At 43.0% G+C, this 63,071-nt stretch overlaps 1 long non-coding RNA gene across 1 annotated transcript; it reads right to left on the reverse strand.

The window, feature by feature from the left end:
- Positions 1 to 26,869: 26,869 nt before the first annotated feature.
- Positions 26,870 to 60,748, reverse strand: LOC129549229 (uncharacterized). The gene is made up of 3 exons (XR_008684516.2): positions 60,597 to 60,748; positions 27,558 to 27,782; positions 26,870 to 26,991 (listed from the first exon to the last, which is right to left on the reverse strand). It is a non-coding gene; the product is annotated as an uncharacterized LOC129549229 (long non-coding RNA).
- Between the last annotated feature and the right edge of the window lie 2,323 nt (positions 60,749 to 63,071).

Genomic DNA, 63,071 nt, shown 5'->3' on the forward strand with positions numbered 1-63,071 from the left:
GCCATCTCATTCTCTGTCGTCCCCTTCTTCTCCCGCCCCCAACCTTTCCCAGCATCAGAGTCTTTTCCAGTGAGTCAACTCGTCGCATGAGGTGGCCAAAGTATTGCAGTTTCAGCTTTAGCATCAAAATTCTCCAAGCCAGGCTTCAGCAGTATGTAAACCGTGAACTCCCAGATGTTCAAGCAGGTTTTAGAAAAGGCAGAGGAACCAGAGATCAAATTGCCAACATCCGCTGGATCATGGAGAAAGCAAGAGAGTTTCAGAAAAACATCTATTTCTGCTTCATTGACTATGCCAAAGCCTTTGACTGTGTCGATCACAATAAACTGTGGAACATTCTGAAAGAGATGGGAATCCCAGACCACCTGACCTGCCTCTTGAGAAACCTGTATGCAGGTCAGGAAGCAACAGTTAGAACTGGACATGGAACAACAGACTGGTTCCAAATAGGAAAAGGTGTACGTCAAGGTTGTATATTGTCACCTTGCTTATTTAACTTATATGCAGAGTACATCATGAGGAACGCTGGGCTGGAAGAAGCACAAGCTGGAATCAAGATTGCCGGGAGAAATATCAATAACCTCAGATATGCAGATGACACCACCCTTATGGCAGAAAGTGAAGAGGAACTCAAAAGCCTCTTGATGAAAGTGAAAGAGGAGAGTGAAAAGGTTGGCTTGAAGCTCAACATTCAGAAAACAAAGATCATGGCATCTGGTCCCATCACTTCATGGGAAATAGATGGGAAAACAGTGGAAACAGTGTCAGACTTTATTTTTTTGGGCTCCAAAATCACTGCAGATGCTGATTGCAGCCATGAAATTAAAAGACGCTTGCTCCTTGGAAGGAAAGTTATGACCAACCTTGATAGTATATTAAAAACCAGAGACATTACTTTGCCAACCAAGGTCCGTCTAGTCAAGGCAATGGTTTTTCCTGTGGTCATGTATGGATGTGAGAGTTGGACTGTGAAGAAGGCTGATTGCCAAAGAATCGATGCTTTTGAACTGTGGTGTTGGAGAAGACTCTTGAGAGTCCCTTATACTGCAAGGAGATCCAACCAGTCCATTATAAGGGAGATCAATCCTGGATGTTCATTGGAGGGACTGATGCTAAAGAACTCTATTAGTTGCATCATTTTCTTTAGGCATCTTAGAAAGAAAAGAAATAGAGAAAGCGTAGTCCTCTAGATTCTAGAGAATTCACTCAAAGATCAAAACCCGAGACGTCTTGTGATGAAGACTAGATTCATGTCTGGAGCAATACAGTAGGGTAGGCACACAGCTAAACACCTTACAGACAAGACAGAACAGGCATAATATTTGCAACAACCTGAGGAAGTACAGACAGAATTATCCCCATTTGCAAGTGGGGAAATCAAGACCCAGGAATGTTAAGGAATTTTCCCATCACCCAAGAGCTAAGTATTAAAGGTCAAACTTGCACATCCACTACCAGGGCCCAGGCTTATTTCCTCTCCTTCTATAGCTGCCCTGTTGCCACTTACGGGGGGAGTGCTGTGGTCTAAGGCCTGAAAGAAAGTCAATATTATATGCTGCCTTGAGACCTGGTGAAATTCTTGAAAAGCCTAACTGCAAGTTCCCCTCCCCACTATGCTCCCATAGATAAAGCCCCACAACAAAAGGACTCTCCCTATCATGGAAACCAGGCACAGAATTCCTGAAAGGAAGTGAGCATTCCAACCTTTTGATACTATGACAAAGTCAACCTCCCACAGCCCTTGGTTGTTAACTCTGTTCCCAAGGACAACCTTAGCGTGGGCTGGCATGGTCCAGTGTTCCCTTCCCCAGGACTGTGAGTATATGTGATTAATCAACCTCTGTCCATCTCAGCTTCCCAGTACCTGTTGTCATGTGTTTGGCCATCCCGGAAACTCTAGGGCAAGAATTCTTCTCTCACTTGTAGGGCCGATAGAATACATTTAAATCTAGCCAAGTCAGAAATGCGAGGCAACACCAACTGGGCAGTGGCCAGTGGAATACTGTAATAAAATTTGATACAAGAACAAAGGAACAAACAGAGAAGACCAAATGATGACCCTTCATGACGTGTGTGTGTCTGTGTGTCTGTGTGTCTGTGTGTGTCTGTGTAAGCAGGCACATTACCTCCATCAACTCTGTGAAGCTGGGATAAAGAAAAACATTCAAATGAGGCAGGAATGAGTAATTGACGATCATAACTGTGATTATAACGCATAATTACAATTAGCTGCACAAGAGTGCTAATCATGGAAATAATTACATGTCAGCTTTCCTCCTAAAGAAGAGAGAATATAATTAAGTGGCCCAAAGGAGGCGACGAAAACACGTCTCTGGGTGATAGAGGTGTGGGGTGAAGGGCTGATGTTTGAAGGGGCAAAGCTTTCTCAGTGTTTGAAATGAATCAACCAGTTTCTTCCACCAAAATATAGGAAAGTAGGTAAGAACAAAATATGGCTTGAGTTGTTTTTTTTCCAAACAAAACAAACCCAAACTTAAGATATGAGGTAGAACAATATAATAATTAAAAGTCAGACAGACTTGATCTCAACTTTTAAAGTTTTTACTCATGACCAGCTCTCTGAGATTCAACAAGTTCGGTAACGTCTCTTCAAGCCTCAGTTTCCTCCGTAATAAAATATTCATCATGCATGCCTCTCCAAGTTATTGTAAGGAGATAAGGCTTGCAAAACTCACATGCAGTTCCTTACCCATAGTGACCTCTCAGTAAACGTCCGCAATTGTTGCCTAACAGAGAAAACAGAAGAAAAGACAGGTGTGAGAAAAGCCCAACGATGTCTTGCTGAGTTCTTCTGCTTTGGTGCCTGTCTGAATTCAAAAGAATCCTAACATTTCTTTCCTATACTTCCAGAGTTTCTTGTTTTTTTCCTGAAAAGCTTCTATTTTTTATTTCCTTGAGGTCAGTTGATTTTAAGGTGTGAGATGGGAGGTGGGTTTATAAGCTGTGCCTCTTGGGAACGTGGTGACAAGTGGCTGAGAGAGGCCAGGTCAGATAGAGTTGCTGGTTTTTGCTTCCTCAGAAGCTGGCTGGAAGCTGCCCCATCTCATTATTCTACTCACCCATTCATCCATTTATTTACTTGGTTTTTTTTTTTTTTTTTTCAGTAAAGGCAGTGGCATCAGTTGCCTGCCAACTATGCATACAGCAATGGGTAAGATAAACATATGTATGCGTTTATTGTGTTAACATGAAAATCTTCCTGTGTATGTTTCAGCTGAGTCTTGAAACTAAGAGATGCCACGTTCTTAAGTGAATATATTGCAGACATTCGAAAGGAAGAGGAATGTTGTTGCTGTTGCTCAGTGGCTCAGTCCTGCCCAGCTCTTTGCGACCCCATGGATTGCAGCACGCCAGGACTCCAAGAGGGATCCATTTCTTGAATCAATGACTTTCTTTCACCACGTCTTGTATCCATCCACTTGGCTTCCAGTGCTCTGCCATGCTGACTCAGGGCTTCTGGATCTGGTTATGTGACTAACTTTGGTGATTGGAATATCAGCAAATATGATACAAGCAGAGACTTCAAAAGTGCTGTATAATTGAACTTGCTCACACTCCTGCTCTTCTGTCAATGTCATAACTACGTGACCAGGCACACCTTCTGGTGGATGAAAGACGCTTAGTGCCATCACCCGAGCCGAGCCCAGCCCAGATCCAGAAATGACCAACTGACCTCCAATTACACGACCACACGAAGGATACCAACAATAAATATGCACATCATTATATACCATGAAGGTCTTGCGACAGAATTCTTGTGACAATAAATTGCTGATAAATTTTATAATACTGAATTAGAACGAATTTGTGGTTACCTGGGGGAAGAATGGGGAGAGGCATAGTTAGGGAGTTTAGGATCAACATGTATACACTGCTATATTTAAGATGGACAACCAACAAGTTCCTACTGTATAATACAGGGAACTCTGCTCAATGTTATGTGGCAGCCTGGATGGAAGGGGAGTTTGGCAGAGAATGGATGCATGTATATGCATGGCTGAGTCTCCGCTGTTTACCCAAAACTATGATTCAGTTCAGTTCAGTCACTCAGTCGTGTCTGACTCTGCGACCCCATGGACTGCAGCACGCCAAACTCATGTCCATTGAGTCAGTGATGCCATCCAACCATCTCATCCTCTGTCATCCCCTTCTCCTCCTGCCCTCAATCTTTCCCAGCATCAGGGCCCTTTCAAATGAGTCAGCTTTTCACATCAGGTTTTCAAAGTATTGGAGTTTCAGCTTCAGCATCAGTTCTTCCAATGAATATTCAGGACTGATTTCCTTTAGGATGGACTGGTTGGATCTCCTTGCAGTCCAAGGGACTCTCAAAAGTGGTTAGTTATGGTTAATTGACTGCACTCTAATATAAAATTTAAATTTTTTTATATTTTATTATACTCAGATAACTCCTATGACCTTCACCCACACCAAAGGCATAGAAGTGGAAGAAGAGGAAAGATTTAGAGAGAAAATTTCTCTTTAAAAAGTTGTACCATATGCCCCATTCCCAAATGAAGGAAGCAGGATTTCAGCGGGACCACCCAGAGAAGTGCAGTCTGATGGATCTGGGCAGGGGGTGTGCTGGCTGACTGTTGACAAGTCAGCTGAAGAAGGAAGACTCCAAAGATAGCCACCTACAAGCCCGGAATTCGTTAACATGAAGGATGTATAAGAGTTTCAACTTGGGTACTACTGACATTCAGGGATAGATCATTCTTTGTTGTGTGGGGCTGTCCTTTGCCCTGTACGAGGCTTAATAGCATCCGTGGTCACTATCTATTAGACACTGATAGTTGTGACAGCCAAAACTGTTTCCAGATGTTACCAAATGTGCCCTGGGAGACAAAATCACCGCCATTCAGAAACTGTATTAGTGAGATGCTAGCTAACATCTAAGTTGCTTCTAACTCTTTGAGACCCCATGGACTGTAGCGCACCAGATACAAGCAGAGGCTTCAAAAGTGCTGTCCATGGGATTCTCCAGGCAAGAATACTGGAGTGGATTGCCATGCCCTCCTCCAGGGGATCTTACTGACCCAGGGATTGAATCTGTGTCTCTTACATCTTCTGCATTGCAGGCAGGTTCTTACCATTAGCACCACCTAGGAAGCCTGAAAGTGAAAGTTAAAATCACTCAGTTGTGTCTGACTCTTTTTGACCCAATGGACTGTACAGTCCGTGGAATTCTCCAGGCCAGAATACTGGAGTGGGTAGCCTTTCCCTTCTCCAGGGGATCTTCCCAACCCAGGGATCGAACCCAGGTCTCCCATATTGCAGGCAGATCCTTGGGCCACCAGGGAAGCCCAAGAATACTGGAGTGGGTAGCCTATCCCTTCTTCAGTGAATCTAGGAATCAACGTGAGGTCCCCTGCATTGCAGGCAGATTCTTTACCAACTGAGCTATGAAGGAAGCCAGGAAGCCTGAAGGTATTACCAAATTCCCAAGCGCTGAGGATGGAGTAAATGACCAGTCAGAAGGCAGGTGTCTCCAGCTGCTGATGAGAGACCTCCAACAACTGGGAGGTAAAGCATGTCCAAAGAGCCAATGAGAGTAGCGTAAGATAGAAAGATTCTATTTTAACTATCTCCCAAGCTTAGCTGGAAACCAGCTCCCAACAGTGTCCATTAAGTAATATTCTTCCCCTTTGGTCCCTCCTTCTGCCCTCTCATCTCCAACCTGGAAGGGTCAGAAATGACAGGGAGACAGAAGCAGAAGATGTAGGAGAAGCTGACCATAACCCTCTTCATCTGCTGGAGGCTTCACTTATGGACTTGGCTAGGGCTGGAGAAGGGGGAGAAGTCTTAGCTATGAGTTAGAATTGACTCACTGGTGACTATCGGGCAGTAGGCGTTCTATTTTCTGAAACTATTAATAGGCTGTTTGTTACTGAAAAGAATTGTCGGATTTTAGGAGACCTACAAGTGACCAGAAAAGTCAGCAGATGCCTGAGGTGTTATCCAATGGCATCAAAACCAGCTGCTGTGAAGAGGTTTAAAGGGGCAATGGTGGGGTGGGAGTTGGGGGCACGGAGCAGTATTAGCTCTCTGGTTAATTTCCATTCATCTCCATTGTTCAAAGGACCAGACACCCATGCCCCTTGGTAGAATCCCTCATTCCCACAACATCAAGCTCCACTGCATTTCTGCCCACCGCATGAGTTCGAGCATACACCCAGCATTCTCTGCTCCCTTGCAAAACACCCCCACAGGCTCAATGCATATGCAACAGCACCAACCAGCACTCCCACCCACAAGTGTGGAGCACTGCAAAGTTCAACGCTGACTGCTGGGGGCATGTGCATGAGTCAGCTCAGGCCCCTCAGATCACTAGAGGCAGTGGGTTTAACTGACAGTGGTCCTAAAGACTGTCCCTCTTGGGCAGCCAGCTCCCAGTCTGTTGCCATGAGTTGCTTCATTTGAAATCCTCCCCTCCACGTGTTCCCTACCCCCGACCTCTGCTGCTTGAGCAGCAGCCTTGTGCCGAGGTCACAGGGCCACAAGCCATCATTCAGCAAGGCAGGTCCTCGCCTGCCTCAGGCTCCCAGGGGGTGAGTGTCATGAATCATGGAAGTGTCCTCCCCTGGAAGCCAGGGTGACAAGGTCCTATAATTTATCTCACATGCAATGAGCTGGATTATTTGACTAGGCTGAAGGAACGCAGTCCATTAATTCTCAGAGATAGCTCTTGGCACCTGAGGATTTTATTCTGACCCCACACTGCCGACACCCCTCCCCCTTCCCCTTTCCTGAACCCTAATGTCATGCCAAGGGCTTGACTTGCACTCCCCTGATGGCTTGATGCTACGACAAAGCGCGAGACCACCCTTCCTGCAGGAAGAATACCAGCATCGCTTAGCCTTTTAGGGCTCTTTTATTAACCCCACTGCTCTTGCCATCTCACCACTCCCAGCCAACTCCCACCTTCCTATGAAAGACCATTTCATGTCACATCGAACGTGCAAACCACAGAAGAAGCAAACTGAGAAATCGAACCTCATGAAAATAAAAAACGTTTACTCTGAAAAAGAAAAAAACACCTGTGAGGAAAATGACAAAACAAGCCGCAGAGTTAGAGAAAATAAACATTACACTACATATTCAACAACAGACTCAGGTCTAAAATATATCCAGGACTCTCAAATATCAGCAATAAAAAATAAACAATTCAATTAGAAAATCGGCATTGCACGTGAATAAGCACTTCTCTGATAAGAATATACATACGGCAAACAAGCACATGAGGACATGCTCGACATTATTAGCCATTAGGGAAATCAAATTAAAACCATAATAATCGATCATGACACACCTATTGAAATGGTTAAAATGGAAAATAGTGCTAATATCTTATGCTGGTGAAGATGCAGAGAAACGGGACCTCTCACACCGCTGGTAGGGCTATAGATGGTTAAGCTACTCTGGAAAGCAGCTTGGCAGTTTCTTAGAAACTAGTAAGCCCTTACTGTATGACCTGACATTATATTCTTGTGCATCTATGCCAGAGAAATAAAAAATTATGTCCAAAAAAATCCTGTACATGAACATCCATAGAAGCTTTATTTATAACAGCCAATAAATGGAAACAACTAAAATGTCCTTCAACAGGTGATTGGTTAAACAGTGATTGGTTAAGCAGGTGATTGGTTAAACATCCTCACCATGGACTACTACACAGCAATAAACAAGGAACGGACTGGGACTTCCCTGGTGATTCAGTGGCTAAGAGTCCACCCTGCAATGCAGGGGACGTGAGTGTGATCCCTGGTGAGGGAACTAAGATCCTACATGCTGCATAGCAATGAGGCCTGCATGCCTCAGCAAATAATGAGCCCTTGTGCCACAGTTAGAGAGTCCATGTGCCCCAAGAAGGAGCCCTCATGCCACGGCTAAGACCCAAGGCAGCCAAATAAATAAATAAAAGGAACAAACCATTGATACAAGTAACAGATGGCTCTTGAGGGCATTCAGCTAAGTTTAAAAATAAAAAATCAGTCTCTAAAGGCTAAATACTGCTTGACTGCACTTACACGAGTATCTAGAAATGACAGTATTACCAAGAGAGATATAGCAGAGGCGTGATTGCCAGGGGTTAGGTCTGAGAGCGGCCATGGGTGTGGCTATAAAGCAAGGCCACAAGGGCGCCTAGTGGTGATGACAGAATTCACATCTTGATTGCAACCACGGTTACATAAATGTACACATGTGATAAAGTTGCAAAGAACTGTACACACATGTTCTCATTGTTTAGTTGCTAAGTTGTGTCTGACTCTTTCACGACTCCATGGACCAGAGCCCACCAGGCTCCTCTGTCCATGGAGTTTCCCAGGCAAGAATACTGGAGTACGTTGCCATTTCCTTTTCCAGACCCAGGGATCAAACCTGTGTCTCCTGCATTGGCAAGCAGATTCTTTACCACTGAGCCACCTGGGAAGTGCTCTATATACATATACACACACAAATGAGTATATCTAAAACTACTGAAATCTGAATAAATTTTGTGGGTGGACATTTGTACCAATGTCAATTTCCTGGTCTTGATATTGTACTCTAGTTATGCAAGATGTTACCATTGCAGGAAAAAAAAAAATGTGTCTTTCCTATATATTTTCTTTTTTTTTTTCCTTGTAACTTTCTATGAATTTCCAGTGATCTACCAAAAAAAGTTCCTTAAGAAACGTTATTTTTCTGAAGATAATTTTCTTTCTAATCACACTAAAGACAGCTTCAGAGATAATTCCATTTGGATTTATTATTTTTAAATTATAATCTGGATTCAGTTACAGAATTTCCTTCACTAGAAACTAATCTTATTCTTTCTCTGTCTTGGAGCATCCAAGTCTCTTGAGATAAGTTTTATGGAAAAGGGTCTTGTAAAACCAGGAGGTAATCATTAGTAATATTATTAGTTACTTTTTCTGTATGCTTATGAAGGATGAGCAGCTTCATCCTGGAAGAAAACAGACCCTGGAAGAAAGATTCTCTGTGCTGAGTTACAGAGAAGGAAATTAGAGTTAATATAAATGTAAATTCTGCTTTCATTTTCAAAGAAGAATATGTGCTTCTCCCTATTAAGACAGGGCCAGAATCAGAAAAGAAGCAAGAATACTGCATTAGAGGGGCTATGAAGATGAGGCTGGGACTTCTCTGGTGGTCCAGTGGTTACAATTCCACAGTTCTGATGCAGAGGGCATAGGTTCAACCCCTGGTCTGAGAACTATAAGATCCCACATGCTGTGTTGTATGACCAAAAATAAATTAAAGTAAAAAATATGAGGCTGACCCCAGAGTTTATCTTCACAGGTCCAAACCCCAGCCCTACTGTGTTCCAGATTTGTGACAGTGGCCATGTGACTACCGCTCTCATGCTTCTGTCTCATCCTCTTTGAAATAGGAATAAAAATACCCCCTACCCCATACGTTTGTCATAAGAATTGATGACATACTCATAAAAACAATGCCAGGGCTTGGCACACAGTAAATGAATGCCCCATAAATGCTGGAGTCGAAGCCTCCTACAAAAAAAAAAAAAACTAAACACTTCATGTTGAAGAAATGCACACCTATGCATTTCCTCTTACTGTGGACCCTGCCCCAAATCTCCCACTACAACCTCCCTGGACTCCAACAGTCACTGTGTTCCAGACCTTTCCCTCTCTTTCCCTTTTCAAAAACTTACTCTTTGTAGGATCCATTTCCTCCTGATGTAAATGGTGGCAATTGGAGAAGCAGAACCTTGGACAGCTGTGCATGGTACCCTGTGATATAGGACCCGGAGCACAAACAGAGAAACAGAAAAGATGTTCTCCATTCAGACTCTTCCTGGTACAGCCATGGGACCCGGGGCAGGTCACTCCAGCTCCCAGGCTCGTGTCCTCACAGGAAATGAGAGATGAGAGGGCAGACCAGGTCAGACGTCTGCAAGGCTTTTTTGTAACAGGCCAGAAGGGAAACATTTTAGGCTTTGGGGGCTAGGTGGTCTCTGCTGTAACTTCTCATCTCTGCTACCATTAGGAAAGCAGACACAACACAATGGGCATGTCTGGGTTCTAATCAATTTTTACTTTAAAAAACCAGGTTGGCCTAACAGCTACAGTGTGTTAACCCTGGTCTAGATCAGCAGGTCCAAATCATCTCCCCACTGGGAATCCCTTTTATTAGCAGATCCAAATCATCTCCCCTCTGGGAATCCCTTTTATTAGCTGTCACCTTGTGGATGCCATACTTTGAATTATTGTATCTACCAAATCCACTGCAATGAGTCTGGATAGAATTAGTTCTCCAACTTAACTGTAAGTACACTATGTGAGGGGCTTCCTTGGTGGCTCAGATGGTAAAGAATCTGCCTGCAATGCAGGAGACCTGGGTTCAACCCCTGGGTTGAGAAGATCCCCAGAGAAGCGAATGGCAACCCACTCCAGCATTCTTGCCTGGAGAACTCCATGAACAGAGGAGCCTGGCCAGCTACAGTCCATGGGGTTGCAAAGAGTCAGAAACAACTGAGCGAACAACACTTTCACTTTCACACTGTATGCTAACTGTTTTCTATTTGTACAAAAATAAGCACTGATTTCTATGTGTGTGTGTGTGTATATGTATAAACATATTATAATGCCAACCAGAGTTTTCTAGTTGCGGGCAAGAACCAGTGTTAACACGCTAGGTTAATACATTTCTGACCAAAATAATAAAACCCGACATTCAAGTTAACCTATTTGACCTAAACGTGGATAAATATAGGTACAGAAAACCACTCACAATTCTAATAAAAACTTCAAAACAGCTTAGAGGTCTAGGAGTCCTACTGAGTCAGACCCTTCACATCACTTTCTTTTTAAAAAATATTTATTTGGCTGCATTAGGGCTCAGTTATAGCACGTGAGACATTTCACTTCACAGACTCTTTCCGTAGCCTTGGTGTTCAGGCTTAGCTGCTCTGAGGCACGTGAGGCTCTTAGTTCCCTGACCAGGGATCAAACCTGTGTCCCCTGCATTGCAAGGCAGAGTCTTAACCACTGGACCATCAGGGAAGGTCCTCATGTCACCTTCTTTAATTTCATAATGTTCAAGCACTGGTTTGTGACTGATGATATGGCCCGGGATTGGTCGCGTCTTATTTCTAGGGCTTTTTTGCTGCCTCATGAAGAGAACGCAGTTGGTTGGTCTCCACAATCCTGTCATTCTGTAATTCTAAGACCCTAATCCTTCAAATGCATTGGCTAGTCTAGGAGACAGCTCCCACAGGTAACTGCTATTATAAATACTACCAAAATGCATGTCTCCTTCCTAAGGACACTTCAGGATGATTCCTGAAGCCTGTTAGGTATCAAGCCTCAGGCTTCAGCCCCCAAGAGGACACAGGGATGTTTGAGTTAAAGCTGGGTTATGTGAATTCTTCCAATTATACCACAAAGCCTGCTGCTGCCCCCTGAGGCTTCAAATTCAAAGTCTTTTCTGAACATTCTCATGAGTGAGCCCAAATCTCTGATTACTCGGAAAGGACCCTGATTTTTTATGAGACAGCAGACTGCCTTCTGCCTGAAGGGAGTTTGGGGAAACACGTTAGGTCAAACACAATAAACAAAACTGCAGCCCTGAGTCTCCCGTTCTGGCATTCTCCTCCTACCATCCTGGTTGGGAAGGTCGCAGCACACAACTGTGTTCCACACTCACAGGGAAGGACCAGTAGAAAGGCCAAAGGTCAAAAGAGAAGCCATTCAGGAGCAGTCAACAAGCACACCTGCGTGGCAGAGTATACAGCCTTGTGTGCTGGCAAGCCAGGCGGCATAACTCTGTGCATGCAACGCAGTGGAAAAATCCCACAGGGCTGCATTCTAAATGTAACGCACATGAATTTTGGAAATATGAAGGTTGTGAGTCAGATCCCACCTCCACCTGTGTACCCCGCCCCGAGTCTTCTCAGCTGCCAATCCTAAGGCATTTTGCAAATTCTCTTTCATGTTTGTTGAGTGGCCTTGCTCCTCCCAATTTTTATACCTCTATAACAGAGGCCAGGAACCTTTTCTGTAAAGGGCCAAAGAATGTTAGGCTTTGTAGGATATATGCTATGTGTCACAGTTACTTAGCTCTGCCATTGCGGCCTGAAAACAGCCACAGACATCGGGAAATGAGTGTGTCTGAGTTCCAATCAAGCTTCATTTAAAAAAACAGGTGGCCCCTGGATTTAGCCCTCTGGCTATAGCTTATGGACACCTGCTCTATAATAATACTTAATGGTTTCTTCCCCCCCAGAAAAAAAAAGCCTATGCAGGAGGCACTTTTATTATGCCCACCAGACAGGTAAGGAATCCAAGGTACAAAAATGTGAAATACGAACCCAGGTCCCTGAAGGTAGTGAGTGCCCGTGCCGGGTGCACAGGGAGGAATCCACCACCCAGACCCACAGCCACAGTCTCGCGACCATCTCCCTGGGCACTGCCTCACAGCTGTGTGTTCATCCACCCCGAGGGCTCTGTCCCTTTGGAGTCACAAGGGGATCTGGCCATTCTGCTGTCTCTGTGCCGAACTCTCTCTAACCTACCCCCCACCAGACAAGGAAGAGCTATGCATCATGCCCTCTAGGTCCTCTCCACGGGGGGGGCCACTGACAAGAGGAGTAAATTGATGGTTTTTACCTGTGTAATAGGTACTTTATAGCTAACGCCGTCCCCTTCAGTGACCCAGGTTAGCAAATAACCAAGAAATCATCACCTGGCCTGGCTTGTGGGTGTGGTGCCTATTCGCCCCAGACCAAGGCCCTCTCTCTTCCATCTCCAGAATCAATGTAAATTCATTTGATCCTAATCATTTTTCTCATCATTGATACGACCACTTGCATAAAAATTTTTTATACTAATGTATCCTGAGAGGATCAGAAACTTGCTCATATAGGCACCATTATGTATAATACTCTTTGTGCATGATAAGTTGCTTCAGTTGTGTCCAACTCTCTGCGACCCTTGGGACTGTAACCTGCCAGGCTACTCTGTCCATGGGATTCTCCAGGCCAGAATATTGGAATGGGTTGCCATGACCTCCTTCAGGGGATCTTCCCAACCCAGGGATCCAAACCACATCTCTCATGTCTTCTGCATTGACAGCCAGGTTCTTTACCATTAGTGCCGCCTGGGAAGCCCATAATAATCCTCTCTGTGGCCAGTTATACCTAGGGCCATGGCTTCCTCTGGAAATCAGTAACCATCAGCCACCCAATGGACAGCTGCTAGAAAATCCCCCTCCCAAGCTATCAGTTGAAGATGCCTGACTCAGGGCTGGCTCACAAGGGGTTCCTTTTTTTTAACTGCTGGGCCACCTTTGTGAATCTTTTAAGGGCACCAAGTTTCTCCCAGAATCCCTCTGATGCATGTCCCCGAGGCCCCAACTATCTCTTCTCAGCGCTCCATCCATGTATCAGCACTATGATTTTTTTTAATTAGCTCTGTGAGACATAGACTTAAAATTAAAACCCCAAAGAAACTGGGACTCATGGAGTAAAGTAATTTGGATCTCTACCTGGATGTATGGATTGAATCCTGATTTCCAGCATGACCACAGTCAAATAGCCAAGAAGACCGTTTACCACCAGCATCTGCCTATGTTTCCCAGGTCCTACCAAGATGCTGTATGGAAATTGGCTTTCCCATTCCCAGTTTGTTGATCTCCTCTTGAGTTTAGGTGAACAAGAAGGGGGCTACCTGACCAAGCCCTGAGTCTAGAGGACCAGACCTTGAGGAATAAATGCACCAGTCATGGCAGCTCCAGAAAGCCCATTAGGGATTTCCAAGGCCCTCTCCAGATTCAGAAGCAACATCTGCAATTCTGAGGGCCTCCACCACGACTAAATGTATCTATATACCCAAGTTCAGCCCAGGACCACAGAGAGTCTTCGCAGCTAACTACTCATTAGAAGGACTGATGCTAAAGCTGAAACTCCAATACTTTGGCCACCTCATGCGAAGAGTTGACTCACTGGAAAAGACTCTGATGATGGGAGGGATTGGGGGCAGGAGGAGAAGGGGATGACAGAGAATGAGATGGCTGGATGGCATCACTGACTCGATGGACATGAGCTTGAGTGAACGCTGGGAGTTGCTGATGGACAGGGAGGCCTGGTGTGCTGTGATTCATGGGATCGCAAAGAGTCAGACATGACTCAGTGACTGAACTGAACTGAACTGAACTGAACTCTTCAAGGAAGAATCGCTTTAAGCTCGGATTCTGTTCACCACTTCAAAGAGAGTCCTCCTCTTAGGAAAACTCCACAGAAGTCATCCTTGATAAGGATTCAGGAAAATCTTCCTGCCCACACCCTAGAAGCTGCGAAATAATGCAAAAATCTCAGAAAGATACCAATAGAAGTCTTTCAAGGCAATCTTTATCCCACAGATACTACCAGATTTCTGGAAAGCTATTTAATGTGGGAGAGACATCTGTATTATTAGACTCAGCTGACAAATAGATTATAAGTACATACTACATGCATACGTGCATACTGAGATGATACATAATAGACACATACATACTTACATATCTATATGCATATATATTTAATTCATAGATAATAGATACATTATATACATGATAGATGATAAATATATATATACATACTTACACACACAAATCATAGAAAGAGAGATAAATAGATCCATACATATATGCATAATAAATACATACATACAGAGATGATGAATGTGTGTGCTAAGTTGCTTAAGTCGTGTCCACCTCTTTGTGACCCCATAGACTGTAGCCCTCCAGGCTCCTCTGTCCACGAGATTATTCAGGCAAGAATACTGGAATGGGTTGCCATTCCTTTCTCCAGGGGATCTTGCCAACCCAGGAATCAAACCTGCATCTCTTATGTCTCCTGCATTTGCAGGCAGGTTCTTTACCACTAGCACCACCTGGGAAGCCCTAAATAATGAATATATAAATAGAAAATGGACTGGTACATATATACATACATACTTCCATACATAACTGATAGACCAACACAAAGATATATACAAATTCTGTGAATTATCTGAAGGCAATGTACAAACGTTTTCAGCTCAACAGAAAGATGAAAAACATGGCATGACCTCCTCGTTTCTATAGGGACTAACAAAAAGCTAAACTGTCCCTTTTCTGGGTCTTAATGCAATTATAATGAATTCAATGTAACCTGCATCAATTAAGCTCTTTCCATGTACCTGGCTCCTTGCTAAGAGATGAATGAGCATTGTGCCTGCCTTAAAAATTTCCCAGTTGAGCGGAGAAGACTCACCAAAGAATAACCATAATATCAGGCAGGCTATAATAAGTACTATAATAAAGATACAAAAGTGCAGAAAAATAATAAGGTTGTTTGCTTTGTTTTCTCAAGGACCATGAATTTTAAAAATTTACCAAGGCATCCAGTGAGGGCAAGGGCTAATTGGCAATCTTCAGAGCTTAGAAACAACAAATAAAATGAAGACAGGATTTCTCATTCCCCAAAATAAAACATACTGAATTATGACCACAGTTACCTTCTCAGCACTCCTAGAAATGATCTAAACATCTCTTCTTCATTTGTGACCTGAAAAACTCTGTAATCATAGGTCAAAGTCTAGAGGAGAGACTGAAATAAAAGCTCACCATCTTTTCACTCATCATTCTTTCATCTCTGTCCCTCAGCCTCCCAGGTCGTTAAAGCCCTTCATTTCTAGATTTCTGCAACAAGAACGGCTTTTGCTTATGGACCAACCCAAGATGAATCAGGATGATAGCCTTCCACAAACACTTGAAAGGGTTTACTTCTCACATCCACAAACATGTTATTAAGCCTTTGCCATGTGCCTTACACTGTGTCAGCTTCTGAAATAAAAAGGAAAACAAGACAGGACCCACAGTCTCAATGAGCCCCAGAGTCTAGTGATGGGGGGAAGGGAGGAATGAACAAGCAATATTTGAAAGTGATGAATGCTGTAATATTTTCAGGCCCGGGGGATTATGTGTGCGTGCATGCCAAGTCACTTCAGTTGTGTCCAATTCTTTGCAACCCTATGGACCGTAGCCCACCAGGCTCCTCTACCCATGGGGATTCTCTAGGCAAGAATACTGGAATGAGTTACCATGCCCTCCTCCAGGGGATCTCCTCCAGGGATCGAACCCACGTCTCTTGTGTCTCCTGTATTGGCAGGTGGGTTCTTTATCACTAGCATCACCTGGGAAGTCCCAGGGGATTATAAATTCAGTCAGTTCAGTCACTCAGTCGTGTCCTACTCTTTGCCACCCCATGGACTGCAGCACAGCCGGCCTCCCTGTCCATCACCAACTCCCAAAGTCTACCCAAACTCATGTCCATTGAGTCAGTGATGCCATCCAACCATCTCATCCTCTGTCATCCCCTCCTGCCTTCAATCTTTCCCAGCATCAGGGTCTTTTCCAATGAGTCAGTTCTTCACAACAGGTGGCCAAAGTATTAGAACTTCAGCTTCAGCATCAGTCCTTCCAGTGAATATTCAGGACTGATTTTAAATCAGGGGATTATATGAGCATCCAAATACTACTTCTTACATACAAGGATAAAGGGAGAGGCCAGAAAGTCAACAATATTTCAGAAAGAGTCAGTTACTCTAGTGCTTGGGGTTTGGTTTCCTACATAACCTCTAGCCTCCTTTCTAATTCTTCTCTCCACCTACCACTAGTTAATTCTCCTGATGTTTAATTTTAATTGCATTAATCCCCTGCTCAAAGATTCACAATTCTTCTCTTGATTATCAAGCAGAATCCAGACTCCATAGCATGGCACCTGAGCACTCCCAAACCCAACCTCCAGCTGCTATTGCAGCCTTGCTTATCTATTCAGTAAATATCTAGTTAAGTGTCAGGCACTGTTCTGGACACGAGAGATTCTGGACATGAGACATCAAGATTCCTAGCTGCATGAGATATAAATAAGCTACAAGGATATGTTGGAACTTCCCTGGTGGTTCAGTGGTTAAGACTCCAATCTTCCACTGCAGGGGGCACAGGTTAGATCCCTGTTCGAGGAACTGAGATCCCACAAGCTCCATGACACAGCCAAAAGACATGAGGAATACAGCAAATGTTTTATAATAACTACACATGAAGAATAATCATTAAAAATTGAGTCACTATATTGCACACCTGTAACTTATATAATTTATATCAACTATACTTCAAATTTTTAATGTCAATGAGAAATTTTCTAAAAAGATTCCTAGTAGAATAGATAAATTAAGCAAGCAAGCAAAAATTTCAAGTGGTGATAAATGCTGTGAAGGAAAAAGAAATTGAGTGACAAGATGGCAGGGGAGCTGGTTAGAAGGGGTGATTAGGGACAGCATCAGAGCACGTGACGTTTACGCTGAGATGTGAATACCAAAGGGGAAGTCACGTGACTCTCTAGGGAGTGAGGGTGTCAACTAAAGGAACCAGCCAAGATAAAGACCTGGCAAAACCAAAAAGAAGACCACGGAGGGCAGATAAACTCATCCATGAGGAGCAGTGTGAGGACTTTGGGGAGGGGACACATCTGGACCACTCAGGCTTTGTAGGAAAGGTGAGAAGTTTAGATTTTTCTTCCATGTCTGATGAGAAGACATTAATAGATTTTAAGCAAGGAAGCAAACCACTGTGATATTCAACTTAACAGGGGTAGTTTGGCTACTCTGAAGACAAGAGATGGAACCAAGGCCAGGGAGGAAGCCAAGAGCCCAGTTGGCAGCTGAGGTCAAGTTCAAGTGAGAGATGATGGTGACTTGGACCAGAATGGGAGGAAGAGAGGCAGAGAGATGAACTGATTCTTGGTGTGTGGGAGATGTAGAGTGCCAAAATGTACTCTTGGATCACACGTGGGAGGCAGAGGAAAGAGGAGTGAGGGACATCAGAGATGACTTCCAAGTGCTTGGCTAGAGCGAGCAGGCTGACACGGTGCCATTGCCAGAGTTCTATCATGTCCTTTGTGTGCCCCTCAAGCCCCCAGGCCCTCTAGAGTCAGCCTAGATCACATGTCACCTCTTGCGCACAACCTACTCTTTTCTAGTATGTTTCATTGTCCATTTCCTTCATTTCTGCATTTTCAAACCCTACACATAGTTCAAGACTCAAAATCACTGTTCTCGCTCCTGAATTCACTTGCTGAAATTCTCTTACATTCACAATGCTTTTTCAAAAATATCTATGTATAAAATTTATTTATTAAATATTTATTTGGCTGTGCCAGGTCTTAATTGCAGCATGTGGGATCTAGTTCCCTGACTAGAGATGAAACCCGAGTCCACTACACTGAAGTGTATCGTCTCAGCCACTGGACCATCAGGGAAGTTCTCCCACAATGCTTTCTGATCTTCAGTCACCACATGTATTCCATCCCACCTTGTACTAGGGTTATTAATATTGTTGCTCAGTCATGTCCGACTCTTTGAGACCCCATGGGCTGCAGCACACCAGGCTTCCCTGTCCTTCATCATCTCCCAGAGCTTGCTCAAACTCACGTCCATTGAGCCGGTGATGCCATCCAACCCTCTCATCCTCTAGTGTATTAATATTACATATTATATTGATACTATTATGTCCATGTATGCCATCTCTACCCATAAACTATAAGCCCCAACTGCGACTAGCTTCTTTTTATCTTTGTATCCACCATGAACCTTTTCATCCACAAACATTGGTTGAAGGTACAGATAATATTGCCATCTAATCCTTGTTTAGTTTCTCAGTCCTAGACTGCTTTATGACAATTCTTAAGGAGAGCTGGTGGAGTATTCTATTTTCCCCATGAGAGAAGTTTGAATAACTTGTCTAAGAGACACCAAGGTGCCAGAATTAACATTCATATCCTTGGAGTCTTACAACATTACAGTCACGTGGATTGTATCCATTTCCACTTTGGATCCTACAACGAGCCTACACGATACCTTGTTTCCTCAAACCTAAAATGCCAATTCTGAGACCCAATATTATTTTATGGAACACTAAAAAAGAAAAAGTGAGGTCCTTGAAACTTCGACACCTGTCCAAACACCATCTGTTACAAGGGCATCCTGATTTCAGAGACGGTAAAATGTGAAAGAGAAAAAAAAAAAAGTGCACCTTCAAACTCCATTTCATAAGCGAGGAAACCAAGGCTAAGAGATCGTGGCTCAACAGCAGACACCAGGCAGGGGGCGGAGTTCAGAGGCCAACTCGGGTTTCGCAGCCCCAAGATATGTAGTCTTGGCATATTAGCAGGGCATCCTAGTTGGTGTCTCTTGGGTATTTCTTTTTCATTTTTATTTATTTATTATATTTTTGGTTGTGCTAGGTCTTCCTTGCTGCTGGAGGGCTTTCTCTACTTGCGGCGAGCAGGGGCTACTCTGGAGTTGCAGAGCATGGTCTTCTTGTGGTGACTTCCCTTGTTGCAGAGTCGGGCTCTAGCCACCCGGGCTTCAGTAGTTGCAGCTCATTGGCTCAGTCGCTCAGAGGCATAAGGCATCTTCCCCGACCAGGGATCAAACCCGTGTCTCCAGCATTGGCAGGCAGAGTCTTATCCACTGTACCACCAGGGAAGTCCTTCCCGGGGTTTTCTAAGGAAGCGCAATCACAACAGGTGAACGTAAAGAAATAAAGATCACACGTGGAGCTCAGGCTGAGTCTGTGTTGGACACTAATGCACTGGCCCAGAGTCCACAACTTCCCGGGGCTTTATTGAAATTAAAGAGGGGACACCGGCTGGCTGAGCGCCTTCTCTGCGGGGGGCACTGCCCTGAATTGTCACGGATAATGGTAATTTATGTTTTCTTCCACACCTGCTCTCTTTCCTGCTTTAGTCAGCTGCAAACTCAGCCTCTCCCCAGGGCGAAGCAAGGGAGGGGCCAAAGCAAGGGTAAGGAAACAGTTCTTGTTCACAGCAGCTCAGCTAAATTGCCTCTGCCCTCTTTTGCATAGAGCAATAAAGTGTTTTAGAAAATGCAGCATGGGTTTTTAATTTTCTCCTTGTCACTGGGTGCTGTAATCACATAATTAACCAAGTCCTAGAGATAGTCATTTATAGCAAATGGGCAAAGCAACCATAGAGGTGAACTACTCGGGCCCGAAAGGTTCCATCTGCCTCTCAAAAAGCCGCGGGACACAGCTTCACCAGCCCTGCGCTGGTTGGGACTCGATGCCCAAAGAACACAGCGTGAGGATACAGGAAGGTCATGGAGTCTGTCCTTCCAGGCGAATTGCTGTCGGCTCAGTGGTTTAGAGGGCCCTGAAGTAACCGGGATGGGACAGGACACCAGGGCAAGAGGCCACAGGCTACCTGTGAGCCTCAATCCCTTTACCCAGGACACGCGCCATTGGGATGAGGAGCATCCACCTGCCTCGCCCCTGTCTCACCCCGATATGCTGTTCCTATTGGACCCCTCTCCCTCAGGTACATTCTTTCCTTCCTCCCATTGCCGACCCCTCACCTGTGCCCCTCACTGCTACCACTCGCAGAGCATCTGACATAGTCTATCTTGGAAACAAATAGCAAGAAGTTGTATATATATATGGGGTTGCTGGTGGTTCAGACAGTACAGAATTGGCCTGCAACGCAGGAGACCCGGGTTCAATCCCTAGGTCAGGAAGATCCTCTGAAGAAGGGAATGGCTACCCACTCCAGTACTCTTGCAGGAGACATAAGAGATGTGGTTTCAATCCCAGGGTCAGGAAGATCCCCTGAAGGAGGAAATGACAACCCATTCCATTATTCTTGCCTGGAGAATCCCATAGATAGAGGAGCCCCAAGGGCCACAGGCCATGAGGGTCACAAAGAGTCAGACGCAACTGAGTACACACACAAACATAGCTATTTAATATACACATATGTAAATATCTGGGCTTCCCCGGTGGCTCAGACGGTAAAGAATCCGCCTGCAATCTGGGAGACCTGGGTTCGATCCCTGGGTTGGAAAGATCCCATGGAGGAGGGCATGGCAACCCCCTCCAATATTCTTGCCTGGAGAATCCCCATGGACAGAGAAACTATCTATCTATTTATATTTATTCATTTTTATTATATAGCAACCGTATATACATATATATGTAATATATACAAATAAACAGATCTAGATAGATATTACAGAAAACACAGTTGTCTGTATTTTTAAAAGCCTCTGATGTCCACCAGACTTTGAGGACCACTTGTGCAGTGGACTGAATAAAGGAGAGAGATGGATAGTAACTGCAGTCATTTTTGAACAGCAATTGCCTCTGATTGAGGCTCCAGCACTAATTCAGGCAAGGACAGTCATGCACATTGGGAGCATCTGCTGACAAAGGCTAACTTGCCCTCATTTATGGCTCCCTTTCCCATGAGGGGCCCTAGCCCTGAGGCTTGGGTGACAAGTTGTGAGGTTTGTGGGGGTTTTTTTGCTTGTTTGTGGGGATTTTTTGGCCACAAGCATGTAGGATCTTTAGTTCCCTGACCAGAGATTAAACCCCTACTCCCTGCATCAGGAGCTCAGAGTCTTAACCACTGGACCAAGCAGGGAAGTCCCAGAGGCTGGAGTGAAATGGAACACAGTAAATTCAAAGGATGCCTATTACCCTGGATTTTCATTTCCTGGACAAGTCCTTCAAGCCAGCCTCACCTGGTGAAAGCTCAGAGTCTCCCTAAAATGAGAGAAAAGGAAGTGATCGTTGGCTCCCTACCCCACCTCCTCGCCTTGAAATTGTTTTTTTCCATCCTAGCCTGCTGGCTTTAATTAGGAGGGAAGGCTGCATGGGGACTAGGGACAGCAGGCGGTCTTAGCACAAAAATGTGTTCAATAAACAACTTTGGATGATCAGAGGTCACCGCGTCTGTGTCTGCGTCCTTGTCTCCCCGCCCCGCTCCTGATTTCTCTCTGCCCATTTTGTCTTACCATTTATGCTCATTAGCTATACAGAAGCCACCCGTTCAGAGTCCTGTGAGTGTCGGCTTGGGGGCGGGCGCGCGGGGTGGGGGGGATGGGGAGAGTAGGGAGGGGCGTCCTGTCTGCAGGAGAGGTTGAGGATCAGGAGGTGGGAAGTCGGAATAAATGAAATCATACTGCATGTTCACAATCGGCTGTTATTAAGACATCTTATAAGTAGCTATTATACAAATGCATTACAATGACAAACTCCGGCAGGCTTGAGCGCCTTTATGCTCTGGGCAACAGCGGGTAGTTTTTTGGACCCAAGAGGCATCAGCTACATTGAAAAGAGCATGAAGTGCACTGTTGCAGTTCAGTCACCCGGTCGTGTCCAACCCTTTGCGATCCCATGAACGCAGCACGCCAGGCTTCTCTGTCCTTCACTATCTCCCGGAGCTTGCTCAAACTCACGTCCATCGAGTCAGTGACGCCATCCAACCATCTCATCCTCTGTCGTCCCCTTCTCTTCCTGCCTTCAATCTTCTCAGCATCAGGGTCTTTTCCAATGAGTCAGTTCTTCACATCAGGTGGCCAAAGTATTGGAGCTTCAGCATCAGTCCTTCCAATGAATATTCAGGATTGATTTCCTTTAGGATTGATTAAGTGCATACTGCTAAGTAAAAGAAGCCATCTGAAAAGCCTTCATGCCTGATGATTCCAACCCTACAACATTCTGGAAAAGGTAAAACTACGGAGACAGTAAAAAGTTCTGCGGTTTTAAGAGGGAGGAGGCAGAAAGGAATGAATAGAGCACAGAGGATTTTTAAGAAACTATTTTGTATATTATTATAGTGATGGATATGTGTCATTCACACATCTGTCCAAACCCGTGGAATGGACAACACCAGGCCGAACCCTAGTGTCTGTCAACAAGGACTTTGAGTGATGATGAGGTACACTCCCTGATGGTACCAGATCCACCACTGTGGTCAGGGGCTATTGTAGATGTGTGAGAATGGGAACACGTGTATGGGAACTTCTGTATTTTCTGCTTGATTTTTCTGTGAACCTAAAACTGCTCTTAAAAAAAATAAAGTTTAGGGACTTCCTTGGCAGTCCAGTGGTTAAGACTCCACAGTCCCAATGAAGAGGGCACAGGTTTGATCCTTGTCAGGGAACTAAGCCACACAGCACGACCTAAAAGAAATTTTCTGTAATTTTTTAAAACAAAATCTATTCATAAAACAAAGAAGTATTAAACTTGGACTCAAAAGATATGGACTCTAATTTTATCATGGTATTGGTCACAGGCTGGCTGTGCCAACTTGGGCAAGTTATACTAGATTTCTCTGGGTCTCAATGACACCATCTTTAAAAAATGTGAAGGAGCTCGGAGACATGAATGAAACTGCCATGCACATCGCTGGAGGAGGGAGCAGGACCCTGCCCATTGCTACACTGTTGTTACTTTCTATCTTCCCTCACTTTCCTAATTAGCGACTGTTTGAATCTGCCCCTTGAAACGCAGGGATGGTCTCAGCCCCTTCCTGCCTTCCCAGGCCTTGCCCGGTAGCTCAGCTGGTAAAGAATCCGCCTGCAATGCAGGAAACCCCAGTTTGATTCCTGGGTTGGGGAGATTCCCCTGGAGAAGGGATAGGCTACCCACTCCAGTATTCTTGGTCTTCCCTGGTGGCTCAACTGGAAAAGATTCTGTCTGCAGTGTGGGAGACCTGGGTTCAATCCCTAGGTTGGGAAGATTCCCCTGGAGAAGGGAAAGGCTAACCACTGCAGTATTCTGGCCTAGGGAATTCCATGGACTGTATAGCCCATGAGGTTGCCAAGAGTCGGACATGACTGAGCAACTTTCACTTCACAGCCACTCCCTGTCACTCTCCTATCACCGCAAATAGGACCGTCAGCTGCAGGAAAGCAAGCTCAGGGCTCCCACTGATTCTGCATTATGGTGAGTTGTATAGTTATTATATCTCACAAGGTAACAATAACAGAAATGTACACAATAAATGTAATGTACTTGAGTCATCCCAAAGCCATGCCCCCTACCAGGTCGGTGAAAAAATTGCCTTCCACAAAATCGATCCCTGGTGTCAAAAAGACTGGGGACCACTTCCCTAAACTAAGAGACAAAGTAATGACCGATCCATCAGCAGACTAAGGGAATGTCAGGGTCTGGGGCCTGGCCGTACTCCTCTGTAGCCACCTTCTCAGAAAACAGGAGGGCTGCCGGTCCAACCCAAAGTGGTTTCCTTTCTTGACTTGTCCCAGAAGGAGGAAATGGGGTCCCCTGGGGAAATAGACATGAGTGTTTCCTGCTTGCCTCCACTTTATTCCTTTTCTGGGGAGTCCCTGTCCCCCCGAATGCTCGGCCTGCACGCAGGGACTCCTCTGTGACTGTTCCAATCAATAGCTAGCTAATGACGGTCTCCTGTTTGCCCCTTGGCTATGAGATCGCAGAAGGTACAACATGTGTGCATCTGCACGCATGCGTGTGCTGTCTGCAGGAGGATCTTCGGCGTTCTTCAACTCTCTGAATGCCCAAGGGTTAGTGAAGCAGGAAGGAAGGGAGCCCCTGGCTCTGGGCTAACAGGACCCCCACGCCCTCCCCAGGCTCTCTCGGGCACCACTTACTGGGCTGACGGCCACCACCAACCTCAGCCACACCTCCCCATGTTTTTCCCAGGCTGTAATGTTCAATCCATCAGGCATGCCACCCACAGAAGCTGGGGCCGCCAACTCACTGGGTTTGAGGGAAGCAATTGCCACATCTCCTTCTCCGGGCAGTTTCATTTGAGTGCGGTCCACTGCGTGAAGCCCGTTACATATCAATCCTTCCGCGGTTTTTCCTCCCTCGATGGCTTCGCGCTGCACTTGGCTAATCAGTAACTCCCAGACAAGTCACATATATTCAGAAACGCGCCCACACAGAACCAGGCTGCCTGGGGCTGGGGGAGCATCCTCCTGAAGACACTCAAGAGGATGCACAACTTTCCCCCTGGGTTCAGGACCCCTAAGGGACCTGCAGCCTCGCTGACCAGGTCAGATGGTGCAGACCCCGCCCTGAGGAAATGACACGTCAGAAGAAAAGAGACATCCATCCGCAGTGTCCCCTCTTGCAAGCAGGCAGGCCACAGTAGTTGAAAGGACAGTGGTTTAGTTTATTTGCATTTTGTTTTTAATAAAATAGGGGCTTCCCTGGTGGCTCAGACAGTAAAGCCTGCAATGCTGAAGACCCGGGTTCGATCCCTGGCTCAGGAAGACCCCCTGGAGAAGGCAATGGCAACCCACTCCAGTACTCTTGCCTGGAAAATCCCATGGATGGAGGAGCCTGGTAGACTACAGTCCATGGGGTCACAAAGAGTCGGACATGACTGAGAGACTTCACTTTCTTTTCTTTCTTTAATAAAATAAGCCACAATAGTCCAGTCTCCTGGACTTTTTCAGACTGCACTGCTATCCATATGGGGTGACTTGCTTTAAGCCCCGCCTTTTTCTTTTTTTTTTTTTTAGTTGTTTTTTTAATTGGAGGATAATTGCTTTACAGTGTTGAGTTGGTTTCTGCCTGATAACAGCATGCATCGCCCATCAGTACGCTTATATCGCCTCCCTTTTAAAGCTCCCTCCCGGCCCCTCCACATCCCAGCCCTCTAGGTCATCACAGAGCACACGGCTGAGCTCCCTGCACCATTCAGAGCTTCCCCCAGCTCTCTATTTTACACGTGGTAGTGTGTATATGTCAATGCTGCCCTCCCAATTCATTCCACGCTCTCCTTCCCCCGCTGTGTCCTCTATGTCTGTCTCTATTCCTGCCCTGCAAATAGCTTCATCTGAACCGTTTTTCCACATTCCATATATATGCAGTAATGTCTTTTTTTACATCTTTTTAAAGGTAGCTGATCTTGAATCTTATGCTCTCTCCTCCCAAGCCCACTTTAATCTCTTATTCACCCTCACCTGTCCGTCCACTCCACCTGCCCAAAACATATGCACTCAAAACCAGTTCAACATCCTTCTAGAAGAGACCAGAGAGGCCAAATCTTGTAAAAAAAAAAAATTATCTTGAGTAAGTCCACTGAGGCACTGGGGGTATTCAAACTGTGACAAATAAACAGAGGGAAATAATTCAGGACTTCCTTGGAGGTCCACTGGTTGAGACTCCATGCTCCCAGTGCAGGCGGCACGGGTTTGATCCCTGGTTGGGGAAGATCCTGAACGCCATGGCCAAAACATAAATAAATATACTAACGCATATATATGGAATTTAGAAAGATGCAAATGATAACCCTGTATATGAGACAGCAAAAGAGACACAGATGTATAGAACAGTCTTTGGGGCTCTGTGGGAGAGGGTAAGGGTGGGATGATTTGGGAGAATGGCATTGAAACACGTATGTTGTCATATGTGAAATGAATCACTAGTTCAGGGTCAATGCATGTTATAGGATGCTCGGGGCTGGCATGCGGGGATGACCCAGAGGGAGGATAAAGGGAGGAGGGAGATGGGAGGGGGGTTCAGGAGGGGGATATTATGTAAACCTGGGGCGAATTCATGTCAATGTATGGCAAAACCAACCAATATAATATTGTAAAATAATTTGCCTCCAATAAAAAATAAATTAATTTAATAAAAAAAATAAAATAAACAGAGCATAAAGTATATAAAAAAAAAGAAAAACATAAATAAATAAAAGTTACTTCCCTGATGGCACAGTTATTAATGCTCTGTGTGCTTCCGCTGCAGGGGCTGCCGGTTTGACCCCCTGGTTGGGGATTTAAGATCCCAAATGCCACTTGGCCAAAACTTAGGGGAAAAAAAGAGGGACATGAGGGGAAGGGGCAAAGCATACAGAGACAGAGGTCAAACACAAAGACGTGTGTATGGAAACTCCAGCCAAATAGGCTATATAGGCACCCTTATGCCTCAAAATTTTTAAAACCCAGGGCCTCAATCCCCGCAGTGAACTCCATCCCCTGTGCAAAAACAGGGAAATGGCACGCTCAGGATTCCAGCATCCATATTTAATTTGTTAACACGCGAGACATCAGAGGCATCACGGTGAACTGGAGGCATCAATATGATTTAAACGGCTGCCACTTAATGCGGTGAAGAGGAATCAATTGTGCCCTGAAAACAGAAGACAAGGAGGAGCGTCATCCTGTCGGTTTCCCGGGAAATAATGAGCCCTATTAATAGTTGTTAACATGAATCAACGGATCACTCCTCTGTCAGCAGCTGTCGGGCTGGGCCCCCGAGTCAATCAGTAAAGAGATAGAAGCTGATGATTCAGGGAACGTCTCAGCCAGAGAAAGGGGGCAGGGCCTTGGCCCCTGTTGCAAACAGAGCCAGCTAGCGCCTCCGAGGGAGGAGAGAGCATTCAGGCTAGCAACAAGGCCGAGGGAAACGTGCACCAGTCAGAGACAGAAAGGTCAACCAGAAAGCCCCGTACGGGGCTCATAGCCAAGAAAGAAGACATAAAGGGTAGGACAACCAGTTCCCTAAAGACGGAGAGTTTTGACCAGCTAATATAATGCTAATGAAAGGGTTTATGAAGCCAGATCTAACCAGTTAGGAAGACTGCCAGATTTTGTTTAGGGTACAGCTTAAGTTTTGATGGTATGGTCCCCTACCAGGTATGTGACTGTACAGGTGTGTTTTTCCTCTCCATTTCTACAGGTTTAAAATATACTCACACAAAGTATTTTGCAACGTCCACCTCAAAAGATGCTGTTGTTGTTTAGTCGCTAAGTCCTGTCCAACTCTTTGCGACCCCAGGTACTGGAGCCCTCTGTCCATGGGATTTCCCAGGCAAGAATTTTGGAGTGAGTTGCTGTTTTCCTCTCCAGGGGATCTTCCCAATCCAGGGATCGAACCTGAGTTTCCTGCATTGCGGGCGGATTCTTTACCACTAGCACCACCTGGGAAGACATGTCAAAGGATAAAGAGCTTCTAAGTGCCTATAAATCACAAAGAATAAACAGAAGATCTCATTAATAGTAATTACTGATATTTATGAAAACCTTACTAGACGCCAGGCATAGCTTAAGAGCTTTCAATTGTTGTTATTGGTGTTCAAGTCGGTAAGTCATGTCCGACTCTTTGCAGCCCCATGGACTGCAGCATGCCAGGCTCCCTTGTCCTCCACCAGGTCCTGAGTTTGCTCAAAGTCATGTCCATTGAGTAGGTGATTCTATCTCACCAACCCATCCTCTGCAGCCCCTTCTTCTTTTGCCTTCAATCTTCCCCAGCATCATGGTCTTTTCAAATGAGTCAGTTCTTCACATCAGGTGGCCAAAGTACTGGAGCTTCACCATCAGTCCTTCCAATGAATATTCAGGGTTGATTTCCTTTAAAATTAACTGATTTGATCTCCTTGCAGTCCAAGGGACTCTCAAGAGTCTACTAGCACCACAATTCAAAAGCATCAGTTCTTCGGTGCTCAACCTTCTTTATGGCCTGAATCTCACATCCACAGGTGACTTCTGGAAAAACCATAGCTTTGTCTATATGGACCTTTGTTGGTAAAGTGATGTCTCTGCTTTTTAATATGCTATCTAAGTTTGTCATAGCTTTTCTTCCAAGGAGCAATCTTATTTTAATTTCATGGCTTCAGTCACTGTCCACAGTGATTTTGGAGCCCAAGAAAAGAAAATCTGTCATTGCTTCCACTTTTTCCCTTGTATTTGCCATGAAGTGATGGGACCTGATGCCATGGTCCTCATTTTTTGAATGTTGAGTTTCAAGCCAACTTTTTCACTCTCTTTTACCCTCATCAAGAGGCTCTTTAGTTCCTCTTCACTTTCTGCATTAGAATGGTATCATCCTCATATCTGAGGTTGTTGATATTTCTCCCAGTATTCAGTTACCTCCCTTAAATCTCTCAGATACCTTAGGAGGTAAATAATGTTACATTCATTTGACAGGTGGAAAAATTGAGGCTTAGACGATCTGAGTAAGTTGCTCAAGCTCTCACAACTAATAGATGATGAAGCAGTGATTCAGACCAGGTTTGTCTGTTGAAAGTCTATACTTCAACACTATGTCAAATCAATTTTTCACAGGCAGCCCATGAAGAAAGAAATACGAGTGACCAAAAAACATTTTTTAAAAATTTCATTGTGATAGTAACCAAAAAGTCAAAACCAAAAGAATAATGATGCATTTATATTTTTTTTTTTCACTTATCAGGTAGGCAAAGACTAAGATTAACAAAGCCTGGTGATAATGACTTCACAGAAACACGGACTCATTTATGCAGTGTTGTTGAGAATGTAAGTTATAAAACCATCCTGGAGGTATTTTTTTCAAAATATATAAAAATGTAATTTATGCATACTCCCTGAACGTCTCCACTCCCAGGAATTACCTTTATAGGATATTTAAATGAGTAAGATAAGATAAAAAGCTATTAATCACAGCATTGTTTTTAAGAGCTAAATAGTGTAAACAACATAAATGTCCATTTATAAGAATTGCTTCAATAAATTATGAAATATCCATACAATTGAATAGTACTCCGTCACCTAAAATAATGGGGTTGATCTATATTTACTGACACAAAGATATCTATGAAAAATTGTCCAGTCAAGAAAGCAATTACAAAAACGTATATAAAATATAAATATTTATCATACACACATGCAAAACAGATTTTCTAGAAAGACGTTTGTGAAAATGGTGTTAGTGCTTGCTGATCTTTAGGTTATGCAGTCTCTGGGAGCTTTTACTTTATTTTGTGCATTTTTATGTATTGTTTGACTCTATTTGAAGAAGTTCTATTGTTTTTTTCAACAATAAGTTTATTTCCAAAGGGGAAAATAAAAACCACATCTTCTATTTTCTAATTTAACATAGTGTAGGATAGTCCTGGACCTGGAACATTTTAAAATATGAAACATTATATAATGGCAAGAACATGGGCTTTGCAATATGACCTTGGGTGCAACCTTGCCTTTTACTAGCTTTGTGACTATATTAACTTTCCTGTTGCCACAATAAATTATCACAAACTTAGCAATTTGAACAACACAAATTTAGGGACTTCCCTCATGGTCCAGTAGCTAAGACTCACACTTCCACTGGGGGGGACATGGGTTTTGATCCCTGGTTGAGGAACTAAGATCCCCCATGCCTCGCAGCCAAACACACACACATATATACAAATGCATTATCTTACAGTTCTGCAAGTCATACCTACAGATTCACTGAGTTAAAATCAACGTGTTGGCAAGGCTGTGTTTCTTCCCAGAAGTTCTAGGGGAGGGTACATTTCCTTGTTCATCCAGTTATTGGCAGAGCTCAGTTCCTTGTGACCATACAACTGACTTCCTTGTCGTCTGTAGCTAAGAACAGCTCGCAGCTTCTAGAGGCTTCTAGAGGCTGCCATATTTCTTAAAAGCCAGCAATATGGAGTCAAGTCCTAACTCACATCTGACCCACCTTCTGCTTCCCTCTTCCACTTTGAAGGATTCATGTGATTTGACTGGACCACTCAAATAATAACCCAGAATTATTAACCCACTTAATCCACAGTCACTCTCCTTTAAGTCCTTCTGCAGATTCCCTTGTACTGTATATAGTAACACACTCAAAACTGCCAGGGATAAGGACATCTTTGTGGAGCCACAGCTATTATACTGTAGATTATACAGAAGGATTCAGGCATATAAGCCATGCAAGATGGCGCAAGGCATAGAGTGATCAACAGAGACATGTTCAATAGATGTTTAAAAGGCAATGAAGCTCCAGTTCACACCCATTAAAATGGCTATTATCAAAAATAACTTCTAGTAAGGGGAAACTGGAACTCTTAGGCATAGCGAGTGGGAACATAAAATGGCACAGCCAATGTGGAAAACTGGTCAGTGGCTCCTCAAAGAGGTAAACATAAATTTTTAACAATTCCACTCTCAAAAAATTAAAAGTTGGGACTCAAACAAACAAAAAGAAAGTTGGGACTAAAACACTTAGACACCCATGTTCACAGTAGCATTATATAGAATAAGCAAAAGATAGAAACAACCCAAGTCTCCATCAACAGATATAAACAAAATGTGATACACACACACACATGAATATTTTATAGCCTTCAAGAGAAAGAAAATTCTGATACATATTATAACATGAAAGACCCTTGAGGATATAATGCTAAGTAAAATAAATCAGGCACAGAAGAACAAATATTGTGCTTCCACTTATATACTGTACCTGCTGCTGCTGCTGCTAAGTCACTTCAGTCGTGTCCGACTCTGTGTGACCCCATAGACAGCAGCCCACCAGGCTCCCCCGTCCCTGGGATTCTCCAGGCAAGAATACTAGAGTGGGTTGCCATTTCCTTCTCCATACTGTACCTACTCAAGGCAAATTCATAAAAACAGAAGAAATAAGTGAGGCTACCAAAGGTTAAAGGGAATAAGTAGTTTAGTATTTAATGGATATAGAGTTTCTGTTTGGGATAATGAAAACATTCTGGAGACGGATGGTTGCATGACAGTGTGTATGTACTTAATGCCACTGAACTTAATAATATTTAATAATAATTAACATGATCTATTTTATGTTGTGTACACTTTACAACAATTTTTTAAAGCAAATAAGGGAAATTTTCATTCTACGAGAATGAAATTTAAGAGAGCACTAGTAACAAAAGTTACTGAGAAATCATTATGTGTGATTTGGGCTTTGAAGGGTGAATAGGAGTTCACTGGACAGTAAGTCAGAAGTTTGACTTTATGTCCTAGAGCCACAACTTCCTTTGATGTGGTTCTTTTTCTTCATCTGTAAAAGTAAGAAAAGTTCTACCATACACTTGTGGTGAGGATCTCATAACACGCCTGAAATAGTTTTACAAACTACAGACTGATTTTCCAACATAAATTTACTGATGACAAGTGATATAAAGTATAATGATGGAAGGCAAGATCTTTGTGTTTCCATTTTCTCAGTTTTGGCCAGCCCAGGATATTTTCTAAAGTTTAAATATGATATGTACTTCTTCCTGTCCATGTGGGATGAAGTCAAGAAAGATATTAGGGCAGAGAAGAAATAATGGTTAAGGAGCAAGGTTTTGAAAGTATGTTCTTACATTAACAGATGAGTAGTATCTAGCCATTAAAATTGAGAAACAGGAAGATAGGAAGAAGAAATAGAAGGGATTTAGTGTTCGGCTACTGACACGTAAAATACAAATTACATCACTGATGTAGAACTGTGTAACTATACACAAGAACCAGAGTCAATGTGCAAAAGTGAAAATAGTTGTATAGAGATGTAGGGCTGGGGTCACGTTTTTCTGTTTTTTTGTTTCATCTTACATTGTTTGATTGCTTTCTCCGTAACAAATGAGGACGAGAGAAAGTCATACATTCCTTCGTAAACATTCATCAGCTAGTTTCTCTCCTGACTACTTACCCACCATCCCTGCCTCACCAGCTTCCAAGATGCTCAGAGGCCCTGTACCGTTAAGCCCTGGGGGCCCAGAGGGTAGCATTTGCTTCTAGCAATGATAGAAGTTTCCACAGAACTGGAGGATGCTCCAAGGCCCCTTCAGGGTAAAGAGCTGCTGCCTTCTATAGATTTGTGAGTCAGGGCTCCAGGGGATGCTGAGGGCACAGGCAAGGCCATCATATCGTGTTTAGCTCCGGGCTCTGATTCAAAGGCTGCGGTTTCCAAGGCCCTCGCCCTTCCCATTCTGAAAGGAAAGGTACTGACTCCGGATGCTTATGACCCTCTTTTTTGATTTGTTCAGATGCTGGCTGAGTTAGTGCAAGGACATTATTTCTCAGAGCGGGGTTCCCACAACAACCTCTCCAGACAGGAGCGGGCCATAAACTACTACTTTGGCCCCTAAGCTCACGACGAGATCAAGAGGAGAAACCAGGACTAGCAGGTTGATTTGATGCCCTCGTGCCATCTCCCCAGTCTATCAACCTGGAGAACCAAAGAGTATTAGCACCCCCGACATACATCAGAAGCCACAGCCTATATATAGCAGGAGGATCAGAATCAGGGAGACGACTCAATTCTACTCTGCAGACAGAAGGCCATCCGCATAGATAGAGGACCCTTAACCCTGTAGCAACACGGGCTAAGCCTTTGATTCTTCCGACATCAGGACCCCTGTTCCCAAGGTGGCAGGTTGCCGGTGGGTGTGCAGGTTGAATATACACATGAGGGTGTCCGACTAAGCAGGAAACGGGGGACCAGACCCACACACCCGTCTTGTCCCTGTCATGTGGACCACTGCCAGTGGGAAGGATCACCTCTCTCTCAAACATACGATCTGCTCCCAAGCCACATTCTTAAGGAGCTGTGCCTGCCCCTGGGGGGCCCTTTCCCAAATGCACAAACTTCTACAAAGCTCCCTGAATGCAACAACACTGGTCTGACCTGTGCAAAATGAGAGAGCTATCCAGCACGTGTCTGTGTCCTGTATCCCAACAGCACAGAAATCCGCCTAAAAACTGAGCATCGACTGTCCAGGCAGAGAAGCCTAGCATTTTATTTTACTTGGCTCTATTATATTCTTTTACTTTATTCTATTCCATTCTATTCTATTCCGAAAACTCTTTAGACACCAACAAACTGCCCTAGACATCATTGAACTTTCAGATCAGATTTTCCATTTAGGTCCCACCGTCCGCAGCTCTCACGTTCAGTCATTTTCCCCTCTGAGTTTCGCTATGTCTGACCCCTGACGAATGCCAGCCTTTCTCCTTGACTCTCCCCATCAGATCCTACTCTACTGGCCACTGTTTCTCAGAATCTCAACTCCGTTGCCTCACACCTTCTTTCCTCCAACCCTGGCGACTCTCAGAATAACGTCATGATGTTCCTAACCAGGCCCTCTGTCTGAAATGCACAATTTTAGAACTATGTTATGGAGCCCCTGAAACTGTATGAGAATCTAGGAAGGTGTCTAAAATGATTCATTTCATATAATTAAAAATCTAGTTTCTGGAAGGAGCCTTCATCTCATGCAATTTTATCTTCAAAAAAAAAAAATGAAGCATGACTCAGCAATTCCACTCCTGGATTTATATCCAAAAAACCCCAAAACACTAATTTAAAAAGATGTGCTATGCTAAGTCATTTCAGTCATGTCCGACTCTTTGCAGTCTTATGGACTATAGCCCGCCAGGTTCCTCTGTCCATGGGCTTTTCCAGGCAAGAAGACTGGAGTGGGTTGTTGGTGCCTTCCTCCAGGGGACCTTCCATACCCAGGGGTCAAACCCACATCTCCTGCATATCTCCTGCACTGGCAGGCAGGTTGTTTACCACCTGGGAAGCCCTTTAAAAAGATACATGCATCGTAATACTCATAGCAGCGTTATTTATAATAGTCAGATATGGAAGCAACATAAGTGTCCATCAACGGATGAATGGATACAGATGTGGTATATATATATATATATATATATATACCGCTGCTGCTGCTAAGTCGCATCAGTCGTGTCCAACTCTGTGCTACCCCATAGACGGCAGCTCACCAGGCTCCCCCATCCCTGGGATTCTCCAGGCAAGAACACTGGAGTGGCTTGCCATTTCCTTCTCCAATGCATGAAGGTGAAAAGTGAAAGTGAAGTTGCTCAGTTGTGTCCGACTCTTCGCGACACCATGGACTGCAGCCTACCAGGCCCCTCCGTCCATGGGATTTTCCAGGCAAGAGTACTGGAGTGGGGTGCCATTGCCTTATACACAATGCAATATTACTCAGCCATAAGAATGAAATTTTGCCATTTGCAGCAACACGGATGGACTTGGAACTTGTGAATATAACAAAAAAGAAGCAGACTCGCAGATACAGAGAACAAACTGGCGGTTACCAGTGGGGAGAGGGAAGCAGGGAGGGTCAACATAGGGGTGGGGGAGTGGGAGAGAAAAACTATTGAGTGTAAGACAGGCTCGAGGATGTATTAAGCAACACGGGGAATAGAGCCAATATTCTGTAGTAACTGCAAATGAAAAGTAAGCTTTTAAATTGTGTATTTTAAAAAAGGAATTGAAGCAACTGAGGCTAGAAATATTAAGTGACTTACCCCAAATCAGACAAGTGTTTGTGCAAAACTAGGAAGAGAGAGCAGTCCTTGCAATCTGTCCCTCCCCAGAGCCTGCATTGACCCATCTACCAGAGAGAGCAAGCTTCTATACAGAGAAAGTGCCGCTGGTATTCTGAAGAAAGGCAAAACCCAACAGACCGAGATGATGAAGGTATTGTGCTTTCAGGAATGACTGTCAGCACACCGCCCCTAGGGGCCTTTGCTAGAGAACACACGAACATTCAATGTGGACTTCAGAGTCCACTATCTGGATTCAAACCCTTCCTCTGCCATTTCCTAGCTTTGTGAGCTTGGGCAAGTGCTTTAGTTTCCTGATCTGTAAAAATGGAAACAGTAATAATCTGATCTCTAGAGTGTTGAGGTGAGGATTAAATGAGATAACTCAAGGAAGAAGTGTTTAACATGATACTGACACGTAACTTAAAAGAAGTCCTTCTGCCTTCTGCTAATAACCTCCCAATCCCAAAATGTATTATAGCGTATTTATTTTATACACACGCCAAGCCAAGGCTAGTCATGCTAATGTGAAAGTCTAAGATTCTATCTGATTTTCATGACCACTGGCATCACTCAGTATATTCACAAATGTTCCAGGAAGAAAACATGCACTGGGCACAGCCAATAAGTATAAAAATGGCTAAGTCAAGTTCATTTAAAAATCACATGGTAATTCCCTAGTAATTCTGGGTTAATTGCATATTAATTACCATCTTGTTATAGCATCAATGAGCCATACATTTGATGTGGGAACCTGCAGCAGAGATTAAACACTAAAATGAATCTTCTCCGACTGCTGCAGGAAATGATCCCTGATCACTCCATATAGTCAATGTTTTTCAGAAAAACTTTCTATGTTACTGCTTTTCTTGTTTTCTTTTTTTTGGCTGCGTTGGATCTTAGCTGCAGCACACAAGATCTTCTTCGCATTGTGCAGGATCTTTAGTTGTGGTACGTGGGCTCCAGAGTGTGTGGGCTCCATAACCACTGGGCCCCCAGGGAAATCCCTAGGTTACTGGTTTTTTTTTTTTTTTTTTTTCTTTTTTAAGAGGTCAGTCATTACCCTAAGTGGTAAAGAAACCACCAATGCATGGATTGGCAGACACAAGAGATACAATTTTGATCCCTGGGCCAGAAAGATCCCCTGGAGTAGGAAATGGCTACCCACTCCAGTATTCTTCCCTAGAAAATTCCACGGACAGAGAAGCCTGGTGGGGTCCATGGGGTTGCAAAAAGCTGGACACGGTTGAGCTACTGAGTGCACACACATATACCTTTCAACTACAGTTTCTTGAGTGTAAGTATGTAAAGAGTAGCCAATAATATCCACCACCTGTAACCAACTGTTCTCCCCCAAACCCACTGGATTAAAGTCCTTTATGATGAACGCTCTACCCTACTGACTTCTACGGGGGTGATGGTTGAGTAGCTGCAAGTATCTTGGTCCACGCCCCCACCTCCTTCCTGGGCTTTTAGAAGTTGACTTGTCCATATTTTCTGCATTGAAATACGAATCCAAAAAGTAAGGCACATGAGCCCAGCTGGATTTCTTGGGAGAGGAATTATGTATCACAAGACAGTTGGCAAGGTTATATCACTCCATGAAAGCTGTGATTTCCCTGCAATTGATTTCCTAAAGATAACTCACTGTTTGCGTGCAGTGAAAGCTAATTTAACAAGAAAGATGAGTCTCTTCAGAACACCTTGATTGGCATTTGTGATAAATTTCTATAATTACTATTGACTCAGAGGAGGATTTTCATTTGTTAAGATGTTGCTGAAATGACAGCCTGGTGATGGTTTAAGAAGAGGAAATGGGAACACCACATGCTGTTCCCATCATCACAAAGGAAAACACTGGGAACCCAACACAGGTACAGATTTTAGAGAGTCCTTGAAGACTCCAGTGAATCTCAGAGAGACTTCCACATCCTCCGTAATGGAAAATTCTCATAGAAACCATAGTTCTTAGACCCAGAGAACCTGGCTTGTCCTCTTAAGAAAGAAACAAAGTCAAGGCTGCAGCACTACTTCTATAAAGGAGGTAACGAAGTGTGAGTATTCAGTTGTGTCCAACTCTTTGCGGCCCCATGGACTACAGGCCACCAGGCTCATCTGTCCATGCAATTCTCTAGGCAAGAAAACTGGAGTGGGTTGCCATTTCCTTCTCCAGGGGATCTTTCTGACCCAGGGGTTGAACCTGGGTCTCCTGCCTTGCAGGCAGATTCTTTTGTTTAAAATCGAATAGTATTAACAGTCCAATGTTAGACAGTTGGTTAAGTGAATTAGTATAAATCCCAGTGATATCATAGTATGCAGCCATTGATGTGATTTTATGGAAAGTTAAAGACGTAGGGAAATGACTGCAGTAGGTTTTCCGTTTGGCCACACCATGAGGCATGTGGGATCTTAGTTTCCTGACCAGGGACTGAACCTGAGCTCTCTGCACTGAAAGCATGGAGCCCTAACCAAGGAACCACCAGCCAGGGAAGTCCCTACAATATGTTTTTCAATATGAAAAGTAGAATGCAAAATTACACCTACAGGGTGAGCTCAGCCATGTAAAAATCTGCATAAAAAAGAACAGGAAGGAAGTTTGCCCCGAAGGTTAACAGTGATGAGTGCTAGATCTTGAGGTGGTGAGAGGAGCAAAACAATAAGGAAAAAAAAATTCTACTTTTTTAAAAGCCCACACTTACAATAAGGGGTTATCTTAAGTAAGTGGGCTTACTGAACAGAGTCAAATTACAGATTTATCTCTTTCCTAAGTAAAACTGTCTCTTGCTGTTGGGACTATCACCCAAGACCATCTTAACAAGCATTGTCAGCACCACCAAAGAGCTCACTAATAAATTTGCTGTGTTTCTACATGACACAAACAAAAACTGAACAAACACTACTCTTCACTTTCCATCATTTCACAAGCTAAGATAATCTGTATGTGTGCTAAATCGCTTCAGTCATGTCCAAATTCTTGTGACTCTACTGACTGTAGCCCAACAGGCTCCTCTGTCCATGGGATTCTCCAGGCAAGAATACTGGAGTGGGTTGCCATGCCCTCCTCCAGGGGATCTTCCCGACCCTAGGATCGAACCCCCATCTCTTACGTCTCTTGCACTGGCAGGCAGGTTCTTTACCACTAGCGCCACCTGGGTCTATTCTGACATAAAGCATAGACTTCTATGTAATTTGACATATAAATGTAAGGCATTACCAGTTTGATCATAATTTCATAATTGTAATCATTAATATTCCTAAGTACTCTTTTGTCATTAACTCATCCAATCCACTCAATAATTCTAGGAGACACAAAGGATAATTATCCTCATTAAAGATGAAAAAACTATGGCTCAGAGAGGTCACAGAGCAAAGTACTTATTTAAATCCGAATCTCCCATTTCAAAGACTAGGATTCTTCCTACTTTACCATATTCATGGTAAGCTTTACTAACTAGGAGTACTTAGTAAATTAACACATTGTACTTGGATCAACACTTTCCATCTCTAGATTTTAATACCCCACTTACATCTATGGATAGATCAACTAAACAGAAAATTAACAAGGAAACACAAACTTTAAATGATACAATAGACCAGTTAGACCTAATAGATATCTATAGGACATTTCATCCCAAAACAATGAATTTCACCTTTTTCTCAAGCGCACACGGAACCTTTTCCAGGATAGATCACATCCTGGGCCATAAATCTAGCCTGGTAAATTCAAAAAAATTGAAGTCATTCCAAGCATCTTTTCTGACCACAATGCAGTAACATTAGATCTCAATTACGGGAGAAAAACTATTAAAAATGCCAACATATGGAGGCTGAACAACACACTGCTGAATAATGAACAAATCATAGAAGAAATCAAAAGAGAAATCAAAATATGCATAGAAATGAATGAAAATGAAAACACAACAACCCAAAACCTCTGGGACACTGTAAAAGCAGTGCTAAGGGGGAAGTTCACAGCAATACAGGCACACATCAAGAAACAAGAAAAAAGTCAACTAAATAACCTAACTCTACATCTAAAGAAACTAGAAAAGGAAGAAATGAAGAACCCCAGGGTTAGTAGAAGGAAAGAAATCGTAAAAATTAGGCCAGAGATAAATGCAAAAGAAACAAAAGAGACCATAGCAAAAATCAACAAAGCCAAAAGCTGGTTCTTTGAGAAAGTAAATAAAATTGACAAACCACTAGCCAGACTCATCAAGAAACAAAGGGAGAAGAACCAAATCAATAAAATTAGAAATGAAAATGGAGAGATCACAACCAACAACACAGAAATATAAGGATTATTAGAGAATACTATCAGCAATTATATGGCAATAAAATGAATAACCTGGAAGAAATGGACAAGTTCCTAGAAAAGTACAACTTTCCAAAACAGAACCAGGAAGAAATAGAAAATCTGAACAGACCCATCACAAGAATGGAACTAGAGGCTGTAATCAGAAATCTTCCAGCAAACAAAAGCCCAGGTCCAGACGGCTTCACAGCTGAATTCTACCAAAAATTTAGAGAAGAGCTAACACCTATTCTACTCAAACTCTTCCAGAAAATTGCTGAGGAAGGGAAACTTCCAAACTCATTCTATGAGGCCACCATCACCCTAATCCCAAAACCTGGTAAAGATCCCACAAAAAAAGAAAACTACAGGCCAATATCACTGATGAACATAGATGCAAAAATCCTTAACAAAATTCTAGCAATCAGAATCCAACAACACATTAAGAAGATCATACATCATGACCAAGTGGGCTTTATCCCAGGAATGCAAGGATTCTTCAATATCCACAAATCAATCAATGTAATACACCACATTAACAAACTGAAAGATAAAAATTATATGATTATCTCAATAGATGCAGAGAAAGCCTTCGACAAAATTCAACATCCATTTATGATAAAAACCCTCCAGAAAGTGGGAATAGAAGGGACATATCTCAACATAATAAAAGCTATATATGACAAACCCACAGCAAACATTATCCTCAATGGTGAAAAACTGAAATCATTTCCCCTAAAGTCAGGAACAAGACAAGTGTGCCCACTCTTACCACTACTATTCAACATAGTTCTGGAAGTTTTGGCTACAGCAATCAGAGCAGAAAAAGACATAAAAGGAATCCTAATTGGAGAAGAAGAAGTAAAACTTTCACTGTTCGCTGATGACATTATCCTCTATACAGAAAACCCTAAAGACTCTACCAGAAAACTACTAGAGCTAATCAATGACTACAGTAAAGTTGCAGGATATAAAATCAACACACAGAAATCCCTTGCATTCCTATACACTAATAATGAGAAAATAGAAAGAGAAATTAAGGAAACTATTCCATTCACTGTTGCAACGAAAAGAATTAAATACTTAGGAATATATCTACCTAAGGAAACAAAAGACTTGTACATAGAAAACTATAAAACACTAGTGAAAGTAATCAAAGAGGACACTCATAGATTGAGAAATATACCATGTTCGTGGATTGGAAGAATAAATATTGTGAAAATGAGTATACAACCCAAAGTAATTTATACATTCAATACAATCCCTATCAAGCTACCAACGATATTTTTCACAGAACTAGAACAAGTAATCTCATAATTTGTATGGAAATACAAAAAACCTCAAATAGCCAAAGCAATCTTGAAGAAGAAGAATGGAACTGGAGGAATCAACTTGCCGGACTTCAGGCTCTACTACAAAGTCACAGTCATCAAGACAGTATGGTACTGGCATAAAGACAGAAATATAGATCAATGGAACAAAATAGAACACCCAGAGATAAATCCATGCACCTATGGACACCTTATCTTTGACAAAGGAGGCAAGAATATAAAATGGAGAAAAGACAGTCTCTTTAACAAGTGGTGCTGGAAAAACTGGTCAGCCACTTGTAAAAGAATGAAACTAGAACACTTCCTAACACCATACACAAAAATAAACTCAAAATGGATTAGAGAGCTAAATGTAAGACCAGAAACTATAAAACTCCTAGAGGAGAACATAGGCAAAACACTCTCTGACATAAATCACAACAGGATCCTCCAAGACCCACCTCCCAGAATACTGGAAATAAAAGCAAAAGTAAATAAATGGGACCTAATTAAAATCAAAAGCTTCTGCACAGCAAAGGAAACTACAAGCAAGGTGAAAAGACAGCCTTCAGAATGGGAGAAAATAATAGCAAATGAAGCAACTGATAAAGGATTAATCTCCAAAATATACAAGCAGCTCCTACAGCTCAATTCCAGAAAAATAAATGACCCAGTCAAAAAATGGGCCAAAGAACTAAACAGACATTTCTCCAAAGAAGACATACAGATGGCTAACAAACACATGAAAAAATGCTCAACATCCCTCATAATCAAAGAAATGCAAATCAAAACCACAATGAGATACCATTTCACACCAGTCAGAATGGCTGCTATCCAAAAGTCTACATGCAATAAATGCTGGAGAGGGTGTGGAGAGAAGGGAACCCTCTTACACTGTTGGTGGGAATGCAAACTAGTACAGCCACTATGGAGAACAGTGTGGAGATTCCTCAAAAAACTGGAAATAGAACTGCCATATGATCCAGCAATCACACTCCTGGGCATACACACCGAGGAAACCAGAATTGAAAGAGACACATGTACTCCAATGTTCATTGCAGCACTGTTTATAATAGCCAGGACATGGAAGCAACCTAGATGTCTATCTGCAGACAAATGGATAAGAAAGCTTTGGTACATATACACAATGGAGTATTACTCAGCCATTAAAAAGAATGCATTTGAACCAGTTCTAATGAGGTGGATGAAACTAGAGCCTATTATACAGAGTGAAGTAAGCCAGAAAGAAAAACACCAATACAGTATACTAACGCATATATATGGAATTTAGAAAGATGCAAATGATAACCCTGTATACGAGACAGCAAAAGAGACACAGATGTATAGAACAGTCTTTGGGACTCTGTGGGAGAGGGCTAGGGTGGGATGATTTGGGAGAATGGCATTGAAACATGTATATTATCATATGTGAAACAAATCGCCAGTTCAGGGTCGATGCATGTTACAGGATGCTCAGGGCTGGTATGTGGGGATGACCCAGAGGGAGGATAAGGGGAGGAGGGAGGTGGGAGGGGGTTCGGGAGGGGGAACTCATGTACACCCAGGGCGGATTCATGTCAGTGTATGGCAAAACCAACCAATATAATATTGTAAAATAATTAGCCTCCAATAAAAATTAAAAAAAAAAAAAAACTGTTGACCAAGGACTTTCCGGGTGGGCCAGTGGTTAAGAATCTTTTGATCCCTGGTCCAGGAAGATTCCTCATGCCCACAGAGCAACTAAGCCCATGCGCTACAGCTACTGAACCCATGCTCTCGAGTCCATGCCCTGCAACTAGAGAAGCCCACACAATGCAACTAGAGAAAGTGCAAGTGCAACAACAAAGGCCCAGTGCAGCCAAAGATAAAAACAAATAAATTTTAAAAACTGTTTACCCGATACTCATACTACCCAGAGCAGTCTATGGATTCAATGCAATCATGGTCAAAATCCCAACGGCACTTTTTCAGAAGTAGAACCATCCTAAAACTCATAAGGAATCTCAAGAAACCCTGAATGACTGAAACAGTTTTTAAAAAGGAGGACACAGTTGGAGGTGTCACAAAACCTACTACAAATGACAGTAATTAGTGTGGTAAAGACAGCCATATAGACCAATGGAATAGAGGAGCGCACCCAGAAATAAATGCTTGCATATACAGCAAATGACTTTCAACAAAGGTGCCAAGACTGCACAAGGGGAAAAGGACAGCCCTGTCAACAAACGGTGCTCAGAAAACTGGATATCCACATGCAAATGAGTGAAGTTGGACCCTTTCCTTATACCTTACACAAAAATTAATTCAAAATGAACTAAGACCCAAAACTATAAAACTAGAAGGAAACATTGTGGGGAAATGTTGGGACACTGGATGTGTGATGGTTTCTCGGATGTGACACCAAAAGCACAGTAATAAAAGCTAAAAAAGACAAATTAAAAACTTCTGCACATGAAAGGAAAAAATCAACAAAGAAAAAGGCAACTTAAGGAATGAAAGAAAATGTCTGCAAATCATATATCTGATGGAGTTAGTATCCCAAAGATATAAGGAACTTCAACAATTCAACAATTGAAAAAAAAACAAAAAATAATTTTTAGATGGGCAAAGGATTTGAGTAGGCAGCTTTTCAAAATAGATATATGAACGGCCATATGACAGACATTTGGCATCTCTAATCATAAGAGAAATACAAATCAAAACCACAGGGACTTCCCTGGTGGTTCAGTGGCTAAGACTCCACTCTTCCAATGCAGTGGGCCCAGGTTCAATCCCTGGTCAGGGAACTAGATCCCACATGCTGCAACTAAGACCTGGAACAATAAATAAATAAAATGCCTCTAAAATGAAAATAAAAACCGCAGTGAGATATCACCTCATACCCATCAGGATGGTCACTATCAAAAGAACAAAAAACAACAAATGTTGGCCAAGATGTGGGGAAAAATGGAAATCTTGTTGAGGGGAATGTAAAATGGTGCAACAATTATGGAAAACAGAATGGAAGTCCCTCAAAAACTTAAAATTACCACATGATCCAACAATCCCATTTTGGGGGTATACATCCAGAAGAATTCAAAGCAGGATGTTGAAGAGATATCTACACACACATGTTTATCTCAGCATCATTCACAATAGCCAGGAAGTGGAAGTAGCACAAATAGTCAAGAGGTCAACCAACAGATGAACAGATAAAATGTGGTATATGCCTTCAGTGGAAGGGGGAGGGGGCGCAGTAAGTTAGTGTTTAGTGGAGGGACTGATGCTAAAGCTGAAACTCCAATACTTTGGCCACCTCATGCGACGAGTTGATTCACTGGAAAAGACTCTGATGCTGGGAAGGATTGGGGGCGGGAGGAGACGGGGACGACAGAGAATGAGATGGCTGGATGGCATCACCGACTCGATGGACATGAGTTTGAGTGAACTCCGGGAGTTGGTGATGGACAGGGAGGCCTGGCGTGCTGTGATTCATGGGGTCGCAGAGAGTCGGACATGACTGAGCGACTGAACTGAACTAAACTGATAGAGTTTCAGTGTTGCAAGATGAAAAAGTTGTAGAAATCTGTTGCACTACAATATAAACACACTTAACAGAATATTCACTTAAAAATGGTTTAATTGGTAAATTTAGTGCTGTGTTTTTTACCACACACACACACACAAGTTTGCTTACCATTAATGCTCCTTATCAAGGGCTTTTGGTATTTCAATGGGTTTTCTTTAAGTGTTCATTGTTAGAAACATTAAAAGAACAGAAGCAAACAAGCTAGTTTGCTTCCTGGTCCAACAAATATGGTTTTAATGTGCTAAGAGTTGCAATTGAAATTTTAATTAACTACAGGCTGAATCTACGACATAATGACAAAATATGACGTTTTATTTGTCCCTCTTGGACAAGTTACCTTTTAAAAAGATTCTTAACTGTGCTAAAAATACAACACAAAATTTACCATCTTAACAATTTTTGAGTGTACAGTTCAGTAGCATTAAGTATATTCCCATTGATTTGCTGACAGATCTCCAGAAATTTTTTTTTTGTCTTGCAAAGCTACGATTCTACATCCATTTAAAAATTTCCCATTTTTCCTTTGCTCCAGACACTGGCAGTCACCATTCTGCCTCTTCTATGAATTTGACTACTCTAGGTACCGCCTACAAGTGCAATTTCACAATATTTGCATAAATGGCAAAATACAATTTTTAAAATATGTGAAATGTTGCCTTGCATCAACTTTTAAGGAACTCACACATTAAGCATTCTGAGGGAAACCAAACCAAAAAAAATTTTTTTGTCAGAAACCAGAAAATAACCAAGGTTATCATATTCTGGAAATTTTCTAGAAGTTTAACCTTGCTGTGCCTGTATTTCATCGTCCATAAAATAGAGACAATAATATTGGCTATTATTGGGGATACCTCTGAGGGATACCCCTGAGGGATACCCCAGAGCACTGGATTGAGAATTAAATGTATTAATACACATAAAGTGTCTGGAACAGAGGCTAGCACAGAGTAGGCACTCAACTAATATGAAATATCATGATTTTTACATATATTCTATCAATATTAATACATCATAATTAAGACACAATGTCTACTCACAAGAAGCTGGTAATCTAAGAATTTAAATGTTCTGCATAAAAGTCAGAAAATGGGAGGAATTTGCCAATGATTATTGCACAAGAAGGCATTCTTCAAAATATGGACAGAATCAGGAAAATAAACTATGTAAAAGAATAATTTCTCCAGCTGACAACTGAATTGGTCTTTAGTAACACAATGATTATTTTCAGATTGCAGCCTGGCCAAGATAGGCACTAATATTATTTTGCAGATACAATTAAAAGCAGATCTGTTTTCACTGAGGGCAAGAAGTTAACAAATTCTTATCTCTGATTTTGAAATAGCCACACAGGAGCTTGTAACACAACTATTTTATTTGCCTGCTCAAGAGACATATTGAAAATGTTAAATGATTGTAAAGCAGTAAGAGTAGTCTTTCTCTTCCTAATGAAATTCTAAAAAGCTACAGTCTGTTGTAATGCAAACAAGCATTTCTGCCTTGGCAGATTCATCACACAAAGTCAGCCAACCATGGCTGAGAAGAGCTTGCGGCCAGCAATGCTGCCACCTGCTGTACAGAAGTGAAATCGCTTTCCGTGGACGGAAAGAAGAAAAAGATTGCGGGTGCCCTGGAAAACTGGAGAAGGCAATGGCAACCCACTACAGTGTTCTTGCCTAGAGAATCCTGTGGACGGAGGAGCCTGGTGGCCTGCCGTCTATGGGGTCGCACAGAGTCGGACACGACTGAAGTGACTTAGCAGCAGCAGCAGCCCTGGCAACCGGGAGCTCCTTGATTTTGGTAAAGAGCTTTATGATCCCAGTAACTCAGCACATTATTGAAGCAGATTATCCCTCTACCTATCTAAACTCACCTGGTGGTTTTGCAAACTTACCCCAACTTTCACGTTTTACTAACTTTGCCTCTTATACAACAACTCGACTTTCAGTTTTTCTTTCATTTCATTGACTCCAGATGGGTTATTTAATGTTGAAACACTGTAGTGTCCGAATTTACAATGATGAGCCGCATCTTCTCCTGTTTCAGGTACAGCCTGTGTACCACTCAATTCAGTTCAGTCGTGTCCGACTCTTTGCGACCCCATGAATCACAGCATGCCAGGCCTCCCTGTCCATCACCAACTCCCGGAGTTCACTCAAACTCATGTCCATCGAGTCGGTGATGCCATCCAGCCATCTCATTCTCTGTCGTCCCCTTCTCCTCCTGCCCCCAATCCCTCCCAGCATTAGAGTCTTTTCCAGTTGAGTCAACTTGTTGCATGAGGTGGCCAAAAGTATTGGAGTTTCAGCTTTAGCATCAGTCCTTCCAATGAACACCCAGGATTGATCTCCTCTAGAATGGACTGGTTGGATCTCCTTGCAGTCCAAGGGACTCTCAAGAGTCTTCTCCAGCACCACAGTTCAAAAGCATCAATTCTTCGCCGCTCAGCTTTCTTCACAGTCCAACTCTCACATCCATACATGACCATGGGAAAAACCATAGCCTTGACTAGACTTGATACATTAGCTACCCTCAAATATTTGTATGTTGACAAAGACCTCTGTCAGTCCCATCACTGAATTAAAGGCATGAATAACTGGCAGGATTTTAGGCGCCATGAATACTGACAAAGTCAGTAGGGAAAATATGTGGATGGATCAGATGAGGAAAAGCTTTCAATGACAGCCTTTAGGTCCTAGAATATAGACAATGGCCAACTGTTTTACCTGTGTCTAGGGGTTTTTAAACACAGACACCTGTTTATGCTGCATACCTACATACACATACACACCCACACCTCTAAACACACGGAGACGCCCCAAAGGAAAGAACACGCCATCCGCCTGTAAACACAAACATCCTTAGGTGCCTCTAGACACTGATCATGCAAGAGATGAGAAGCAGTACCGGGTTGAGTTCACATGCTCTTTCAAAAGCACGATAGCTGCCCTCCACCCACAGTGGAGTGGCCCTGGGAGCAAAGTGAAACGTACATCATTTTTGGCATGAACCATCAGGCAAGTGCCTTCATCATGTTGGGTTAATGTTCCATAACTTTTGCTCTGAGCTTCCACACTGAAAGCGGGAGGCTGTCCCTACATGTCAACATGGTTCTTTGAAAAGACTTAGATGAAGCAACCCCTCTAAAAAAGAAACCCAGGGACTTTCCTGGTGGTCTAGTGGCTAAGACTCCATGCTCCCACTGGGTTCAATCCCTGGTTGGGGAACTAGATCCCTGGGGAATGCCCCAACAAAGATCGAAGATCCCGCATGCCACAACTAAGATCCAGCACCGTGACATAAATAAATAAAAATAAATTTAAAAAACAATTTTAATGGATAACTATGTAGAAGGACCCTTTACCAGTTGAGTTTTCCTTACAGTGCCAGCAAAGCCCAGATCAAATGGCATCTCTTATCAGATTCATATGGTGCTGAGTAATTTCTGAATTTGTTTTCCTAAGCTCAGAGATGGATATTATTCGCATATTACCACTCACTATTTGGCCCTGGTAAATAACCATTTGCTCACTAACTTGGAATATATGAGATACAAATCCTATAATGTCGGTTATGCACTTAAAATCGTATACGCTGAGCTTTAAACAAGGTATCTCTGGGGCCCCACAAGAAAATATCACTCTGCACACAGAAATATTTTGGACGACAATAGCATGAACCCCAAAAGCATAAACTCCAAGGTGGGGATCTGGGCCATCATCTGTAACATTATTTACCTGCTATTTACATTTTCTTTGGTTTGGCTGCTGAATTCAAAAGAGCAGGAGAATCCATTTTGGCACATACATGGCATTTATTATACATCTGCATTTCATTCAGGGAACACAAAGGAAAAGGAACAGAATGCTTGACTTTAAAACACTTAGCCTTGGTATGGTAACTTATTTCTCCAGTCCCCATCAGGCTAAAACGTAAAAGTCTAGAATCATACCTTACAGTCACAGTAAATGTGGTCTCCTAGCACCCACCAGAGACATCACAGCCTGCTGATAGCATTTCTCCTTCGGGGGTGCCCCAGATTTTAAAATTCAGCCTTGACTAAAAAATGTAACTGAAGCCAAAGGCTACAAAACCTAATTAGCAGGATAATGAGCACCCTTGAAAAGAACTGGAAGACAGTTGAATGGGAACTTTGAAAAGACAAAGTATTCTATTGGATACTCCATCTTGTTTAGGCTCCAGGAAAAGCTTAGTGAATATTTACAGGCAACCCATGATAAAACTCTAAGTTAAATGTAGACTTTTACTGTGACCTGTCAGCATAAAGTTGAGTGTCTAAGAAGGTTTCCTAAGAATATCAAAGAACATTCCTGTGATACTGAGAGATTTGTTTTAATAGTCCTGGGAAATAAATATTTGTTACAGTATTCCCTACAGAAAACTAATAGAACACTAGATTGCAAACTATTTTTCTCACAGAAGGTTTATTTTAACCATCTACCTTGTGACAAGCTACTTTCTATGACCTCACTCTTTTGCTACTTCATTTATATATAATTGAATCGGCAAGTCTTGTACCTCCAAGAAAATCATCTCTTTTCAGACTTTTTCCCTTTTTTAATAAATCTGTATTCTAAAAGTTTTATCTCATTAAAATAGATTTATATTATTTATATTTTAAATTTTCTTTTTTTTGTTTGTTTGTTTGTTTTCTTCTTATCACAGCTTTGGCAATATTTCCTTTAGTCCTCAAACTGATAAAGAGATATACCTCATCCCAAAAGACTAGGTAACTCAAGTATTTGTTGGACACTAAATATATTGTCAAAGATGAATCAAATTCCTTATGATTATATACTAGAAGTGAGAAATAGATTCAAGGGATTAAATCTCATTGACAGAGTGCCTGAAGAACTATGGATGGAGATTCGTGACATTGTACAGGAGATAAGAATCAAGACCATCCCCATGAAAAAGAAATGCAAAAAAACAAAATGGCTGTCTGAGGAAATCTTACAAATAGCTGTGTAAAGAAGAGAAGCAAAAAGCAAAGGAGAAAAGGAAAGATATACCCATTTGAATGCAGAGTTCCAAAGAATAGCAAGGAGAGGTAAGGAAGCCTTCCTCAGTGATCAATGCAAAGAAACAATGGAAAACAATAGAACGGGAAAGACTAGAGATCTCTTCAAGAAAATGAGAGATACCAAGGGAACATTTGGTGCGAAGATGGACACAATAAAGGACAGAAATGGTATGGATCTAACAGAAGCAGAAGATATTAAGAAGAGGTGGCAAGAATACACAGAAGAACTGTACAAAAAAGATCTTCACGATCCAGATAATCATGATGATATGATCATACTCACCTAGAGCCAGACATTCTGGAATGTGAAGTCAAATGGGCCTTAGGAAGCATCACTACAAACAAAGCTAGTTGAGGTGATGGAATTCCAGTTGAGCTATTTCAAATCCTAAAAGATGATGCTGTGAAAGTGCTGCAATATATGCAGCAAATTTGCTGCAATATGCCAGCAAATTTGGAAAACTCAGCAGTGGCCACAGGACTGGAAAAGGAGAGTTTTCATCCCAATCCCAAAGAAAGGCAATGCCAAAGAATGCTCAAACTACAACACAATTGCACTCATCTCACATGCTAGTAAAGTAATGCTCAAAATTCTCCAAGCCAGGCTTCAACAGTATGTGAACCATGAACTTCCAGATGTTCAAGCTGGATTTAGAAAAGACAGAGGCACCAGAGATCAAATTGCCAACATCCGTTGGATCATCGAAAAAGCAAGAGAGTTCCAGAAAAACATCTATTTCTGCTTCATTGACTATGCCGAAGCCTTTGACTGTGTGGATCACAATAAACTGGAAAATTCTGAAAGAGATGGAAATACCAGACCACCTGACCTGCCTCTTGAGAAATCTGTATGCAGGTCAGGAAGCAACAGTTAGAACTGGACATGGAACAACAGACTGGTTCCAAATAGGAAAAGGAGTGCATCAAGGCTGTATATTGTCACCCTGCTTATTTAACTTATATGCAGAGTACATCATGAGGAACACTGGGCTGGAAGAAGAACAAGCTGGAATCAAGATTGCCAGGAGAAATATCAATAACCTCAGATATGCAGATGACACCACCCTTATGGCAGAAAGTGAAGAACTAAAAGGCCTCTTGATGAAAGTGAAAGAGGAGAGTGAAAAAGTTGGCTTAAAACTCAACATTCAGAAAACTAAGATCATGGCATCTGGTCCCATCGCTTCATGGCAAATAGAGGGGGAAACAGTGGAAACAGCGTCAGACTTTATTTTTTGGGCTCCAAAATCACTGCAGATGGTGACTGCAGTCATGAAATTAAAAGACGCTTACACCTTGGAAGAAAAGTTATGACCAACCTAGACAGCAAATTAAAAAGCAGAGACATTACTTTGCCAGCAAAGGTCCGTCTAGTCAAGGCAATGGTTTTTCCAGTGGTCATGTATGGATGTGAGAGTTAGACTATAAAGAAAGCTGAGTGCAGAAGAATTGATGCTTTTGAGCTGTGTTGTTGGAGAAGACTCTTGAGAGTCCCTTGCACTGCAAGGAGATCAAACCAGTCCATCCTAAAGGAAATCAGTCCTGAATATTCATAGGGAGGACTGATGCTGAAGCTGAAATTCCAATACTCTGGCCACCTGATGCGAAGAACTGACTCATTGAAAAAGACCCTGATGTTGGGAAAGACTGAAATTGGGAAGAGAAGGGGATGACAGAGGATGAGATGGCTGGATGGCATCACCAACTCAACGGACATGAGTTTGGGTGAACTCCGGGAGTTGGGGATGAACAGGGAGGCCTGGCGTGCTGCAGTCCATGAGGTTGCAAAGAGTTGAACTGAACTAAAATATTTTGTATGAATATTTGTTATGGTAAAAGCAATTTTTTTTAAATTTTAGACTCATGTTCCAAGAGTTAATTTAACTGTGTTCTTCATGGTACACTGTCATAGTTATCTGTAAAAAGCTTCCTTATTTAGTTTATATTTACTTTTATTTCCATCCTCCACATAGCAAACAAATTAGCCCTTCTCCACCTCTTGGCTTATGGTGATGGTTTAGTCATTCAGTCATGTCTGACTCTTGCAACCCATGGGCTATAGCCTGCCAAAATCCACGGGATTTTCCAGGCAAGAATTCTGGAGTGATTTGCCATTTCCTTCTCCAGGGGATCTTCCCAACCCAGGCTGAGAGTCCAGCAAAGCCCTTAGCTTTATAGTGGTGGTTTTTAACCTGCTTCCCTGGAGAGACTCAGATTGCCTTCAACTCCTGATCTGCGCCGATTACCAATGCATTGCCTGCTCAGCCAAAGGGAATATGGGCCCTTTTTAATGTTTTTTTTCTGTCGACTGACACAATATTAAGCCTCATCAGTAAAGGGAGGAAGATGGAGAAGCAGTTCAGGAGGAAGGGGTTTCTTTCCCAGTGCTGCTCTTTCATCAGGGGTCTGAGCACAGGCAGGTCCCAGGTTCGGGGCTCCTGCAGTGTGCAGCAGTCAACAACACCCTGAGAGCAACAGTTTTCCCCAGAACTGTCCCTGGGGACAGTCAGGCAGTTCTGCAGCAGCAGGCCTCCAGCACCCAGCAGACTTCAAGGGGACTGAAGACTTCGCTAGCACCCTCTTCCAAGCAGTTGTGGGGTTTTTTTTAAGTGTTTTTTAAATTTAATTTATTTTTTAATTGGTGGAAAATTGCTTTACAATGCTGTGTTGGTTTCCTGCTATACATCAATGAGAATCAACCATAATTATATAAATATATATTTCCCCTCCCTCATGAGCCTCCCTCCCCTCCTGCCTTCCCACGCCTCTCGGTCACCACAGGGCGCTGGGCCGGGACCCCTGTGTTAGACAGCAGTTTCCCGCTAACTGTCTATCTTATACACAGTAGGATATATATGTCAATGCCACTCTGACAATCTGTGCCACCCTCACCTTCCACCACTGTGTCCACAAGTCTGTTCTCCAGGTTCATCAGGACTATTTTTCTGGATTCCATATGTACATATATACACGATACCTGTTAATATGCGATACTTGTTTTTCTCTTTCTGACTTCCTTCATTCTGCATAAGAGGCTCTAGGTTCATCCACCTCATGAGAACTGACTCAGATCCATTCCTTTGTATGGCTGAGTAACATTCCCTTGTGAGGTATATATATACGACATCTTCTTTACCCATTCATCTTCAATGGGCATCTAGGTTGCTTCCATTCCTGGCTGTTGTAAATATTGCTGCAATCGACACTGGGATACAAGCGTCTTTGTTAGAGTTGAGGTTTTCTCAGGGTATGCACCCAGTAGTGGGATTGCTGGGCCTTATTCCAAGTAGTTTTGCAGTGGAGAGTTGGCAGTAAGACACCTCCCACCAATAGGTTTGCCCAGCACCCTAGAGGGTGGATTTCTGGAAAACTTTAGTGGACAGATTTCCAACAAGTTACACTGTCCCAGCCCCACAGTGACTTCTCTGCCATCCGTGAGCCACAGACATGCCGTCTCCAGCGAGGTCTAGACCCCAATCCTGGAAGAGGGCAGGCCCCTCCACTGGGCTCCTGATCTCACGGAGCGGGGTGTGGCTACTCCTTCTATCTGCTGCTCCTATGCTCTTAGCGTTCTCTTCACTTCTCACTAACAAACATCACATTACTCCAATATCCTATCAAAACCAATTCTTTATACTCAATATTCCTGCTCAAATTATTATATGATTTCTCTCCATTCCCTTGCCACAGCGATTGGTTCAGTCATCTCAAAGTGGTCCAATCACAGCTAATCCCAGGGTATAAGCAGGAACTGGAGGAAAGAGATCCATTCTCTCTTCCTCCTTCTTCTCGCTCTCTTTCTTTTCTTCTGTTAAACTTAACCTTGAAGTGAAAGTGAAAGTCGTTCAGTCATGTCCGACTCTTTGGACTACACAGTCCATGGAATTCTCCAGGCCAGAGTACTGGAGTGGGTAGTCTTTCCCTTCTCCAGGGGAATCTTCCCAACCCAGGGATCAAACCCAGGTCTCCCGCATTGAGGGCAGATTCTTTACCAGTTGAGCCACAAAGGAAGCCCAGCTTAACCTTGGGTAGATATTATCCTGCAGTTGCTAGAGACTATCGTAGGAAGCCTGCCAGTAAATCTGACTATAAAGCCAGGAGATGGAGAGAAACCAATTTCTGATGACATTACCTAAAGCCAGCTTTACTCTGGGAGTTTTCAGCAAGATAAGCTAAAAGTTTCCCTTTGGCTTAAGTCAGTTGGAGAAGGTTATCGTGTTATCCACAACATAACTTATGATTTAGAAGTCAGACAGGGGCATAATTTACCGATCTTGCCAGCTGAGAAACAGTACAGTGAGAAGTGATTCAGCAGAGAGGCAGGGACTCACCTCTCCCTTGGAGGGAATTCTAACCCACCACATAACCAGACCCTACCTTTGCCTCACCACCTGTCCCTCACCACCTGTCCCTCACCACCTATCCACATCTAGCCCTCACCACACAGGGCAGAGTGTCCCCAGACTTGGACTGGGCAGGATCTAAGCACATCAGAGTTGGAAAAAGTGCAAACATTCACTTCAAAGTCTTCCTTAGGTTTTAAACTTCTCTCTCTCTTCTCCACCTCCATTCCCTTGCTTGAAAATAAAAAGTGAAAGAGCCGCTGCCAAGAAGGACATTAAATCAAGCAAAACAGAAAAAGGCAAAGAGAGGGAAATCAAAGGGAGAAATTCTGAGCACCCACAAAGGCTTCGTTAGGCTCACCACAAAGACGAGCTCAATTTCTTGCTTATTGACATTAACGAGTTTGACGCGAGTCCAACAGCAAAGCCAGGCGAAGCTGCTTGCTCTTACTGGGGGCAGGGGCGGGGGTGGGTGGGAGGGGGTGGTCCCAGGATATCTGCAGCTGCTTGCAAATTGCTAAATTCCACGAAAGGTCATCTTTCTTGATTGGTGTTCATTCCTTTCTATGTGCCACCAATCAAGTGCTGGCCAAGCAGATGGCTGCCAGCCGGTCCTGACCCACCAGGTCCGCAGCTGCTGCCTCATCCCAGAACTGGTCCACCCTCCCCTGCCTTGAAAATCCTCCCTCCAGGAGCAGCTCTTTAACTAGAAACCATAGGGGCCCAATGGGTATTTCCTGAATAAATCTATGTGAATGATAAGCTGCGCTATGGGAGGGGCTGGGTGAGAAACAAAGAAATGTAACTTAAGGAATAAAATAAAACAGCTTAAATGGTACAAAAACATAGCAAATACAGACAGTGGCAGAGCTGAGATTCAAACTCCCATCTTTATGTCCAGAGTTATGTATTCCATCAACATGCTGTCTCTCTGGGGACTTCTGAGATCCAGTGGTTAACACTCCAAGTTCCCAGTGCAAGGGGCATGGTTTCCATCCCTGGTCCTAGAAGATCTCGCATCCCGGTATGGCACGATCAAATCAATTAATTAATTTTTTAAAACCTTGATATCTGTCTGGGAAGAAAGGGGGCTAAGAAGGGAGGAATCAAGCAAAGAGGTTGTGAGTTTGGGGAGAAAGAATTAACCACAGCTTTGTTTGTCGGTTTTCTCCCACATGGCAAGCATTCAGCAAGACCTCTCAAGTTATATTTCCCCCTACTCCTTACAACAATCTGAGTGAGTGAGTGAAAGTTACTCAGTCGTGTCCAATTCTTTGCAACCCCATGGACGATACAGTCCACGGAATTCTCCAGGCCAGAATCCTGGAGTTGGCAGCCTTTCCCTTCTCCAGGGGATCTTCCCAACCCAGGGATCGAACCTAGTCTAAAAGTAATCATTTCTACTGAAAAGGATTCCAAAGTTCAAAGAGGTGAAACAATTTCACTGAGGTTGTAAGACTTACAAATGTCAGTGAAAGTAGAAGTGTTAGTTGCTCAGTTGTATCTGACTCTGTGACCCATAGACTGTAACCCACAAGGTTCCCCTGTCCATGAACTTCTCCAGACAAGAATACTGGGCTGGGTAGCCATTCCCTTCTCCAGAGGACCTTCCCAACCCAGGGTTCAAACCTGGGTCTTCTGCATTGCAGGCAGATTCTTTACTGTCTGAGCCACAAGGGAAGCTCTATAAATGTCAGAAGCAGAATTAAAGCACATTTCTATCCAAAGTCCATACCCCTCCAATGCCAAGTAAGACCATCTCTTCCCACTCAAGTGCACCAGAGACTTAAGGGTTGCTTTTGTTTTATGAAAAAACACTGACATTGTGCCCATTTTCTACTACATTTAAAAAAATTTTAGAAACCTTGATGTAAATATGGTATAATCCTAGAGAAATAGATATGTCTTTAGAATCTGTTTTATTCTGGATGCATGTTCGGTAATTCAACAAACATTTACTGAGAGCCAGGCACTCTGGTAGGTCCTAGAAATGCAAAGACAATTAAGACATAGTTCATTTCTTCAAAGAGACTGAGGCTATGGGAGAAAATGGACAGAAGTGAAGTGAAGGTCACTCAGTCATGTCTGACTCTTTGGGACCCCGTGGACTATACAGTCCATGGAATTCTCCAGGCCAGAATACTGGAGTGGGTAGCCTTTCCCTTCTCCAGGGAATCTTCCCAATCCAGGGATCGAACCCAGGTCTCCCACAGTGCAGGCGGATTCTTTGCCAGCTGAGCCACAAACTGGACAAATAGACAATTACAAAATAGTGTGCTGTTTCCCTGGTAGCTCAGAGGGTAAAGTGTCTGCCTGCAATTCAGGAGACCTGGGTTCGATCCCTGGGTCAGGAAGATCCTCTGGAGAAGGAAATGGCACCCCACTCCAGTACTTTTGCCTGGAGAATCCCATGGACAGAGGAGCCTGGTGGGCTACAGTCCGTGGGGTCACAAAGAGTCGGACACGACTGAGCGACTTCACTTCACTCACTGCCCTTTAGTTTACAAGTCTATACAGGCTGTCAGGGCAGCCCAGAGGGAAGGAAATTAGCCTGAACTGCGTGATGAGGAAAGTCAGGAAGTATTTCTGGCAAGAAGTGATGTATGAATGGAGGCAATTTGTATGAATCCAGAGTAGCACTATGTTTCATAATCAGACTCCCCTATAGCCTTAGCTGACCGTCTTCATTTCCTCCTTTCTGATGCCTGGAATGTCATACAATGGCAGGATCTCTGCAGTTGTCTTGGACCATGAGATGACCCTGATGACAGAAACCATGTTCTACAACATTAGGTCTGAAAGATAGATGTAATCCAGGTGTGTGGAAATAAGAAGCCATCATACCAGCCTGAATTAGCCTGCTTATGAATTTTCTCTTGTGGGAAAGCCCAACATCTTTTTTTAATGCACTGTTATTTGGGGTTTATTCAATCCTCAGTTCAGTTCAGTTCAGTCACTCAGTCGTGTCCGACTCTTTGCAACCCCATGAATCACAGCACGCCAGGCCTCCCTGTCCATCACCAACTCCCGGAGTTCACTCAAACTCATGTCCATCGAGTTGGTGATGCCATCCATCCATCTCATTCTCTGTCGTTCCCGTCTCCTCCCGCCCCCAATCCCTCCCAGCATCAGAGTCTTTTCCAGTGAGTCAACTCGTCGCATGAGGTGGCCGAAGTATTGCAGTTTCAGTTTTAGCATCCTAGCTAATTCAGAGTAATGCTGATGCTATTCTCAATTAGACACTCTAAGAGGAGACTTCAGCCTAGTAAAGGAGAGAGAAAAGATGACTTCGATGTAAGACAAGTTCTTCTTAAAGTGTCTGTGAGACCAAGGATAGGATAAATGTTCAGTAAGTAATAAGGGCCATGGAGCTATAGATAAAGATTTTGAAAGGGATCAGGATATGTCACCCCACAATAGGTCACATTGGCATAAGGATTATTTTGACTGGAGGCAGCTGATAATCAACAGATGAAAGAGAAATTCTCTGTCATCCCTTTATCTGCCTAAAAGCAGGGCATGAATTTCCCTTGTGAAGGTGGACGCTCTCCCAGACAAGGGAGAGGATAGCAGCTCACATCACTGAAGTTGGCAATGGAGGTGAGTCTGCAGTCGCAGACCTCTAAAATAATCTTTGTCTTCCATTAGTTTCTAAAGCAGGGTGTGCTAAGTTACTTCAGTCGTGTCCAACCCTTTATGATCCTGTGGACTATATGTATCCCTCCAGGCTTCTCCATCCACGGAATTCTCCAGGCAAAAATACCGGAATGAGTTGTCATTTCCTCCTCCAGGGGATCTTCGCAGCCCAGGGTTTTGTCTATCTGCATTGAGAAGCCCACCAAAGAACTTACTGGAAAAGTCAACTCCAACATGCCACCCCAGAAGATTTACTTCATCAGAAATTCTGGGGATGGGGCCTGGAAATCTGTTTAATAAATTCTACAGGCCATCTTGATACACGCTCAAGACTGAGAATTAAAGAGACAAGCTCATTTGCTAAGACTGAGAAGGAAGTGGAGAGGTTAAAGACTTCAAGAGGATGGGAAACTTTGAAAGAACAATTGGGAAGAAAAAGAGACTGATTGAGAACTTAGGAAAGGATAGCCTGAGATACATTCTGCCAAACTCCAGGTTCTGAATTCTACTACTGGGAGTAAAGATGGAGTGGGAGGGCCAATAGGATTTTGACCAAAAAAAAAAAAAAACCCAATGTGATATAAGCAATTGTAATAGGAATTCTTTGACAGCGTGTATAGGGCCATAGGAATAACTAATGACAAGTAGGCATCCCTGCAGGGAGAGAGAATGCTGCTTTTATTTATTTATTTAAGCCCTTTATTTCTTTTCTTTTTGGCTGTGCTGGTTCTTCGTTGCTGTGTTTGGGCTTCCTCTAGTTGCAGCCAGCCACGGCCACTCTCTGATTGCGGTGTCTGCTCTTATTGCAGAGCACCGGCTCCAGCACACGAGCTTCAGTAGCTCCAGCACACGAGCTCGGTGGTTGGGGTGCAGGGGCTTTGCTGCTCCGCATCATGTGGGATCTCTCCGACAAGAGATCCAACCTGTGTCCCCTGCATTGGCAGGCAGATTCTTACCCACTGTACCACCAGGGAAGTCCAGAACACTGCTTTCAGGGTCCACATAACCTGGATTCACTTCCTAGCTCTGCCACAACCAGCCATGGGAGTTCAAGAAATTTACTTCATCCCTGTGAGCCTGTTTCCTCAACATGGGACTGGAAATACAGCAGCGATATGGAGGCTCCACCTACGTTAAATACGGCACATGGAAATCCCAAGCTCAAAACCTGATATGAGAGAGCTAATGTTATGCATTTGTGTATGTGTCAGATTGTTCATATTAATGCGTGAGCCCTGTAACATTTGTTCCTTGATCTTGTCACTTTCTTGGCTCTTCTGGGCTAAGTTGGACTCTACTTCGGGACCCAGGTCAGTGAAGAGATCCCAGGATACCCCATAGGCTCTTGGCAGAGAGTGGAACAAAGAGAGTAACCCCATTGAAAGCTTCTGTTTGGGGACTTCCCTAGCAGTCCAGTAGTTAAGAATCTACCTGCCAATGGAGGAGACACAGGTTCAATCCTTGGTCTGGGAAGATCATACCTCGAAGCAGCTAAGCCCATGCACCACATCTGCGGAGCCTGCATGTCTAGAGCCTGTGCTCCGCAACAAAAGAAGCCACTGCAACAAGAAGCCTGCATCATGACAAAGAGTAGCCCCGTGAGCAGCGATGAAGACTCCGTGCATCCATTAAAAAAAAAACACACAACAAGTTTCTGTTTGGCAGAGAGTGGAAGCTGTCACATCCACCCACACTCCACTGGCCAACTCAAGTTATAAGGCTCAAATCAAAGCCAGTCAAATGGGCATGAGACTTCTCAGGAAGAGGTGGCATGGGTGGAGAAAGAATAAACAATGCAAACAAAGAATACATTCTATTACCTATTATAATGGCTCTGAGGAATTTCAAATGGGATCTGTGGGGCTCTAGTTGAAAGCAAAAGTCAGAGAACAGCCAGAAGGCAAACTGGTCCCCGCCAAGATGGTGACAGTTTGCCACGATTCTGGAAACTTAATCCCTTTTTGCTATGTCTACACGTTGGTTCTTTCTGATTGGTGACCACCGATGGGTCAGTGTATTCATTTGCTCGGGCTGCCGTAGCATCTCACCATTCTGGAGACTGGAAGTCCAAGGTCAACGTGCAAGGTCAAGAAGTCAAGGGGTTGGTTTCTACCGAGGACCAAGGGAAGGTCTGTTCAGGCCTCACTCCTTGGTTTATAGATGGGCAACTTCATGTTCACGTGGCATTCTCCCTGTATGACTGTCTGTATCCAAATTTCCTTTTTATTAAGGACTTAATAAAAGATCTCCTTTTATTAAAGGACCACCCTACTCCAGCAGGGCTGTCATAATTAATTACATCTGCAAAGACACCACTTCCAAAAAAGGTCCTATTCACAAGCCTTTATACGTGAAATCTAAAAAAAAAAAAAAAAATGGTACAAATGAACTTATTTACAAAACAGAAGTGGAGTTAAAGAAGCTGAAAACAATTTTATGGTTACCGGGAGGGGAAGGCAAGAAGGGATAAATGAGAGATCAGGATTGACATATACACACTACTACATATAAAATAGATAACTAATTTAAGACCTCCTATACAACACAGGGAACTCTACTCAGTGCTTTGTAATGACCTATATGGAAAAAATCTAAAAAAGAAGGGATGTGTGTGTATGAGTAACTGATTCACCTTGTTGTATAGCAGAGACTAACATAACATTATAAATCATCTATACTCCAATAAAAAAAATTTAAGTTCTATCCCAGGCTATTGGGGGTTAGATTTTAACATATGAGTTTGGAGAAACATAATTCAACCCATAAGAGGCAACAATAAAACCCTCACAAGACCTGGCTTGTTTTCCAGAAACAACAAGAAGTTGGACAGCAGTTCTTTCACTCGACAGAATTTCTGGCTGAGAAACAAACTCCAAGTAGTGAATTTTAGCAGCTCACAAAGGGGAATCGTGAACTGAGTCCCCTTAGCACCCTAAACTGGGAACTGCCATCCCCGGTTCACTGGTGCAAACAGGGCACAGAACACCTTTTGAATGAACCGGTTCTGCAGAGACACGCAGTATCAATGATGATTGTCCAGCCCAGCGGAATCCACTGTCTGAGACGCATACATGTAATTCCCTAAGCTCCTTCTCCCAGAGACCAGGGAGAATCAGGCTGCCTATTTCAGACCAAATGTGTGCTCGGCTGGTTATCCATCCCAAAGAGACTAAGCGGGAAGGGGAGGCAGGTTCCCCACTGTCCTCATGTGTGGTGGTGGCTGCAGAGTCACAGCCGACAGGTGAGACCTCTGCTTGGGGCACCTGAAGGTCTCCACTAGAACTCTGCCCACTCTCAACACCTGTCTTCCCCCAACCTTTCTTCTTTTAATAAAAGCCACAGTCCCTTTTGGCACCGCTAAGAAAAATGCCTCCCCTTCCCCTTCCTGGGGCTCCTGTCACCCTGTCTAGAAAGGTTACTCCTTTCACCGGCAGACAATGGGAGCTCTCAGATGACCCCTCCTGCCCTTTCCCAGAGTAAATTACCATTTTTCGCTCAGGTAGGATTCACGGCTTCCCCAGTTCTGTCTCCCTCCCATCCTGGTGATTCTTTCTGCTTTCTTTATGAACTCGTGCCCTTCTCCTGTGCCCACTGGCCTCCTTTCTACACACACACACACACACACACACACACGTTTGCATATATAAAGACTCAACCAGGCCGCTCAGAAAGGAGCGACCGCAGCTGCCCTGTGCCCTATGAGTCATACAGTGACTGTAATAGACACGGGGGTCACATTCCAAGCCCCCGCCTAGAGGCTGAGTACACACACCTTCTCCTGTTACAGCTTTTCTCAGCATCACTATCCGACCTGGCCATAGGCACAGGCAGGGGCTCAGGCTGGTCTGCAGGGAAGGAACAGGGGTGGGGATGGGGTTGTGGGGGGTGTGGGGGGGAGGAGTGATCATCACTCACAGGTTAGATTCAGGCTCCAGGCAGGAGAGGGAAGCTCCTGGCCCAGAGATGTGCACGCATCAGTACTTACAACCTAGAACCACACTGGGCTGTATAGACAGCAGCGTCTGGACAGTGCCTCCCAAAGCCAGGGCTGAGGGCCTGGCCTAGAATCCCCCACCGTAAAGACAGCATGATAACATAGTCAAGTAATTCTCATTAGAGAACGAGCTTGGGGTTACCAGAGGGGATGGGTGCCCCTTAACAAGAGGGAACCTCAAGCTTTCTTAAGATTTTCTAAAATTATTTCACCTTCTTACTTAATCTATGATATCTAAGCAATTTCATATAGAAAAAATTATTTTAGATCTATATGCTTTGAAAGATTGTTATTATAAAATTTATTTAGTACACCCTTAACAATATATATTCATTTATTCAGTAAATATAGATTGAGGTTCTGATGTGAGCCACATCCTGTGCTAACTCATAGAGACACATTTTAACTGACCCTCATTTAATAAATCTGTCATTTAATTTCCCTTAAATTTTTTATACAGAAAAAATATTTGGGGGATGGGCAGACACACACTGCTATATATAACATATATTAGCAGCAAGGATCTACTGTACAGCACAGGAAGCTACAGTCAATATTCTGTGATAACCTATATGAGAAAAGAATCTAACAAAGAACAAATTCATGTGGATGGATAACTGAATCACTGTGCTGTATAACTGAAATTAAGTCAGCATTGTAGATCAACTGTACTCCGATAAAATTAAAATAAAAACTAAAAGTATGTCCTGAATAAGCAAAAAGTTCCCACTTCATAGCACAGGGAAATTCAAAATCCTGTGACAAACCATTATGGAAAATAATATAAAAAAGTGTGTGTGTGTATATATATATAGATATATTTGAATCACTTTGTTGTACAGCAGAAATTAATACAACATTGTAAATCAACCATACCGCAATAAAATTAAAATAAAGAATAAAAGTATGTCCTGGATAAACAACAAGGTCCCACTGCATGGCACAGGGAACTATATTCAATATCCTGTGATAAACCATTATGAACAGAATATAAGAAAGTATGTGTGTGTGTATATATATATATATATACACATATATATATGAATCATTTTGTTGCATAGCAGAAATTAATACAACACTGTAAATCAACTATACTTCAAACAAATAAATAATTTTTAAGTTAAAAAAAGAAACAATATTTTTGTTGTCAAAAAGGCTAAACTGACAACATATCACAATGAAAACTGAATTTACATCAAAATATGTATTCAGATCAGCCCTATGTTAAGCTATTAAATACAGGCAGAAACTGCCTACACTCCCTAAATGTCTGAATTCATTATTTTGCATAAAAATTTGGAGGGGTTTGATATTTGTATGTTTTTATTTCTAATTGTCAAGATGAGAAAACGTGATATTTGCAAGTACTGTTGGCCCTTGAGGAGCTCATGAGTTAGAAGCACCAACCCTACTCAAGTCAAAAATCTGTGTACAATTTATAGTTGGCCCTCCCTGTTTCCTCCATCTAGCTGACATTCTGCATCCTCAGATTTAAACAACCCAGGATCTTGCAATACTGGTGTATTTCTATTTTAAAAAGTCCAGGTACATCTGGGCCCACACAGTTCAAACCCACGCTACTCAAGGGTCAACTGTACTTTTCTGCAAATAACATTTTGAGTATGAATCACATTTACTCCCACTGAATGAAAAAGAAAATTGGTATATACCCACCACTCTGTTTTCTCTGTTTAACCTATGTTTTAAGCCAGAGACATTTAATGTATCTCTAAAACATTTGATCAATGATGGAAGATAACTCAGACTGATGATAAAGATCCACTGGAAGGGAATTTGCAGAAATATTTTCAATTTCTACTCCTAGCTTGCAATGCTTTAAAATCTGTGTTCCTTACACTTCCTTTCTTCAACCAATGGCACATTCTGGGAATAGAGCAAATGATAATTGAGCCTGAAATAGCCAAGGGCAATCAACTAAGGAATGACCCCTTGGCCAAGTGGGGAA

Source organism: Moschus berezovskii, chromosome 26, assembly GCF_049115385.1.
Source record: "Moschus berezovskii isolate FMDL1 chromosome 26, NW_MosBer_1.0, whole genome shotgun sequence".
NCBI lineage: Eukaryota > Metazoa > Chordata > Mammalia > Artiodactyla > Moschidae > Moschus > Moschus berezovskii.